This window comes from Lampetra fluviatilis, chromosome 73 (assembly GCF_964198595.1).
Source record: "Lampetra fluviatilis chromosome 73, kcLamFluv1.1, whole genome shotgun sequence".
Lineage (NCBI taxonomy): Eukaryota > Metazoa > Chordata > Hyperoartia > Petromyzontiformes > Petromyzontidae > Lampetra > Lampetra fluviatilis.
In genome coordinates, this window is record NC_136347.1 from 1,479,063 (window position 1) to 1,551,151 (window position 72,089).

General features: G+C 54.5%; 1 long non-coding RNA gene across 1 annotated transcript; it reads right to left on the reverse strand.

The window, feature by feature from the left end:
• Positions 1–12,458: 12,458 nt before the first annotated feature.
• Positions 12,459–34,434, reverse strand: LOC144953305 (uncharacterized). Its single transcript, XR_013640795.1, has 3 exons — positions 34,324–34,434; positions 30,245–30,415; positions 12,459–12,590 (listed from the first exon to the last, which is right to left on the reverse strand). It is a non-coding gene; the product is annotated as an uncharacterized LOC144953305 (long non-coding RNA).
• Between the last annotated feature and the right edge of the window lie 37,655 nt (positions 34,435–72,089).

Sequence of the window (72,089 nt, forward strand, 5' to 3'; positions counted from 1 at the left end):
AGTGTGATGATTGTGGTGATTGTGATGAGTGTGGTGATTGTGATGAGTGTGGTGGTGGTGATTGTGATGATTGTGGTGATTGTGGTGATTGTGATGATTGTGGTGATTGTGGTGATTGTGGTGATTGTGATGATTGTGATGATTGTGGTGATTGTGATGAGTGTGGTGATTGTGATGAGTGTGGTGATTGTGGTGATTGTGATGATTGTGGTGATTGTGATGATTGTGATGATTGTGGTGGTGGTGATTGTGGTGATTGTGATGAGTGTGGTGGTGGTGATGAGTGTGGTGGTGATGATTGTGGTGATTGTGATGATTGTGATGAGTGTGGTGATTGTGGTGATTGTGGTGATTGTGATGATTGTGATGGTTGTGGTGATTGTGATGAGTGTGATGATTGTGGTGATTGTGGTGATTGTGATGATTGTGATGATTGTGGTGATTGTGATGATTGTGGTGATTGTGATGGTGGTGGTGATTGTGATGATTGTGATGAGTGTGGTGATTGTGGTGATTGTGGTGATTGTGATGAGTGTGATGGTTGTGGTGATTGTGGTGATTGTGGTGATTGTGATGAGTGTGGTGGTGATTGTGGTGATTGTGATGATTGTGGTGATTGTGATGAGTGTGGTGATTGTGGTGATTGTGATGATTGTGATGAGTGTGGTGGTGGTGATTGTGGTGATTGTGGTGATTGTGATGATTGTGATGAGTGTGGTGGTGGTGATTGTGATGAGTGTGGTGATTGTGATGATTGTGATGAGTGTGGTGGTGGTGATTGTGATGATTGTGGTGATTGTGGTGATTGTGATGATTGTGATGAGTGTGGTGGTGGTGATTGTGATGATTGTGGTGATTGTGATGATTGTGATGATTCGTGGTGGTGGTGGTGATTGTGATGAGTGTGGTGGTGGTGGTGATTGTGATGATTGTGATGATTGTGATGAGTGTGGTGGTGGTGATTGTGATGATTGTGATGAGTGTGGTGGTGGTGGTGATTGTGATGATTGTGGTGATTGTGATGATTGTGATGATTGTGGTGGTGGTGATTGTGATGATTGTGGTGATTGTGATGATTGTGGTGATTGTGGTGGTGGTGATGATTGTGATGAGTGTGGTGGTGGTGATTGTGATGATTGTGGTGATTGTGGTGATTGTGATGATTGTGGTTGTGGTGGTGATTGTGATGATTGTGGTGGTGGTGGTGGTGATTGTGATGATTGTGATGATTGTGGTGGTGGTGGTGATTGTGATTATTGTGATGAGTGTGGTGGTGGTGGTGATTGTGATGATTGTGGTGATTGTGATGATTGTGGTGGTGGTGGTGGTGATTGTGATGATTGTGATGATTGTGATGATTGTGGTGATTGTGATGAGTGTGATGATTGTGATGAGTGTGATCATTGTGATGATTGTGGTGGTGGTGATGAGTGTGATGGTGGTGGTGATGATTGTGATGGTGGTGATGATTGTGGTGATTGTGATGATTGTGGTGGTGGTGATGAGTGTGATGGTGGTGGTGATGATTGTGATGGTGGTGGTGATTGTGGTGATTGTGATGAGTGTGATGAGTGTGATGAGTGTGATGATTGTGGTGATTGTGATGAGTGTGATGAGTGTGATGATTGTGGTGATTGTGATAATTGTGGTGATTGTGATGATTGTGGTGATTGTGATGATTGTGGTGATTGTGATGATTGTGGTGATTGTGATGAGTGTGATGATTGTGATGAGTGTGATGATTGTGATGATTGTGGTGGTGGTGATGAGTGTGATGGTGGTGGTGATGATTGTGATGGTGGTGATGATTGTGGTGATTGTGATTATTGTGGTGGTGGTGATGAGTGTGATGGTGGTGGTGATGATTGTGATGGTGGTGATGATTGTGGTGATTGTGATGATTGTGATGAGTGTGATGAGTGTGGTGGTGGTGATGAGTGTGATGATTATGGTGATTGTGATGAGTGTGATGATTGTGGTGATTGTGATGATTGTGGTGATTGTGATGATTGTGGTGATTGTGATGATTGTGGTGATTGTGATGATTGTGGTGATTGTGATGAGTGTGATGAGTGTGATGATTGTGATGATTGTAGTGGTGGTGATGAGTGTGATGGTGGTGGTGATGATTGTGATGGTGGTGATGATTGTGGTGATTGTGATGATTGTGGTGGTGGTGATGAGTGTGATGGTGGTGGTGATGATTGTGATGGTGGTGATGATTGTGGTGATTGTGATGATTGTGATGGTGGTGATGATTGTGGTGATTGTGATGATTGTGATGGTGGTGGTGATGATTGTGATGGTGGTGATGAGTGTGGTGATTGTGATGATTGTGATGGTGGTGGTAATGATTGTGATGGTGGTGATGATTGTGGTGATTGTGATGGTTGTGGTGATAATTGTGATGGTGGTGATTGTGATGATTGTGATGATTTTGATGAGTGTGGTGATTGTGATGAGTGTGGTGGTGATGATTGTGATGAGTGTGATGATTGTTATGGTGGTGATGAGTGTGGTGGTGGTGATGAGTGTGATGATTGTAATGTATTACTTACTGTTAGTAACTCAGCTTATTGTAGAGTATATTTAGTATACTGATGATACTATGTAGTTTATACTTTAGTTGTTTACGTGGTGGTTTATTTACTGCAGCTACATACTAATAACACTCCTTCCCTTTATTAATGCTACCCCTATCCCCTCCCTTTGATGCTGCTAATCCTGCATAATGCACGGGCATAATTGCTTTAAACCCCTCGCCAAACCTCCTACGCATTTCACAAGTAGTACTAATCGCATATCTGCATTTCCCATGAATATGTTAAATTCCTATTGATATGCAACTTATTTTGTCAAGGCGCTCTTCGCCCCTCCAACCCAGCTTAAATAGTCGCTCCAAGCCTGGGGTGTGTCATTCAGACTCTGTCTCCCCGACAGACCTGTTCTCCACCTGAGGACGGCTGCTTGCGTTGTGGCCGAAACGTCGTGAGAATTATTTTATTATGTTTTATTTTTATTATTTTATTATTTCCCTTCTACGTGACTTTACCGAAAGAACCAAGAAGATATACGGGGGGTCTTTGTCTTTGCGTGTGGGTTGGTAGCGTAGCGGAAACCCGAGTTCGATTCACGCTCACGGCCAAGACCACCGGTGACGATTATTCGATTCGGTCTTGGGCCTCCCCTAGGTCGACTCAGCCTCAAATGAGTACCTGGTGCGGTGCGTAAAAACATCACCACTGGGGAGACAAAGGCGGCCGGGCGTGGTGGCGCTGGCCACCCACCCCCTCGTGTGCCAAAGTGCCAGCAGCCTTCATAGAGGCGCTACTCGCTTGCTACTCGCCACTAACGGCACTTGCCCCACCAGCCCCGCCAGGGGCTACCCGGGCCACCTTTGTCCACGCTCACTCGTCGCTCACCTCCCATCACGGAGCCGGGCAGAGTTCCAAGATGGCCCCCACCGCCCCCCTCTGGACCCCCTCCCCCTCGTCCCCCCACGTCCACCAACGCGGTGGAAGCCATTGTCGGCGACATCATCATCCTCCTCCTCCTCTTTGTGTCGTCATCATCGTCGTCGTCTCTGAGCTCCCGCTTCAGGGTCCTCATCGCGATCTCCTGCCCCCCCCCCCCCGCTGCCCCCCCCGCTGCCCCCCCTCCCCCCCCTCCTCCTCCTCCCCCTCGAAGTCACCGTTGCTGCCCGGCTGCTGCTCTTCTTGCTGCCCCGGGCGAACCACAGGGCGTTGCCGCACTCCAGGTACCCGCCGCTCGCCTCCTCCGACTCCTCTTCCTCCTCCTCCGAAGCCTCGTCCGCCCCTAGGTCGGCTCCGACGGAAACGCCCGAGCGTCGATAATCGCCGCCGCCGAAATCGAACCACTCCGACCGATCCTTCAGCTCGCACTGCAGACTCCTGCAAAGCCGCTGATGATGATGCTGCTGATGATGCTGCTGCTGATGATGATGTTTATGAATGACGACATCGTCGTCGTCGTCACCGCCGCCAGCACCACCGCGGAGATTGTGGCAGCAGTACTGGCGGTCAGAGAGATTGTTGTGGTGGTTGTGGTGGTTGTGGCGGTTGTGGCGGTTGTGGCGGCGGTGGCGGTAGCAGGCGGCGACCAGCCCCGCGCACAGCGCCAGCAGCGCAAGCGCGGCGCCGCCGGCCACGGCCAGCGTGACTGTCCGTCGGTTCAGCTCCGCAACCTCCTCCTGCTGCTCCTCCAAGATCCCGAAGGTGCTGATGAGGTCGTCTTGTGGGCGGGCCTGGATCTGGGGGAGAGGGGGGCACTCAGTCACCCACTCAGCCACTCATTCAGACACTCAGAAACCCACTGAGCAGTCCATTCAGCCACCCACTCAGCCAACCCCTCAGCCACCCAATCAGCCACTCATTCAGCCAGCCAATCAGCCACTCACCCAGCCACTCACTCAGTGTCCCACTCAGCCACTCACTCAGCCACCCAATCAGCCACCCACTCAGCCACCAAATCAGCCACCCACTCTTTTGTTCAGCCACTCCCTCTTGTTTGGCAGTCTCCGGCCCCGAGTAGAGGACTGTCCACCCCTCATGGCGGCAGGAGCCAGAGCCTGTCCACCAGACCTCCTGAATGCCGCAGAGATCCAGGCGGTACCGGTCCAGCTCCCGACAGAGGAGTGGCAGCCTCTCCTCCGCAGTGAGCGTTCGAACATTGAACATGGTCACCCACAATTACTGTTTGTTGTTCCCAGAGGAGCCCCGAGGGTGAAGATTCAATCTCTAGGCTCCGCCAAATGGGGTTTGGCGAGGAGACGTCATAGACGCCTGTCCCCCCAGGGCCTCCGGCACGAGCTTAATACGTTTTTTTTTCGTAGTTTACTGGTAGTTAATTGAAGGTGGAGGGGTTACCAGCCCCTCGCACCCGTCCAGAGCCCCCATTTGGCCGCTGTGGTGGTTACAGATGTAGTGGTGGTATTGACGTGCGCCGACTGTGACAGTGATGGATCACGGGGCGGCGCGGGGTGCGGGGTTGGGCACGCGTTGTGGGCGTGGTGTGGACGCGCGCGCCGGGAGTGACAGATGACGGGGCGGCGCGGAGTGAGTGGTGAGGCACGATTAGATGTGGGAAAAGAGGATCGTAGCCAGCGCCCGGCGATTGGTCGAATAAGTGGGGGCTCGCAGCGACGTCCGCAGGTGGGGTATAAAGGGGGACGCGCGAGAGCACTCGGGGAGAGTTACCCAGTTGAAGACCCGAAGACGGAGCTGAAGACCTAGTGAAGCCGAGTAGCTCAGTGGCGTTAGTCGCCGAGTAGCTAAGTGGATGTTGGTCATCCGAGTAGCTCAGTGGCGTTAGTCGCCGAGTAGCTAAGTGGATGTTGGTCATCCGAGTAGCTCAGTGGGCGTTAGTCGCCAAGTAGCTAAGTGGGTGTTTGTCACCCGAGTACTAAGTGGATGTTGGTCATCCGAGTAGCTCAGTGGCGTTAGTCGCCAAGTAGCTAAGAGGATGTTGGTCATCCGAGTAGCTCAGTGGGCGTTAGTCGCCAAGTAGCTAAGTGGGTGGTTGTCACCCGAGTACTAAGTGGATGTTGGTCATCCGAGTAACTCAGTGGGCGTTAGTCGCCAAGTAGCTAAGTGGGTGTTTGTCACCCGAGTACTAAGTGGATGTTGGTCATCCGAGTAGCTCAGTGGGCGTTAGTCGCCAAGTAGCTAAGTGGGTGTTTGTCACCCGAGATACAAAGTAGGTGTTAGTCACCTGTAACCAAGTTTGATAAAATAAAGAGTGTGTTACCCGTGAAGTCGTCTCCCGCCGAGTTACTACATTACAACTGGCGTCAGAAGTAAACCTGTCTTCAAGAAGTATGGACACAAGGAAGACTACCCGTACCCACGAGCGAGGTCGGGATGACGACGGCGTACCGGGGACACCGACCTCGGGAGGAGAGGACGAGGAGTGGCCGCCGATGCAGCACCTCGGGGTGATGGCCGACGCTCTGCTTGCCTCCGACACCAGCCTCCAAGACGCACACTCCCGGTTGGCGGAGTTGCTGCTCGCCGCCGCTGCAATCTTGGCCGAGATCTCCGTTCCAGCGGGCGAGAAAATGGCTGCGGGGTTGGAGGAAGGAGCGAGGCTGGCGGGATCCCGCCAAGAGGCGCTTCGCGCCAAAAGTCGGGAAGTTCCCGCCGTTTTTGAGGGGCCGCCATTGATTGGCGGGAAACACGGACGCCACGTGGCCGGACACCTCCGCGCAGCGCAGCCCACGTCATCAGCGCGCGCCGGAGCCCTCCATTTTGCGCCTCACAACCGAGCCGACATTTTAGACAACTACAGCGGAGCGCGGGAAAATCTCTCCGACGTCGACGACGATCGGGTCCTCCAGCAAAGATTGCCCGCGCTGTCGGCGTTCAAGGCGGATGGGGGCGACTGGGGAGCCTTCCAACGAAGGTTCCTCGCTCATCAGGAGATGTCGGGGTGGTCCGACACCACTGCCCTGCGTGCGTTGCCAGCGATGCTTGACGACGACGCGCTTGCAGCCTTCACATCTGCTGCAAGGTCGTCCCGCTCTACGCTCCAGGCCGCACTACACCTGATGGCGAAGGTGTTCGGGCCGCCCTCCACGTGTCGCCACCAGTTCTACGATCGGCGGAAGGTGGCTGGAGAAACGACGCTAGCCTACCGCACGGCACTACTCGCCTTGGCGGACGCAGCTTTTCCCCGCATGGATAAGGAGGGGAAGGACGCCATGGTGACGGAGCAGCTGCTGGTGTTGGCCCACGAGTTGGGGGTCCCCATCAACGTGGTGGACGAGATGGATATCTGCTCCCTGGCGATCGCCACGAGCATTCACGCGTACGAGGTCCTCAAACGCAGGCCGGGGGTCGTCTGCAATTTGGCGGGGAACGCGGTACTGGCAGCCACGATCGCCGAACCTCAGCCAGCTGCGGTGCAGGAGCAGGCCTTCGCTGCATCGCGTCCGGGGGAGTGGAGAACGGGAGGTCGTTCGCCCACACGTTCGCCCCGCAAGCTGGAGCAACCGAAACCTACGACGTCCGTCGTCTGCTACAACTGCGGCCTTCGGGGTCACGTCGCAGCCGGGTGCCGGGCCCCGCGTCAGCGCGCCACAGGACCACGTCGGGACGACGACCAGGGCCACAAGTCATCCCAACAAAACCCGGCAAGTCGCGGCACCTCACACGTTCGGTCCACAAACACGGCACATTCGGGTCGCCGCTTCGCGGTGGGGGGTTCGCGGCTGGGTGCCGGGGGTTCAATTCGGCGAGGGGGGTCCGTACGCGGCCCGCAAGCAGTCGAGTGGTCCGAATTGGCCCACAGGATCGTGGCTGCGTCGGCCGGGTCGTCCGTGGTAACGGGGTTCATTGACGGGGTTGAGGTCCGGGTGCTTGTTGACACGGGTGCGTCGGCCACCATCATCTCGGACCTTATTTATAACATTCTTCCCGTTCAAAGTAGACCCCTTCTGCCAGTAGACGTGCCATTTAATGCGGCGAATGGGGGATCCCTGGGGATCATCGGCCAGATTCGGGCGACTATTTGCATTGGTGACATTAAATTAGCGGGCCCTATTTTTGTATCATCATCGCTGGCCGTTCCCTGTTTGCTAGGTACGGACTTTTTGTCCAGAATGCCCATCAACATTCTCATAGATCAGGCCTGCATTGAGCTTCCGTCAGGTCGGCGGCTTGCGTTCTTGACGAGCCCTACCAAAATACGCACGGTTTGTGCGACGGTGCAGGCGCTGGCAACTCAGACTGTAAGGGTGCCCCCGGGATCGAAAATGTTGGTACCCCGTCGGTTGAGGAAGCCACTCGAGGTGGGCGCGGTGGCACAGGGGGGGCCGTTGGGGCCGTCTAACAGGGCCAAAAGGGGCCTCGACTTAGCGGTTGCTAAAACCATGGTGAGAGGGGACAGTGAGCCGTTCGTAAGGGTCCTGAATACGGGGTCGCGGCCGGCCGAAATTGTGCAGGGAACGGTGCTGGCTCACGCCGCGCCGCTACCCGTTGAGGAACGGCTCGTGTCTCAAGCGGATTTCACTGTCGAGTCGCATCCTCCAAGTGATGAGGGGACAGAGTGGTTGGACTCGTTGTGTGCCGGTTCTGCTAACTTGTCCAAAGTGCAATTGGGAGTCGACGCTCCCACGGGGAGGGATTCGCTGTTGTCATTGCCCCTCATTGAGTGGGGCCGTCTCCAAATGTCCGACAGCTCCCTACTTACGCTACGTCGAAAAGTTGGCGCTCCCGAGGTAGGGGATGCGCGGGTCGGTTCCTGGGTGTGCAGACAGGGCCTTTTGATGAAGTGGGACAACATGTCCCGGGGTCACGTGCTCGTTGTGCCTGTTGCTATGCGGGGTAAGGTCGTTCTGGCAGCTCATGAACGGCTCATGCATCTGGGTTTTCAAAAAACGCTCGCCCTAATCCAGCGAGACTATTATTGGCCGGGGATGGGTAACGACGTGGCGAACATTCTTAAGGGATGCGTAGGGTGCGCCGAAAGAAAACCGCCACCATTGGCAGCTAATCCACTGCTGAAATCCATTCAAGTTTCGCGCACAAACGAATTGGTTGCGTTGGACATCTTGGGGCCCTTTCCTGCTACACCGAGGGGAAATAGGTTCCTGCTGGTTGGCGTAGAATACTTCACCCGATGGCCCATGGCATGGCCACTCGCCAACCAGTCGGCTGCAGCGGTGGCGGACGCCTTCGTCCAGGGTTATGTTTTGGACAAGGGCGCCCCCGAACGCTTGCTGACGGATCAAGGAAATAATTTTTCGAGCGGTTTGTTGCGCGAGGTGTGCGACCTGTTGGGTACAATGAAAGTGCGTACTTCCCCCTACCACCCGCAGACTGACGGGATGGTTGAGCGTCTGAACAGGACGATTACGTCTATGTTGTGCCAACAGGTCTGCGACGATCAGGTTGATTGGGACTTACAGGTGCCGGGGGTACTCGCGGCCTATCGAATGGCCCCTCATGCGGCGACGGGGTTTTCCCCATTTTTTCTTATGTATGGGCGGGAGGCCGATCCGGCCATGGACGTCCAACTGGGGATTTCCCAGCCACGTGCAAAATCTAAATTGGCAGACCACATCAAATTTAATATCGCAAAATTGACTGAAGCACGGGAGGCAGCGAGGTTGAATTCGCGGTCGCGGCAAATTGCGAACGAGAGATTGCATGAGCGGAGGGTGCATACGCATGATTGGAAACCAGGCGATAAGGCCTGGCTGCATTGTCCACATGCACCGTTGGCTACGTCCCCCAAGTTGTTGAGACCTTGGAGGGGACCGGTGGAAATTGTGCGGGTTGCACGACCCCAGAGTATACAGATAAAATGGGGGAAACGCCGTTGGTATGTGCACCCCTCCCGACTGAAGCCCTATGCGGCACCGTGTGACCCCGTTCTGTGCCGTAACGACCGGGCGTGTGATGTGACCGTCGACTCGGGGAGGGAGGTGTCGCAGGCTGCTCCTCACGTGTTTCCACCTGACCCACCCCCAGGTGCCTCGGGCTTGACGGCTGCTGACCGTCGGGAGCCTGAACCCCGCGGCACGCACGGGTCCTCGGTGCCTGGCCGATGTCTTTCTGAACCGCCGGCACCACCGGACGTTCAACCGCGTCTGGTGCCGTACGACGGACCGGCAAGGCGGACTCGGGCTAGGTCTCAACAATTTTCATGAAGACGTTTTTTGCTCTACACCGAGCTCGCCCGGTGTTCCCCTCTGCCGGGGTAATGTCCCGTTGTAGGGACGCTCGGAAGAAAAGGGGACACCGCACGAGTCGAAAGAAAAAAAAAAATGTTTTGTCTATTTATTTTCCTTTCTGCATACACATTGCTATTGTCACTCGCCGGTTTGTATATATTGTTCTATTGTCGCGGTGGCATTGGTTGATGGTTGCTGATGGTAGTGTTCGCGTCGTGTTGTGTTGTTAGGTTAGTTGTTGTTCTTGTTGTTGTGTTGTGTTACGGGGCACACAGGGGGGTTTGTATATTTTTATAGCAGCCGGGGCGGCTGCGAGCTATGTGGTAGGGGGTGATGTAGTGGTGGTATTGACGTGCGCCGACTGTGACAGTGATGGATCACGGGGCGGCGCGGGGTGCGGGGTTGGGCACGCGTTGTGGGCGTGGTGTGGACGCGCGCGCCGGGAGTGACAGATGACGGGGCGGCGCGGAGTGAGTGGTGAGGCACGATGAGATGTGGGAAAAGAGGATCGTAGCCAGCGCCCGGCGATTGGTCGAATAAGTGGGGGCTCGCAGCGACGTCCGCAGGTGGGGTATAAAGGGGGACGCGCGAGAGCACTCGGGGAGAGTTACCCAGTTGAAGACCCGAAGACGGAGCTGAAGACCTAGTGAAGCCGAGTAGCTCAGTGGCGTTAGTCGCCGAGTAGCTAAGTGGATGTTGGTCATCCGAGTAGCTCAGTGGCGTTAGTCGCCGAGTAGCTAAGTGGATGTTGGTCATCCGAGTAGCTCAGTGGGCGTTAGTCGCCAAGTAGCTAAGTGGGTGTTTGTCACCCGAGTACTAAGTGGATGTTGGTCATCCGAGTAGCTCAGTGGCGTTAGTCGCCAAGTAGCTAAGAGGATGTTGGTCATCCGAGTAGCTCAGTGGGCGTTAGTCGCCAAGTAGCTAAGTGGGTGTTTGTCACCCGAGTACTAAGTGGATGTTGGTCATCCGAGTAACTCAGTGGGCGTTAGTCGCCAAGTAGCTAAGTGGGTGTTTGTCACCCGAGTACTAAGTGGATGTTGGTCATCCGAGTAGCTCAGTGGGCGTTAGTCGCCAAGTAGCTAAGTGGGTGTTTGTCACCCGAGATACAAAGTAGGTGTTAGTCACCTGTAACCAAGTTTGATAAAATAAAGAGTGTGTTACCCGTGAAGTCGTCTCCCGCCGAGTTACTACATTACACAGACGCTATTAAGGGAAAAGGGCAATCTCAATTGGCCCTCCCCCCATGGCACCGCCCACCACAGCGTTGCCGTCCGGCAACACGAGGAGGTAGGGGGTTGTTTTTGCCGGACTACCACCACCAACACCACCACTAATACCACCACCATCATCACCACCACTAACACCACCACTACCCCCACTATTATCATCACTACCCCCAGCACCCCCACTAACACCACCACCACTCCGACTAACACCACCACCACCCCTACTAACATCACCACCATTAACATCACCACCACCACCCCGACCCCCCCACCACCATCACCACCACCACCCCTACTAACATCACCACCATTAACATCACCACTACCACCCCGACCCCCCCACCACCATCACCACCACCACCACCACCCCTACTAACATCACCACTATTAACATCACCACCACCCGGGCCGCCACCACCACCATCACCGCCACCACCACCCCGACCACCCCCCCCCCACCACCCCTACTAACACCACCACTAACACCACCACCATTAACATCACCACCATCACCACCACCATCACCACCACCATCACCATCACCACCACCATCACCACCACCATCACCACAACCATCACCACCATCACCACCACCACCATCACCACCACCACCATCACCACCACCACAACCACCACCACCATCACCACCGCCACCCCGACCACCACCATCCCGGGCCGCTACCACCGCCACCACCACCACCCCCGCACCATCACCACAACCACCACCACTACCCCCACTAACACTACCACCACACCTACTAACACCACCACTAACACCACCATTAACATCACCACCACCACTAACACCACCACTACCCCCACTATTATCATCATCACCCCCAGCACCCCCACTAACACCACCACCACTCCGACTAACACCACCACCCCTACTAACACCACCACTAACACCACCATTAACATCACCACCACCGCCCGGGCCGCCACCACCACCATCACCACCATCACCACCACCAGCCCGACCCCCCCCCCCCACCACCCCTACTAACACCACCACTAACACCACCACCATTAACATCACCACCGCCACCCCGCCCCCACCATCACCACCACCACCACCCCCACTAACACTACCACCACACCTACTAACACCCCCACTAACACCACCACCATTAACATCACCACCACCACCATTAACATCACCACCACCACCTGGGCCGCCACCACCACCATCACAACCACCACCATCACCACCACAACCACCACCATCACCACCACCATCACCACAACCACCACCACCCCGACCACCCACCCCCCCCCACCCCCCCCCACCACCACCCCACCTGCGCCAGCAGCCGCTGCACCTCTTGCTCCGTGCCGCGCGTGGCGTTGACCAGGACGTAGACAGCCAACGCGGTCGCCAGCGGGGTCGGCGCGAGGTCGCGGGCCACCACCACCACGCGGTGCAGGCCCCGGTGGGCCGGCGTGACCCGCCGGGCCAGCGCCAGCACCGCCGGCCGGGCCCTCACCACCGGCCTGGCCCTCGCCGCCGTTGCGTTCCCGGCCTCGCCGGTGGCCTCGTCGGGGTCATGGACGCCGGGACCGACGGTCGCGACCTCCTCGAGGGTGAAGAGGGAGGCCGGGTCGCTCCAGGCCTCCACGTGGAGACGCACCGTGCCGTTGAGGCCCTCGTCCAGATCATAGGCCTCGAGCTGTGGGTCGACGTGAATGGTGGTGGGGGGAGGGGGGAGGCGGAGGAGGGGGGAAGAGGGGAGGAGGGAGGAGAGGGAGTGGAGGGAGGGGAGGTAGTGGAGGGAGGGAGGGGAGGGAGTGGAGGGAGGGGAGGGAGTGGAGGGAGGGGAGGGAGGGGAGGGAGTGGAGGGAGGGGAGGGAGTAGAGGGAGGTGATGGAGCGGAGGGAGGGGAGGGAGTGGAGGGAGGGGAGGGAGTGGAGATAGGGGAGGGGGGAGAGGGGGAAGGGAGAAAGTGAGGATTTCAAGCCAGCGAGAGTGAGTGACTTCACGGACAGCGAGTAACAGAGCGAGTGATTGAGTGAGTGAGCGAGTGATTGATTGAATGAGCGAGAGAGCGAGTGAGAGAGCGAGTGATTGATTGATTGAGCAAGAGAGCGAGTGATTGATTGAGTGAGTGAGCAAGAGAGCGAGTGAGCAACAGAGCGAGTGATTTATTTAGTGAGTGAGAGAGCGAGTGATTGATTGAGTGAGCGAGAGAGCGAGTGAGCAACAGAGCGAGTGATTGATTGAGTGAGAGAGCGAGTGAGTAAGAGAGCGAGTGATTGATTGATTGAGTGAGTGAGAGAGAGAGATTGATTGAGCGAGCGAGCGAGTGAGCAACAGAGCGAGTGATTGATTGAGTGAGAGAGCGAGCGAGTGAGCAACAGAGCGAGTGATTGATTGATTGAGTGAGCGAGAGAGCGAGTGAGCAACAGAGCGAGTGATTGAGTGAGTGAGTGAGCGAGAAAGTGAGTGAGTAAGAGAGCGAGTGATTGGGCGAGTGAGTAAGAGAGCGAGTGAGTGAGCGAGCGAGAGAGCGAGTGAGTAAGAGAGCGAGTGATTGAGCGAGTGAGCGAGCGATAAAGCGAGTGATTGATTGAGTGAGCGAGAGAGAGAGTGATTGATTGAGTGAGCGAAAGAGCGAATGAGCAAGAGAGCGAGTGATTGATTGAGTGAGTGAGCAACAGAGCGAGTGTTTGATTGAGTGAGCGAGCAATAGAGCGAGTGATTGATTGAGTGAGTGATTAAGTGAGTGAGCAAGCGAGAGCGCAAGTGATTGAGTGAGCGAGCGAGAGAGCAACAAAGCGAGCTATTGATTGAGTGAGCGAGTGAGCGAGCAATAAAGCGAGTGATTGATTGAGTGAGCGAGTGAGCGAGTGATTGATTGAGTAAGCGAGTGAGCAATAGAGTGAGTGATTGATTGAGTGAGCGAGCGAGTGAGCGAGCGAGTGATTGATTGAGTAAGCGAGTGAGCAACAGAGCGAGTGATTGATTGAGTGAGTGAGAGAGCGAGTGATTGATTGATTGAGTGAGCGAGAGAGCGAGTAAGCAACAGAGCGAGTGATTGATTGAGTGAGAGAGCGAGTGAGTAAGAGAGCGAGTGATTGATTGAGTGAGCGAGCAATAGAGCGAGTGAGCAACAGCGAGTGATTGTGTGAGTGAGCGAGCGAGAGAGTGAGTGAGTAAGAGAGCGAGTGATTGGGCGAGTGAGTAAGAGAGCGAGTGAGTGAGCGAGCGAGAGAGCGAGTGAGTAAGAGAGCGAGTGATTGAGCGAGTGAGTAAGAGAGCGAGTAAGAGAGCGAGTGAGTGAGCGAGCGAGAGAGCGAGTGAGTAAGAGAGCGAGTGATTGATTGAGCGAGCGAGCGATAAAGTGAGTGATTGATTGAGTGAGCGAAAGAGTGAGTGATTGATTGAGCGAGCGAAAGAGCGGATGAGCAAGAGAGCGAGTGATTGATTGAGTGAGTGAGCAACAGAGCGAGCTATTGATTGGTTGAGCGAGTGAGTAAGAGAGCGAGTGATTGATTGAGTGAGCGAGCAATAGAGCGAGTGAGCAACAGAGCGAGTGATTGAGTGAGTGAGCGAGCGAGAGAGTGAGTGAGTGAGTAAGAGAGCGAGTGATTGGGCGAGTGAGTAAGAGAGCGAGTGAGTGAGCGAGCGAGAGAGCGAGTGAGTAAGAGAGCGAGTGATTGAGCGAGTGAGTAAGAGAGCGAGTAAGAGAGCGAGTGAGTAAGCGAGCGAGAGAGCGAGTGAGTAAGAGAGCGAGTGATTGATTGAGCGAGCGAGCGAGCGATAAAGCGAGTGATTGATTGAGTGAGCGAAAGATTGAGTGATTGATTGAGCGAGCGAAAGAGCGAATGAGCAAGAGAGCGAGTGATTGATTGAATGAGTGAGCAACAGAGCGAGCTATTGATTGAGTGATCGAGTGAGCGAGCGAGTGAGCGAGTGATTGATTGAGTGAGCGAGAGAGCAATAGAGCGAGTGATTGATTGAGTGAGCGAGAGAGCAATAGAGCGAGTGATTGATTGAGCAAGCAATAGAGCGAGTGATTGATTGAGTGAGCGAGAGAGAGAGCAATAGAGCGAGTGATTGATTGAGTGAGCGATAGAGCAATAGAGAGAGTGATTGATTGAGTGAGCGAGTGAGCGAGAGAGCGAGTGATTGATTGAGTGAGCGAGATAGCAAGAGAGCAAGTGAGTGATTGAGTGAGCAAGTGAGCAACAGAGCGAGTGATTGATTGAGTGAGCGAGAGAGCAATAGAGCGAGTGATTGATTGAGTGAGCGAGAGAGCAATAGAGTGAGTGATTGATTGAGTGAGCGAGCCCAGTAAGTGAGTGAGTAAGAGAGCGAGTGATTGATTGAGCGAGCGACAGAGTGAGTGATTGATTGAGTGAGCGAGTGAGCAATAGAGCGAGTGATTGATTGAGCGAGCGAGCAATAGAGCGAGTGATTGATTGAGTGAGCGAGAGAGCAATAGAGCGAGTGATTGATTGAGTGAGCGAGAGAGCAATAGAGCGAGTGATTGATTGAGTGAGCGAGAGAGCAATAGAGCGAGTGATTGATTGATTGAGTGAGTGAGTGAGCGAGAGAGCGAGTGATTGATTGAGTGAGCGAAAGATTGAGTGATTGATTGAGCGAGCGAAAGAGCGAATGAGCAAGAGAGCGAGTGATTGATTGAATGAGTGAGCAACAGAGCGAGCTATTGATTGAGTGAGCGAGCGAGCAATATAGCGAGTGATTGATTGAGTGAGCGAGTGAGCGAGCGAGTGGTTGATTGAGTAAGCGAGTGAGCAATAGAGCGAGTGATTGATTGAGTGAGCGAGCGAGAGAGCGAGTGATTGATTGAGTGAGCAAGAGAGCAATAGAGCGAGTGATTGATTGAGTGAGCGAGAGAGCAATAGAGCGAGTGATTGATTGAGCGAGCGAGCAATAGAGCGAGTGATTGATTGAGTGAGCGAGAGAGCAATAGAGCGAGTGATTGATTGAGTGAGCGATAGAGCAATAGAGAGAGTGATTGATTGAGTGAGCGAGTGAGCGAGAGAGCGAGTGATTGATTGAGTGAGCGAGATAGCAAGAGAGCGAGTGAGTGATTGAGTGAGCAAGTGAGCAACAGAGCGAGTGATTGATTGAGTGAGCGAGAGAGCAATAGAGCGAGTGATTGATTGAGTGAGCGAGAGAGCAATAGAGTGAGTGATTGATTGAGTGAGCGAGCCCAGTAAGTGAGTGAGTAAGAGAGCGAGTGATTGATTGAGCGAGCGACAGAGTGAGTGATTGATTGAGTGAGCGAGTGAGCAATAGAGCGAGTGATTGATTGAGCGAGCGAGCAATAGAGCGAGTGATTGATTGAGTGAGCGAAAGAGCAATAGAGCGAGTGATTGATTGAGTGAGCGAGAGAGCAATAGAGCGAGTGATTGATTGAGTGAGCGAGAGAGCAATAGAGCGAGTGATTGATTGAGTGAGTGAGTGAGCGAGAGAGCGAGTGATTGATTGAGTGAGCAAGATAGCAAGAGAACGAGTGAGTGATTGAGTGAGCAAGTGAGCAACAGAGCGAGTGATTGATTGAGTGAGCAAGAGAGCAATAGAGCGAGTGATTGATTGAGTGAGCGAGAGAGCAATAGAGTGAGTGATTGATTGAGTGAGCAAGCCCAGTGAGTGAGTGAGTAAGAGAGTGAGTGATTGATTGAGCGAGCGACAGAGTGAGTGATTGATTGAGTGAGCGAGAGAGAGAGCGATAGAGCAATAGAGCGAGAGATTGATTGATTGAGCGAGCCCAGCGAGTGAGTGAGCAAGAGAGCGAGTGATTGATTGAGCGAGCGAGAGAGCGAGTGATTGATTGAGTGAGCGAGAGAGCAATAGAGCGAGTGATTGATTGAGTGAGCGAGCGAGCAATAGAGCAAGAGAGCGAGTGATTGAGTGAGTGAGCGAGCAACAGAGCGAGTGATTGATTGAGCGAGCCCAGCGAGTGAGTGAGTAAGAGAGCGAGTGAGTAAGAGAGCGAGTGATTGATTGAGCGAGCGATAAAGCGAGTGATTGATTGAGTGAGCGAGAGAGCGAATGAGCAAGAGAGCGAGTGATTGAGTGAGTGAGCAACAGAGCGAGTGTTTGATTGAGTGAGCGAGCGAGCAATAGAGCGAGTGATTGATTGAGTGAGTGATTAAGTGAGTGAGCAAGCGAGAGCGCAAGTGATTGAGTGAGCGAGCGAGAGAGCAACAAAGCGAGCTATTGATTGAGTGAGCGAGCGAGTGAGCAATAAAGCGAGTGATTGATTGAGCGAGCCCAGCGAGTGAGTAAGAGAGCGAGTGATTGATTGAGTGAGCGAGCGAGCAACAGAGCGAGTGATTGATTGAGTGAGCGAGAGAGCAATAGAGAAAGTGATTGATTGAGTGAGCGAGCGAGCAACAGAGCGAGTGATTGATTGAGTGAGCGAGAGAGCAATAGAGCGAGTGATTGAGTGAGCGAGCGAGCAACAGAGCGAGTGATTGATTGAGTGAGCGAGAGAGCAATGGAGCGAGTGATTGATTGAGTGAGCGAGCGAGCAACAGAGCGAGTGATTGATTGAGTGAGCGAGAGAGCAATAGAGCGAGTGATTGATTGAGTGAGCGAGCGAGCAACAGAGCGAGTGATTGAGTGAGCGAGAGAGCAATAGAGCGAGTGATTGATTGAGTGAGCGAGAGAGCAATAGAGTGAGTGATTGATTGAGTGAGCAAGCCCAGTGAGTGAGTGAGTAAGAGAGCGAGTGATTGATTGAGCGAGCGACAGAGTGAGTGATTGATTGAGTGAGCGAGAGAGCAATAGAGTGAGTGATTGATTGAGTGAGCAAGCCCAGTGAGTGAGTGAGTAAGAGAGCGAGTGATTGATTGAGCGAGCGACAGAGTGAGTGATTGATTGAGTGAGCGAGAGAGAGAGCGATAGAGCAATAGAGCGAGTGATTGATTGATTGAGCGAGCCCAGCGAGTGAGTGAGCAAGAGAGCGAGTGATTGATTGAGTGAGAGAGCGAGTGATTGATTGAGTGAGCGAGAGAGCAATAGAGCGAGTGATTGATTGAGTGAGCGAGCGAGCAATAGAGCAAGAGAGCGAGTGATTGATTGAGTGAGTGAGCGAGCAACAGAGCGAGTGATTGATTGAGCGAGCCCAGCGAGTGAGTAAGTAAGAGAGCGAGTGAGTAAGAGAGCGAGTGATTGATTGAGCGAGCGAGCGATAAAGCGAGTGATTGATTGAGTGAGCGAGAGAGCGAATGAGCAAGAGAGCGAGTGATTGATTGAGTGAGTGAGCAATAGAGCGAGTGTTTGATTGAGTGAGCGAGCGAGCAATAGAGCGAGTGATTGATTGAGTGAGTGATTAAGTGAGTGAGCAAGCGAGAGCGCAAGTGATTGAGTGAGCGAGCGAGAGAGCAACAAAAAGAGCTATTGATTGAGTGAGCGAGTGAGCAATAAAGCGAGTGATTGATTGAGCGAGCCCAGCGAGTGAGTAAGAGAGCGAGTGATTGATTGAGTGAGCGAGCGAGCAACAGAGCGAGTGATTGATTGAGTGAGCGAGAGAGCAATAGAGCAAGTGATTGATTGAGTGAGCGAGCGAGCAACAGAGCGAGTGATTGATTGAGTGAGCGAGAGAGCAATAGAGCGAGTGATTGAGTGAGCGAGCGAGCAACAGAGCGAGTGATTGATTGAGTGAGCGAGAGAGCAATGGAGCGAGTGATTGATTGAGTGAGCGAGCGAGCAACAGAGCGAGTGATTGATTGAGTGAGCGAGAGAGCAATAGAGCGAGTGATTGATTGAGTGAGCGAGCGAGCAACAGAGCGAGTGATTGAGTGAGCGAGAGAGCAATAGAGCGAGTGATTGATTGAGTGAGCGAGAGAGCAATAGAGTGAGTGATTGATTGAGTGAGCAAGCCCAGTGAGTGAGTGAGTAAGAGAGCGAGTGATTGATTGAGCGAGCGACAGAGTGAGTGATTGATTGAGTGAGCGAGAGAGCAATAGAGTGAGTGATTGATTGAGTGAGCAAGCCCAGTGAGTGAGTGAGTAAGAGAGCGAGTGATTGATTGAGCGAGCGACAGAGTGAGTGATTGATTGAGTGAGCGAGAGAGAGAGCGATAGAGCAATAGAGCGAGTGATTGATTGATTGAGCGAGCCCAGCGAGTGAGTGAGCAAGAGAGCGAGTGATTGATTGAGCGAGAGAGCGAGTGATTGATTGAGTGAGCGAGAGAGCAATAGAGCGAGTGATTGATTGAGTGAGCGAGCGAGCAATAGAGCAAGAGAGCGAGTGATTGATTGAGTGAGTGAGCGAGCAACAGAGCGAGTGATTGATTGAGCGAGCCCAGCGAGTGAGTAAGTAAGAGAGCGAGTGAGTAAGAGAGCGAGTGATTGATTGAGCGAGCGAGCGATAAAGCGAGTGATTGATTGAGTGAGCGAGAGAGCGAATGAGCAAGAGAGCGAGTGATTGATTGAGTGAGTGAGCAACAGAGCGAGTGTTTGATTGAGTGAGCGAGCGAGCAATAGAGCGAGTGATTGATTGAGTGAGTGATTAAGTGAGTGAGCAAGCGAGAGCGCAAGTGAGTGAGCAAGCGAGAGCGCAAGTGATTGAGTGAGCGAGCGAGAGAGCAACAAAGCGAGCTATTGATTGAGTGAGCGAGTGAGCAATAAAGCGAGTGATTGATTGAGCGAGCCCAGCGAGTGAGTAAGAGAGCGAGTGATTGATTGAGTGAGCGAGCGAGCAACAGAGCGAGTGATTGATTGAGTGAGCGAGAGAGCAATAGAGCGAGTGATTGAGTGAGCGAGCGAGCAACAGAGCGAGTGATTGATTGAGTGAGCGAGAGAGCAATGGAGCGAGTGATTGATTGAGTGAGCGAGCGAGCAACAGAGCGAGTGATTGATTGAGTGAGCGAGAGAGCAATAGAGCGAGTGATTGATTGAGTGAGCGAGCGAGCAACAGAGCGAGTGATTGAGTGAGCGAGAGAGCAATAGAGCGAGTGATTGATTGAGTGAGCGAGAGAGCAATAGAGTGAGTGATTGATTGAGTGAGCAAGCCCAGTGAGTGAGTGAGTAAGAGAGCGAGTGATTGATTGAGCGAGCGACAGAGTGAGTGATTGATTGAGTGAGCGAGAGAGCAATAGAGTGAGTGATTGATTGAGTGAGCAAGCCCAGTGAGTGAGTGAGTAAGAGAGCGAGTGATTGATTGAGCGAGCGACAGAGTGAGTGATTGATTGAGTGAGCGAGAGAGAGAGCGATAGAGCAATAGAGCGAGTGATTGATTGATTGAGCGAGCCCAGCGAGTGAGTGAGCAAGAGAGCGAGTGATTGATTGAGTGAGAGAGCGAGTGATTGATTGAGTGAGCGAGAGAGCAATAGAGCGAGTGATTGATTGAGTGAGCGAGCGAGCAATAGAGCAAGAGAGCGAGTGATTGATTGAGTGAGTGAGCGAGCAACAGAGCGAGTGATTGATTGAGCGAGCCCAGCGAGTGAGTAAGTAAGAGAGCGAGTGAGTAAGAGAGCGAGTGATTGATTGAGCGAGCGAGCGATAAAGCGAGTGATTGATTGAGTGAGCGAGAGAGCGAATGAGCAAGAGAGCGAGTGATTGATTGAGTGAGTGAGCAATAGAGCGAGTGTTTGATTGAGTGAGCGAGCGAGCAATAGAGCGAGTGATTGATTGAGTGAGTGATTAAGTGAGTGAGCAAGCGAGAGCGCAAGTGATTGAGTGAGCGAGCGAGAGAGCAACAAAAAGAGCTATTGATTGAGTGAGCGAGTGAGCAATAAAGCGAGTGATTGATTGAGCGAGCCCAGCGAGTGAGTAAGAGAGCGAGTGATTGATTGAGTGAGCGAGCGAGCAACAGAGCGAGTGATTGATTGAGTGAGCGAGAGAGCAATAGAGCAAGTGATTGATTGAGTGAGCGAGCGAGCAACAGAGCGAGTGATTGATTGAGTGAGCGAGAGAGCAATAGAGCGAGTGATTGAGTGAGCGAGCGAGCAACAGAGCGAGTGATTGATTGAGTGGGCGAGAGAGCAATGGAGCGAGTGATTGATTGAGTGAGCGAGCGAGCAACAGAGCGAGTGATTGATTGAGTGAGCGAGAGAGCAATAGAGCGAGTGATTGATTGAGTGAGCGAGCGAGCAACAGAGCGAGTGATTGAGTGAGCGAGAGAGCAATAGAGCGAGTGATTGATTGAGTGAGCGAGAGAGCAATAGAGTGAGTGATTGATTGAGTGAGCAAGCCCAGTGAGTGAGTGAGTAAGAGAGCGAGTGATTGATTGAGCGAGCGACAGAGTGAGTGATTGATTGAGTGAGCGAGAGAGCAATAGAGTGAGTGATTGATTGAGTGAGCAAGCCCAGTGAGTGAGTGAGTAAGAGAGCGAGTGATTGATTGAGCGAGCGACAGAGTGAGTGATTGATTGAGTGAGCGAGAGAGAGAGCGATAGAGCAATAGAGCGAGTGATTGATTGATTGAGCGAGCCCAGCGAGTGAGTGAGCAAGAGAGCGAGTGATTGATTGAGCGAGAGAGCGAGTGATTGATTGAGTGAGCGAGAGAGCAATAGAGCGAGTGATTGATTGAGTGAGCGAGCGAGCAATAGAGCAAGAGAGCGAGTGATTGATTGAGTGAGTGAGCGAGCAACAGAGCGAGTGATTGATTGAGCGAGCCCAGCGAGTGAGTAAGTAAGAGAGCGAGTGAGTAAGAGAGCGAGTGATTGATTGAGCGAGCGAGCGATAAAGCGAGTGATTGATTGAGTGAGCGAGAGAGCGAATGAGCAAGAGAGCGAGTGATTGATTGAGTGAGTGAGCAACAGAGCGAGTGTTTGATTGAGTGAGCGAGCGAGCAATAGAGCGAGTGATTGATTGAGTGAGTGATTAAGTGAGTGAGCAAGCGAGAGCGCAAGTGAGTGAGCAAGCGAGAGCGCAAGTGATTGAGTGAGCGAGCGAGAGAGCAACAAAGCGAGCTATTGATTGAGTGAGCGAGTGAGCAATAAAGCGAGTGATTGATTGAGCGAGCCCAGCGAGTGAGTAAGAGAGCGAGTGATTGATTGAGTGAGCGAGCGAGCAACAGAGCGAGTGATTGATTGAGTGAGCGAGAGAGCAATAGAGCAAGTGATTGATTGAGTGAGCGAGCGAGCAACAGAGCGAGTGATTGATTGAGTGAGCGAGAGAGCAATAGAGCGAGTGATTGAGTGAGCGAGCAACAGAGCGAGTGATTGATTGAGTGAGCGAGAGAGCAATGGAGCGAGTGATTGATTGAGTGAGCGAGCGAGCAACAGAGCGAGTGATTGATTGAGTGAGCGAGAGAGCAATAGAGCGAGTGATTGATTGAGTGAGCGAGCGAGCAACAGAGCGAGTGATTGAGTGAGCGAGCAACAGAGCGAGTGATTGATTGAGTGAGCGAGAGAGCAAGAGAGCGAGTGATTGATTGAGTGAGCGAGCGAGCAACAGAGCGAGTGATTGATTGAGTGAGCGAGAGAGCGAGTGATTGATTGAGTCAGCGAGCGAGCAACAGAGCGAGTGATTGATTGAGTGAGCGAGAGAGCAATAGAGCGAGTGATTGATTGAGTGAGCGAGCTAGCAACAGAGCGAGTGATTGATTGAGTGAGCGAGAGAGCAATGGAGCGAGTGATTGATTGAGTGAGCGAGCGAGCAACAGAGCGAGTGATTGATTGAGTGAGCGAGAGAGCAATAGAGCGAGTGATTGATTGAGTGAGCGAGCGAGCAACAGAGCGAGTGATTGAGTGAGCGAGAGAGCAATAGAGCGAGTGATTGAGTGAGCGAGCGAGCAACAGAGCGAGTGATTGATTGAGTGAGCGAGAGAGCAATGGAGCGAGTGATTGATTGAGTGAGCGAGCGAGCAACAGAGCGAGTGATTGATTGAGTGAGCGAGAGAGCAATAGAGCGAGTGATTTATTGAGTGAGCGAGCGAGCAACAGAGCGAGTGATTGATTGAGTGAGCGAGAGAGCAATAGAGCGAGTGATTGATTGAGTGAGCGAGCGAGCAACAGAGCGAGTGATTGATTGAGTGAGCGAGAGAGCGAGTGATTGATTGAGTGAGCGAGCGAGCAACAGAGCGAGTGATTGATTGAGTGAGCGAGAGAGCAATAGAGCGAGTGATTGATTGAGTGAGCGAGCTAGCAACAGAGCGAGTGATTGATTGAGTGAGCGAGAGAGCAATAGAGTGATTGATTGAGTGAGCGAGAGAGCAACAGAGCGAGTGATTGATTGAGTGAGCGAGAGAGCAATAGAGCGAGTGATTGATTGAGTGAGCGAGCGAGCAACAGAGCGAGTGATTGAGTGAGCGAGAGAGCAATAGAGCGAGTGATTGAGTGAGCGAGCGAGCAACAGAGCGAGTGATTGATTGAGTGAGCAAGAGAGCAATGGAGCGAGTGATTGATTGAGTGAGCGAGCGAGCAACAGAGCGAGTGATTGATTGAGTGAGCGAGAGAGCAATAGAGCGAGTGATTTATTGAGTGAGCGAGCGAGCAACAGAGCGAGTGATTGATTGAGTGAGCGAGAGAGCAATAGAGCGAGCGATTGATTGAGTGAGCGAGCGAGCAACAGAGCGAGTGATTGATTGAGTGAGCGAGAGAGCGAGTGATTGATTGAGTGAGCGAGCGAGCAACAGAGCGAGTGATTGATTGAGTGAGCGAGAGAGCAATAGAGCGAGTGATTGATTGAGTGAGCGAGCTAGCAACAGAGCGAGTGATTGATTGAGTGAGCGAGAGAGCAATGGAGCGAGTGATTGATTGAGTGAGCGAGCGAGCAACAGAGCGAGTGATTGATTGAGTGAGCGAGAGAGCAATAGAGTGATTGATTGAGTGAGCGAGCGAGCAACAGAGCGAGTGATTGATTGAGTGAGCGAGAGAGCAATAGAGCGAGTGATTGATTGAGTGAGCGAGCGAGCAACAGAGCGAGTGATTGATTGAGTGAGCGAGAGAGCGAGTGATTGATTGAGTGAGCGAGCGAGCAACAGAGCGAGTGATTGATTGAGTGAGCGAGAGAGCAATAGAGCGAGTGATTGATTGAGTGAGCGAGCTAGCAACAGAGCGAGTGATTGATTGAGTGAGCGAGCGAGCAACAGAGCGAGTGATTGATTGAGTGAGCGAGAGAGCAATAGAGTGATTGATTGAGTGAGCGAGCGAGCAACAGAGCGAGTGATTGATTGAGTGAGCGAGAGAGCAATAGAGCGAGTGATTTATTGAGTGAGCGAGCGAGCAACAGAGCGAGTGATTGATTGAGTGAGCGAGAGAGCAATAGAGCGAGTGATTGATTGAGTGAGCGAGCGAGCAACAGAGCGAGTGATTGATTGAGTGAGCGAGAGAGCGAGTGATTGATTGAGTGAGCGAGCGAGCAACAGAGCGAGTGATTGATTGAGTGAGCGAGAGAGCAATAGAGCGAGTGATTGATTGAGTGAGCGAGCTAGCAACAGAGCGAGTGATTGATTGAGTGAGCGAGAGAGCAATAGAGTGATTGATTGAGTGAGCGAGAGAGCAACAGAGCGAGTGATTGATTGAGTGAGCGAGAGAGCAATAGAGCGAGTGATTGATTGAGTGAGCGAGCGAGCAACAGAGCGAGTGATTGAGTGAGCGAGAGAGCAATAGAGCGAGTGATTGAGTGAGCGAGCGAGCAACAGAGCGAGTGATTGATTGAGTGAGCGAGAGAGCAATGGAGCGAGTGATTGATTGAGTGAGCGAGCGAGCAACAGAGCGAGTGATTGATTGAGTGAGCGAGAGAGCAATAGAGCAAGTGATTTATTGAGTGAGCGAGCGAGCAACAGAGCGAGTGATTGATTGAGTGAGCGAGAGAGCAATAGAGCGAGTGATTGATTGAGTGAGCGAGCGAGCAACAGAGCGAGTGATTGATTGAGTGAGCGAGAGAGCGAGTGATTGATTGAGTGAGCGAGCGAGCAACAGAGCGAGTGATTGATTGAGTGAGCGAGAGAGCAATAGAGCGAGTGATTGATTGAGTGAGCGAGCTAGCAACAGAGCGAGTGATTGATTGAGTGAGCGAGAGAGCAATGGAGCGAGTGATTGATTGAGTGAGCGAGCGAGCAACAGAGCGAGTGATTGATTGAGTGAGCGAGAGAGCAATAGAGCGAGTGATTGATTGAGTGAGCGAGCGAGCAACAGAGCGAGTGATTGAGTGAGCGAGCGAGAGAGCAATAGAGCGAGTGATTGAGTGAGCGAGCGAGCAACAGAGCGAGTGATTGATTGAGTGAGCGAGAGAGCAATAGAGCGAGTGATTGATTGAGTGAGCGAGAGAGCAATAGAGCGAGTGATTGATTGAGTGAGCGAGAGAGCAATAGAGCGAGTGATTGAGTGAGCGAGCGAGCAACAGAGCGAGTGATTGATTGAGTGAGCGAGAGAGCAATGGAGCGAGTGATTGATTGAGTGAGCGAGCGAGCAACAGAGCGAGTGATTGATTGAGTGAGCGAGAGAGCAATAGAGCGAGTGATTTATTGAGTGAGCGAGCGAGCAACAGAGCGAGTGATTGATTGAGTGAGCGAGAGAGCAATAGAGCGAGTGATTGATTGAGTGAGCGAGCGAGCAACAGAGCGAGTGATTGATTGAGTGAGCGAGAGAGCGAGTGATTGATTGAGTGAGCGAGCGAGCAACAGAGCGAGTGATTGATTGAGTGAGCGAGAGAGCAATAGAGCGAGTGATTGATTGAGTGAGCGAGCTAGCAACAGAGCGAGTGATTGATTGAGTGAGCGAGAGAGCAATAGAGTGATTGATTGAGTGAGCGAGAGAGCAACAGAGCGAGTGATTGATTGAGTGAGCGAGAGAGCAATGGAGCGAGTGATCGATTAAGTGAGCGAGAGAGCAATAGAGCGAGTGATTGATTGAGTGAGCGAGCGAGCAACAGAGCGAGTGATTGATTGAGTGAGCGAGAGAGCAATAGAGCGAGTGATTGATTGAGTGAGCGAGAGAGCAATAGAGCGAGTGATTGATTGAGTGAGCGAGAGAGCAATAGAGCGAGTGATTGAGTGAGCGAGCGAGCAACAGAGCGAGTGATTGATTGAGTGAGCGAGAGAGCAATGGAGCGAGTGATTGATTGAGTGAGCGAGCGAGCAACAGAGCGAGTGATTGATTGAGTGAGCGAGAGAGCAATAGAGCGAGTGATTTATTGAGTGAGCGAGCGAGCAACAGAGCGAGTGATTGATTGAGTGAGCGAGAGAGCAATAGAGCGAGTGATTGATTGAGTGAGCGAGCGAGCAACAGAGCGAGTGATTGATTGAGTGAGCGAGAGAGCGAGTGATTGATTGAGTGAGCGAGCGAGCAACAGAGCGAGTGATTGATTGAGTGAGCGAGAGAGCAATAGAGCGAGTGATTGATTGAGTGAGCGAGCTAGCAACAGAGCGAGTGATTGATTGAGTGAGCGAGAGAGCAATAGAGTGATTGATTGAGTGAGCGAGAGAGCAACAGAGCGAGTGATTGATTGAGTGAGCGAGAGAGCAATGGAGCGAGTGATCGATTAAATGAGCGAGAGAGCAATAGAGCGAGTGATTGATTGAGTGAGCGAGAGAGCAATTAAGAGAGCGAATGATTGATTGAGCGAGCGAGTGATTAAGAGAGTGAGTGATTGAGTGAGCAAGAGAGCGAGTGATTAAGAGAGTGAGTGATTGAGTGAGCGAGAGAGGTGAGTGATTGATTAATTGAGCGAGGGAGCGAGTGAGCAATAGAGTGATTGAGTGAGCGAGCGAGAGCGCGAGTGATTGATTAATTGAGCGAGCGAGGGAGCGAGTGAGCAACAGAGCGAGTGACTGATTGAGTGAGCGAGTGAGCGAGCGAGTGATTGATTGAGTGAGCGAGCGAGCAACAGAGCGAGTGATTGATTGAGTGAGCGAGAGAGCAATAGAGCGAGTGATTGAGTGAGCGAGCGAGCAACAGAGCGAGTGATTGATTGAGTGAGCGAGAGAGCAATGGAGCGAGTGATTGATTGAGTGAGCGAGCGAGCAACAGAGCGAGTGATTGATTGAGTGAGCGAGAGAGCAATAGAGCGAGTGATTGATTGAGTGAGCGAGCGAGCAACAGAGCGAGTGATTGATTGAGTGAGCGAGAGAGCAATAGAGCGAGTGATTGATTGAGTGAGCGAAAGAGCAATAGAGTGAGTGATTGATTGAGTGAGCAAGCCCAGTGAGTGAGTGAGTAAGAGAGCGAGTGATTGATTGAGCGAGCGACAGAGTGAGTGATTGATTGAGTGAGCGAGAGAGCAATAGAGTGAGTGATTGATTGAGTGAGCAAGCCCAGTGAGTGAGTGAGTAAGAGAGCGAGTGATTGATTGAGCGAGCGACAGAGTGAGTGATTGATTGAGTGAGCGAGAGAGAGAGCGATAGAGCAATAGAGCGAGTGATTGATTGATTGAGCGAGCCCAGCGAGTGAGTGAGCAAGAGAGCGAGTGATTGATTGAGCGAGAGAGCGAGTGATTGATTGAGTGAGCGAGAGAGCAATAGAGCGAGTGATTGATTGAGTGAGCGAGCGAGCAATAGAGCAAGAGAGCGAGTGATTGATTGAGTGAGTGAGCGAGCAACAGAGCGAGTGATTGATTGAGCGAGCCCAGCGAGTGAGTAAGTAAGAGAGCGAGTGAGTAAGAGAGCGAGTGATTGATTGAGCGAGCGAGCGATAAAGCGAGTGATTGATTGAGTGAGCGGGAGAGCGAATGAGCAAGAGAGCGAGTGATTGATTGAGTGAGTGAGCAACAGAGCGAGTGTTTGATTGAGTGAGCGAGCGAGCAATAGAGCGAGTGATTGATTGAGTGAGTGATTAAGTGAGTGAGCAAGCGAGAGCGCAAGTGATTGAGTGAGCGAGCGAGAGAGCGACAAAGCGAGCTATTGATTGAGTGAGCAAGCGAGTGAGCAATAAAGCGAGTGATTGATTGAGCGAGCCCAGCGAGTGAGTAAGAGAGCGAGTGATTGATTGAGTGAGCGAGCGAGCAACAGAGCGAGTGATTGATTGAGTGAGCGAGAGAGCAATAGAGCAAGTGATTGATTGAGTGAGCGAGCGAGCAACAGAGCGAGTGATTGATTGAGTGAGCGAGAGAGCAATAGAGCGAGTGATTGAGTGAGCGAGCGAGCAACAGAGCGAGTGATTGATTGAGTGAGCGAGAGAGCAATGGAGCAAGTGATTGATTGAGTGAGCGAGCGAGCAACAGAGCGAGTGATTGATTGAGTGAGCGAGAGAGCAATAGAGCGAGTGATTGATTGAGTGAGCGAGCGAGCAACAGAGCGAGTGATTGAGTGAGCGAGAGAGCAATAGAGCGAGTGATTGAGTGAGCGAGCGAGCAACAGAGCGAGTGATTGATTGAGTGAGCGAGAGAGCAATGGAGCGAGTGATTGATTGAGTGAGCGAGCGAGCAACAGAGCGAGTGATTGATTGAGTGAGCGAGAGAGCAATAGAGCGAGTGATTTATTGAGTGAGCGAGCGAGCAACAGAGCGAGTGATTGATTGAGTGAGCGAGAGAGCAATAGAGCGAGTGATTGATTGAGTGAGCGAGCGAGCAACAGAGCGAGTGATTGATTGAGTGAGCGAGAGAGCGAGTGATTGATTGAGTGAGCGAGCGAGCAACAGAGCGAGTGATTGATTGAGTGAGCGAGAGAGCAATAGAGCGAGTGATTGATTGAGTGAGCGAGCAACAGAGCTAGTGATTGATTGAGTGAGCGAGAGAGCAATGGAGCGAGTGATTGATTGAGTGAGCGAGCGAGCAACAGAGCGAGTGATTGATTGAGTGAGCGAGAGAGCAACAGAGCTAGTGATTGATTGAGTGAGCGAGCGAGCAACAGAGCGAGTGATTGAGTGAGCGAGCGAGCAACAGAGCTAGTGATTGATTGAGTGAGCGAGAGAGCAATGGAGCGAGTGATTGATTGAGTGAGCGAGCGAGCAACAGAGCGAGTGATTGATTGAGTGAGCGAGAGAGCAATGGAGCGAGTGATTGATTGAGTGAGCGAGAGAGCAATAGAGCGAGTGATTGATTGAGTGAGCGAGAGAGCAATAGAGCGAGTGATTGATTGAGTGAGCGAGCGAGCAACAGAGCGAGTGATTGATTGAGTGAGCGAGAGAGCAATAGAGCGAGTGATTGATTGAGTGAGCGAGCGAGCAACAGAGCGAGTGATTGATTGAGTGAGCGAGAGAGCGAGTGATTGATTGAGTGAGCGAGCGAGCAACAGAGCGAGTGATTGATTGAGTGAGCGAGAGAGCAATAGAGCGAGTGATTGATTGAGTGAGCGAGCTAGCAACAGAGCGAGTGATTGATTGAGTGAGCGAGAGAGCAATGGAGCGAGTGATTGATTGAGTGAGCGAGCGAGCAACAGAGCGAGTGATTGATTGAGTGAGCGAGAGAGCAATAGAGCGAGTGATTGATTGAGTGAGCGAGCGAGCAACAGAGCGAGTGATTGAGTGAGCGAGAGAGCAATAGAGCGAGTGATTGAGTGAGCGAGCGAGCAACAGAGCGAGTGATTGAGTGAGCGAGCGAGCAATAGAGCGAGTGATTGATTGAGTGAGCGAGCGAGCAACAGAGCGAGTGATTGATTGAGTGAGCGAGAGAGCAATAGAGCGAGTGATTTATTGAGTGAGCGAGCGAGCAACAGAGCGAGTGATTGATTGAGTGAGCGAGCGAGCAACAGAGCGAGTGATTGATTGAGTGAGCGAGAGAGCAATAGAGCGAGTGATTGATTGAGTGAGCGAGAGAGCAATAGAGCGAGTGATTGATTGAGTGAGCGAGAGAGCAACAGAGCGAGTGATTTATTGAGTGAGCGAGCGAGCAACAGAGCGAGTGATTGATTGAGTGAGCGAGAGAGCAATAGAGCGAGTGATTGATTGAGTGAGCGAGAGAGCGAGTGATTGATTGAGTGAGCGAGCGAGCAACAGAGCGAGTGATTGATTGAGTGAGCGAGCTAGCAACAGAGCGAGTGATTGATTGAGTGAGCGAGAGAGCAATAGAGTGATTGATTGAGTGAGCGAGAGAGCAACAGAGCGAATGATTGATTGAGTGAGCGAGAGAGCAATGGAGCGAGTGATCGATTGAGTGAGCGAGAGAGCAATTGAGCGAGTGATTGATTGAGTGAGCGAGAGAGCAATTAAGAGAGCGAATGATTGATTGAGCGAGCGAGTGATTAAGAGAGTGAGTGATTGAGTGAGCAAGAGAGCGAGTGATTAAGAGAGTGAGTGATTGAGTGAGCGAGAGAGGTGAGTGATTGATTAATTGAGCGAGGGAGCGAGTGAGCAATAGAGTGATTGAGTGAGCGAGCGAGAGCGCGAGTGATTGATTAATTGAGCGAGCGAGGGAGCGAGTGAGCAACAGAGCGAGTGACTGATTGAGTGAGCGAGTGAGCGAGCGAGTGATTGATTGAGTGAGCGGTGGTGGTTAGGGTTTGCGGTGGTGGAGGCACCACCCACGTGAGCCACGTGGGTTCCGGCGGGGCTGAAGAGCGGCAGGAACGCCGGGGAGCGGTGCCCCTGCACGAGTAGGAGTGTCAGTCCGGGCGCGTTGTCGTTGGAGTCGGCCACCCGCACCTTGGACTTCGTGCGCGAGCATCGGGGCGGGGAGCCCTGGTCCCTCGCCTCCACCTGGCGGAGACACACGGTGGCCCCCATCGTGGCTGCTCGTGAAGACGCCGGCCACGCACGCAGGGCGCTGGAGTGGTGGTGGTGGTGGGGAGTGGTGGTGGTGGGGAGTGGGTGGGTGGTCTGCACTACCACCACCAACTCCATCACCAACTCCATCACCACCATCACCACCACTACCACCACCAACCCCATCACCACCATCACCACCACTACCACCGCCATCACCACCAACACTCCTATCAGCACCACTACCCGCACCACCACCACGACCACCACCACCAACTCCACCCCCACCACGACCACCACAAACTCCATCACCACCCCCACCACCACCCCCACCACGCCTATCAGCACCACCACCGCCACCACCACCAACTCCACCACCAACCTCACCACCAACTCCATCATCACCACCACCACCCCCACCACCCCCACCACCACCCCCACTATCACCATCCACTCCATCACCACCGCCACCACCAACCTCACCACCAACTCCATCATCCAGAGGCGTAGCTTGGGGGGGGCAGGGGGGTACATATGTCCCCGGGCGCCAAGGTAAAGGGGCGCCAAAAGCAGGCTTACAACGTTACATTATAACTTATTGCGGCGGGCGCGGCAGCCTGAAACTACTGCACAAATCTACACCTCAACCTAAAAGTTCATATATCCCGCCACACAGCCTACATGTCATGTAATTACATTTTGGTATGCGCGCCTATTAAAAACGTACATAGAAGAACGTCCCAAACAACAGACAGGCGCAGTCTTTCAACCTTAGTCACTGGTCTGTTTTTTGGTGGCGGAAACTACGACATGATGATGAACTTGTTGACAGTAACGGGGAAGATGAGATAAAGTAATCTTCTCATAGAGAAGCTGAAAATACTCATTATGATGCTGTTCCTGCTGTACTAAGGTTTCACGATGTTGGCTACTTAGAATTTGATTAAACGACAAAGCTATCGAAAATATCACAGCCTCTTCGCAATGAAATGATTACTCTCGGATCCTTGCCTTTGCAGCACAGAGACAATCTATCATCAGTATCCAGAGAACGTTCAATTACGTCAGCATGGTTTAAACGCCGACTAGCGAACGGAGAGGAAGTGAATCGTTCGTGGCTATTATATTCACCAATCAATAAAGCTGCTTACTGTTTCTGTTGTCTATTATTTACATCATCGAGTTCAAACTCACGAGCTTCGTTTGAGTTAACAAACGGTTTCAACAAGTGGAGAAAGCCAGAAAAACTAAATTCTCATGAAAACAATCCTAGCCACCGCACAGCTTTTACTACATGGAAGGAAGCCGAACGAAGGATAATTGATGGTACTGGAATTGACGCAGTGGTTCAAGCTCAAATTCATTTGGAAAAACAACATTGGCGAGATATATTTCAAAGAATACTCACCTGTATTAAGGTTCTGGTTTCACAAAATTTGGCACTACGTGGCCATGAGAAAAAATTGAATGCGGATGAGAATAAAAATGTTGGAAACTTTCTCGCGCTGATCAAACTCGTTGCTCAGTATGACCCATTGTTAGCAAAACACGTACAGCACGCAGGAGATAATCCGGGATCAGTTTGTTATTTGTCACCGGAAATCCAGAATGAATTTATCCACATACTTGCGTCGACTGTAAATAACCAATTGTTGAGTGATATCAGGAAAAACAAGTACTACGGTATCTTACTTGACTCAACTCCTGATCTAGCACATCGGGAACAGCTTTCTCAGGTCATAAGATTTGTGGATGTGGATTTTCAAACTAAAAAAGTAACTATCAAAGAATTATTTTTAGGTTATATCGAGATACATGCAAAAGATGCAGCAAGCCTAGAAAGAGTCATCGTCAAGAGACTGAAATCTGAAAACATACCTCTAGCCGACTGTCGGGCACAATGTTATGACAATGCTGTTGTGATGACTGGGCATATATCCGGCCTTCAACAACGAATATGTGACAACAATCACAGAGCATTGTTTGTCAACTGTGACAACCACAGCTTAAACTTAGCAGGAGTACACTCAGCTAAACAGGATCCACTTGTCACTTTTTTGGAACAGTTGAAAGTATATATTTGTTTTTCTATCGTTCAACAATTCGTTGGGAAGAGTTAAAAAAGCTGTGCCCATCACAATAAAGCGGGAGTCTGAAACACGCTGGAGTGCACGATCTGAAGCTGTTAAAGCTATCTATGAAGGACTGGATGAACTAGTAGAGCTGCTAGACAAATTATCGGAGGACGTAACTATGATGCCTGAAACCAGAAGTGATGCAGAACAGTTACAGGCATGCGTATTAAATTTTAACTTCATAGTTTTATTACATTTCTGGAATGTCATTCTTGGAAAAATTGATCGTGTTCAGAAGCGCTTACAGGATCCTACGATGAATTTCAAGGAAGCAGCAACTGATCTTGAATCTTTGGAGCATGAATTTGTCAAGCTTCGTGATGATTTGAGCCAAGTTGCTGTAGAAAACGCCAAACCAAGATGCACAGCCTGGGGGATCGATGTGGACAGAAGAATTAGGCGACGTCGGAAGATGCCAGGAGAACTGGCAAGAGATGCAGGACTTTCAGCAGAAGAAGAAATTGTGCGCGTTATGAAGAGTGTATTTTATCGACTTCAACAGGAGATGTCAACACGGTTTTTACGACTAAAAAACCTGAACACAAAATTTTGATTTCTGCTGGACGTCAAAACTCTTCTATCCGACACAGATGTCGATGCAATTCGTCGAAATTGCACAGATTTTGGAAATTTCTATGACACCGACAACAATGGCCACGAACTTTTCACAGAAATTGGAGATTGCAAAATGCTGCTCAATAACCGAAAAAGTTGTACCAGAAACTCCTTTGGATCTTCTTGGTTTTATTGTGTTTTATGGAGACGACATATTTCCGAATTTGCGAATTTCACTGCAAATTTTATGAACAATAGCAGTTTCAATTGCAAGCTGTGAGCGGTCGTTCAGCAAATTGAAACTTATTTTGTCTTATTTGCGTGCTTCAATGGGACAAGATCGTCTCAGCGATCTTGCTCTTCTTAGCGTTGAAAGAGAAACATTGGAAAAAACAGATGTTGATTACGTGATTGACCAGTTTGCGACAGTGAAATCAAGAAAAATTAATCTTTTGTAGACTATGTCAACCAGTCTACGACAGTGACTGAGTGAGCCATGTAATATAATTTCTATAAATTTGCTTCTTTAAATACAATGTTTCATTAAAATTTAAATTGTTATTCCTTATTCGATGTAATAGGAAAATGTGATTAAACGGGGGGGGGGCGCCAATTTTATAGTTCGTCCCCGGGCGCAAAATATCCTAGCTACGCCTCTTCCATCATCACCACCACCACCCCCACCACCAACTCCATCACCACCCCCACCACCAACCTCACCACCAACTCCACCACCACCTCCACCACCACCCCCACCATCTCCACCACCACCACCACCACGACCCCCACCACCCCCACCACCAACCTCACCACCAACTCCACCAACTCCACCAACTCCACCACCACCCCCATCACCACCACCACCAACTCCACCACCACCCCCACCACCAACTCCACCACCACCACCCCCACCACCACCACTACCACCATCAACTCCATCACTACCACCACCCCCACTACCACCATCCACTCCATCACCACCCCCACCACCACCACCAACCTCACCACCACCCACTCCATCACCACCCCCACCACCCCCACTACCATCACCACCCCCACCACCACCACCACCCCCACTACCACCATCCATTCCATTACCACCACCACCACCCCCACCACCACCGCCACCACCGCCACCACCCCCACCACCACCCCCACTACCACCATCCACTCCATCACCACCACCACCACCACCGCCACCACCGCCATCACCTGGAAGCTGTAGGTGTCCCTCTCCTCTCGGTCCAGCACCTTCGTCGTCCTCACCTCGCCACTTCCAGGGTCGATGACGAAGGGGATTTCATCATCACCACCATCATCACCACCACCATCATCACCCCCATCACCATCACCCCCATCACACCCATCACCGTCACCACCGCCACCACCACCACCGCTTCGCGACGCCCGAGCCTCCGCCGTCTGTGTCGTCCTCCCTCCACCACCCCGCCCCTCCCCCGGCATGATGAGGTGACGGCGGCGGCGGCGGTGGTGGTGGTGGAGGAGGTGGAATGAGACGAGGCCATTGGGGCCTTCGTCCGGATCGGTGGCCGTCAGCGTCGCCACCAGGGAACCCGCCGGGAGATTTTCACCCACGGAGAGCAGCAGCGGTGTGGGGGGGTCCTGGGGGGGGGGGGGGGGAGTGGGTGGAGTGGGGGGGGGGGATACGTGACGTCAGCAGCCACACTGTGTGACGTCAGCAGGCACACTGTGTGACGTCAGCAGGCACACTGCGTGACGTCAGCAGCCACACTGCGCGATGCTTCCGCACGCGGGTCACATGACAGATGTGACGTCACATCTCACTTTCCGTGCAAAATATATCCATTAATGCGCCCCCCCCCCCCCGCCTAAAAAAATACAAAAGTCTATTTTTATAATTTGTGCGTGGTGTACAGTCTGGAAAGTACCCACATGGCAAATTTCAAGTTTGTTGCATGTCGGGATAATGATGATGATGTTGATGATGATGCTGATGATGATGTTGTTGATGATGCTGATGTTGATGCTGATGATGGTGATGCTGCTGCTGATGATGCTGCTGATGATGGTGATGATGCTGCTGATGATGATGATGCTGATGATGGTGATGATGCTGATGATGCCAGAGCAAATGTGGATTTCCACCTCTCCCCTCTCCCCCCCCACCTCTCCCCCCACCTCCCTCCCTCCCCACCTCACCACGATGGTGGGCGCGTTGTCGTTGACGTCACGCACGTGGACGGTGATGAGCGCCGTGGCCGACCGGGGTGAGGCCCCTCCCCCAGCCCCTCCCCCCAGGTCCCGGGCCACCACGGCCACCGTGAGGATGGCGCCGTCCACCTCGCGGTCCAGGGCCCTCAGCGCCCTCAGGATGCCGCTCTCGGCGTGCACGGTGAAGGGCGCGCCCAGCGGCGGCGGCGCCACCGCCGTCCCTCCAGTCACACCGACTCCACCACCACCGCTGGCTCCACCACCACCGGCTCCACCACCACCACCACCTCCACCACCACCACCAGCTCCACCACCGCCACCACCGGCTCCACTTACGGCCCCCAGAGAGTAGCGGACGAGGCCGCGGGGTCCACTGTCTGCGTCCACAGCCAGCACTGGTGGGGGGGGGAGGGGGGTTAGGGGGGGTGGGGGCCACCGGTACCCACCCCCCCAAACCCACAAGCCCCGCCCCTCCCCCCAGCCCCGCCCCTCCCCCATCCCCACCCTGCCCGCCCACCTCGCCCCCCACCCCCCAAATTACAATTCAACAACAACAACAATCCAGACAAACAGCCAGGAATCCAGGCAGGCAGACAAGAGCCCAGGCAGACAAGATCCCAGGCAGGCAGGCATGCAGGAATCCAGCAAGGCGAACTAAGGTTCTATCCAGGCAGCTAGGAACCCAGCCAGGCAGCCAGGAACCCAGCCAGGCATCCAGGAACCCAGCCAGGCAGCCATGAACCAAACCAGACAACCAGGAATCCAGGCAGGCAGACAAGAGTCCAGGCAGGCAGGCATGCAGGAAGGATTCCAGCAAGGCAAACTAAGGTTCCACCCAGGCAGCTAGGAACCCAGCCAGGAATCCAACCAGTTAGGCAGGAATCAAGCCAGTGCAGCTCGGAATCCAGCCAGGCAGACAGGAACCCAGACAAGCAACTAGGAACACAGCCAGCCAGCCAGGAACCCAGCCAGGCAGCCAGAAACCCACCCAGACAGCCAGGAACCCAGCCAGGCAGCGAGGTATCCAGCCAGGAATTCAACCAGGTAGCCAGAAATCCACCCAGGCAGGCAGGAACCCAGGCAGGCAGCCATGACCCCAGCCAGGCAGTCAGGAACCCAGCCAGGCAGGCAGGAACCCAGCCAGGCAGCCAGGAACCCAGCCAGGCATCCAGGAACCCAGCCAGGCAGCCAGGAACCCAGCCAGGCAGCCAGGAATCCAGGCAGGCAGACAAGAGTCCAGGCAGGCAGGCATGCAGGAAGGATTCCAGCAAGGCAAATTAAGGTTCCACCCAGGCAGCTAGGAACCCAGCCAGGAAATCCAACCAGGTAGGCAGGAATACAATCCAGTGCAGCTCGGAATCCACCCAGGCAGGCAGGAATCCAGACAGATAGCCAGGAATCTATCCAGGCAGGCAGGAATCCAGCCAGTGCAGCTTGGAATCCAGCCAGGCAGGCAGGAATCCAGCCAGATAGCCAGGAATCTATCCAGGCAGGCAGGAATCCAGCCAGTGCAGCTTGGAATCCAGCCAGGCAGACATGTATCCAGCCAGGCAGACATTAATCCAGCCAGGCAGCCAGAATCCAACCAGTTAGGCAGGAATCAAGCCAGTGCAGCTCGGAATCCAGCCAGGCAGACAGGAACCCAGACAAGCAACTAGGAACACAGCCAGCCAGCCAGGAACCCAGCCAGGCAGCCAGAACCCCACCCAGACAGCCAGGAACCCAGCCAGGCAGCGAGGTATCCAGCCAGGAATTCAGCCAGGTAGCCAGAAATCCACCCAGGCAGGCAGGAACCCAGGCAGCAGCCAGGAACCCAGCCATGAACCCAGCCAGGCAGCCAGGAACCCAGCCAGGCATCCAGGAACCCAGCCAGGTAGCCAGGAACCCAGCCAGGCAGCCAGGAATCCAGGCAGGCAGACAAGAGTCCAGGCAGGCAGGCATGCAGGAAGGATTCCAGCAAGGCAAACTAAGGTTCCACCCAGGCAGCTAGGAACCCAGCCAGGAAATCCAACCAGGTAGGCAGGAATACAATCCAGTGCAGCTCGGAATCCACCCAGGCAGGCAGGAATCCAGACAGATAGCCAGGAATCTATCCAGGCAGGCAGGAATCCAGCCAGTGCAGCTTGGAATCCAACCAGGCAGGCAGGAATCCAGCCAGATAGCCGGGAATCTATCCAGGCAGGCAGGAATCCAGCCAGTGCAGCTTGGAATCCAGCCAGGCAGACATGTATCCAGCCAGGCAGACATTAATCCAGCCAGGCAGCCAGGAATCCAACCAGGCAGACATGAATCCAGCCAGGCAGCTAGGAATCCAGCCAGGCAACTAAGGTTCAATCCAGGCAGCTATGAATCCAGCCAGGCAGCCAGAATCCAACCAGTTAGGCAGGAATCAAGCCAGTGCAGCTCGGAATCCAGCCAGGCAGACAGGAACCCAGACAGGCAACTAGGAACACAGCCAGCCAGCTAGGAACCCAGCCAGGCAGCCAGAAACCCACCCAGACACCCAGGAACCCAGCCAGGCAGCGAGGTATCCAGCCAGGAATTCAGCCAGGTAGCCAGAAATCCACCCAGGCAGGCAGGAACCCAGGCAGGCAGCCATGACCCCAGCCAGGCAGTCAGGAACCCAGCCAGGCATCCAGGAACCCAGCCAGGCAGCCATGAACCAAACCAGACAACCAGGAATCCAGGCAGGCAGACAAGAGTCCAGGCAGGCAGGCATGCAGGAAGGATTCCAGCAAGGCAAACTAAGGTTCCACCCAGGCAGCTAGGAACCCAGCCAGGAATCCAACCAGTTAGGCAGGAATCAAGCCAGTGCAGCTCGGAATCCAGCCAGGCAGACAGGAACCCAGACAAGCAACTAGGAACACAGCCAGCCAGCCAGCCAGGAACCCAGCCAGGCAGCCAGAAACCCACCCAGACAGCCAGGAACCCAGCCAGGCAGCGAGGTATCCAGCCAGGAATTCAACCAGGTAGCCAGAAATCCACCCAGGCAGGCAGGAACCCAGGCAGGCAGCCATGACCCCAGCCAGGCAGTCAGGAACCCAGCCAGGCAGGCAGGAACCCAGCCAGGCAGCCAGGAACCCAGCCAGGCATCCAGGAACCCAGCCAGGCAGCCAGGAACCCAGCCAGGCAGCCAGGAATCCAGGCAGGCAGACAAGAGTCCAGGCAGGCAGGCATGCAGGAAGGATTCCAGCAAGGCAAATTAAGGTTCCACCCAGGCAGCTAGGAACCCAGCCAGGAAATCCAACCAGGTAGGCAGGAATACAATCCAGTGCAGCTCGGAATCCACCCAGGCAGGCAGGAATCCAGACAGATAGCCAGGAATCTATCCAGGCAGGCAGGAATCCAGCCAGTGCAGCTTGGAATCCAGCCAGGCAGGCAGGAATCCAGCCAGATAGCCAGGAATCTATCCAGGCAGGCAGGAATCCAGCCAGTGCAGCTTGGAATCCAGCCAGGCAGACATGTATCCAGCCAGGCAGACATTAATCCAGCCAGGCAGCCAGAATCCAACCAGTTAGGCAGGAATCAAGCCAGTGCAGCTCGGAATCCAGCCAGGCAGACAGGAACCCAGACAAGCAACTAGGAACACAGCCAGCCAGCCAGGAACCCAGCCAGGCAGCCAGAACCCCACCCAGACAGCCAGGAACCCAGCCAGGCAGCGAGGTATCCAGCCAGGAATTCAGCCAGGTAGCCAGAAATCCACCCAGGCAGGCAGGAACCCAGGCAGCAGCCAGGAACCCAGCCATGAACCCAGCCAGGCAGCCAGGAACCCAGCCAGGCATCCAGGAACCCAGCCAGGTAGCCAGGAACCCAACCAGGCAGCCAGGAATCCAGGCAGGCAGACAAGAGTCCAGGCAGGCAGGCATGCAGGAAGGATTCCAGCAAGGCAAACTAAGGTTCCACCCAGGCAGCTAGGAACCCAGCCAGGAAATCCAACCAGGTAGGCAGGAATACAATCCAGTGCAGCTCGGAATCCACCCAGGCAGGCAGGAATCCAGACAGATAGCCAGGAATCTATCCAGGCAGGCAGGAATCCAGCCAGTGCAGCTTGGAATCCAACCAGGCAGGCAGGAATCCAGCCAGATAGCCGGGAATCTATCCAGGCAGGCAGGAATCCAGCCAGTGCAGCTTGGAATCCAGCCAGGCAGACATGTATCCAGCCAGGCAGACATTAATCCAGCCAGGCAGCCAGGAATCCAACCAGGCAGACATGAATCCAGCCAGGCAGCTAGGAATCCAGCCAGGCAACTAAGGTTCAATCCAGGCAGCTATGAATCCAGCCAGGCAGCCAGAATCCAACCAGTTAGGCAGGAATCAAGCCAGTGCAGCTCGGAATCCAGCCAGGCAGACAGGAACCCAGACAGGCAACTAGGAACACAGCCAGCCAGCTAGGAACCCAGCCAGGCAGCCAGAAACCCACCCAGACAGCCAGGAACCCAGCCAGGCAGCGAGGTATCCAGCCAGGAATTCAGCCAGGTAGCCAGAAATCCACCCAGGCAGGCAGGAACCCAGCCAGGCAGCCAGGAACCCAGCCAGGCATCCAGGAACCCAGCCAGGTAGCCAGGAACCCAGCCAGGCAGCCAGGAATCCAGGCAGGCAGACAAGAGTCCAGGCAGGCAGGCATGCAGGAAGGATTCCAGCAAGGCAAATTAAGGTTCCACCCAGGCAGCTAGGAACCCAGCCAGGAAATCCAACCAGGTAGGCAGGAATACAATCCAGTGCAGCTCGGAATCCACCCAGGCAGGCAGGAATCCAGACAGATAGCCAGGAATCTATCCAGGCAGGCAGGAATCCAGCCAGTGCAGCTTGGAATCCAGCCAGGCAGGCAGGAATCCAGCCAGATAGCCAGGAATCTATCCAGGCAGGCAGGAATCCAGCCAGTGCAGCTTGGAATCCAGCCAGGCAGACATGTATCCAGCCAGGCAGACATTAATCCAGCCAGGCAGCCAGAATCCAACCAGTTAGGCAGGAATCAAGCCAGTGCAGCTCGGAATCCAGCCAGGCAGACAGGAACCCAGACAAGCAACTAGGAACACAGCCAGCCAGCCAGGAACCCAGCCAGGCAGCCAGAACCCCACCCAGACAGCCAGGAACCCAGCCAGGCAGCGAGGTATCCAGCCAGGAATTCAGCCAGGTAGCCAGAAATCCACCCAGGCAGGCAGGAACCCAGGCAGCAGCCAGGAACCCAGCCATGAACCCAGCCAGGCAGCCAGGAACCCAGCCAGGCATCCAGGAACCCAGCCAGGTAGCCAGGAACCCAGCCAGGCAGCCAGGAATCCAGGCAGGCAGACAAGAGTCCAGGCAGGCAGGCATGCAGGAAGGATTCCAGCAAGGCAAACTAAGGTTCCACCCAGGCAGCTAGGAACCCAGCCAGGAAATCCAACCAGGTAGGCAGGAATACAATCCAGTGCAGCTCGGAATCCACCCAGGCAGGCAGGAATCCAGACAGATAGCCAGGAATCTATCCAGGCAGGCAGGAATCCAGCCAGTGCAGCTTGGAATCCAACCAGGCAGGCAGGAATCCAGCCAGATAGCCGGGAATCTATCCAGGCAGGCAGGAATCCAGCCAGTGCAGCTTGGAATCCAGCCAGGCAGACATGTATCCAGCCAGGCAGACATTAATCCAGCCAGGCAGCCAGGAATCCAACCAGGCAGACATGAATCCAGCCAGGCAGCTAAGAATCCAGCCAGGCAACTAAGGTTCAATCCAGGCAGCTATGAATCCAGCCAGGCAGCCAGAATCCAACCAGTTAGGCAGGAATCAAGCCAGTGCAGCTCGGAATCCAGCCAGGCAGACAGGAACCCAGACAGGCAACTAGGAACACAGCCAGCCAGCTAGGAACCCAGCCAGGCAGCCAGAAACCCACCCAGACAGCCAGGAACCCAGCCAGGCAGCGAGGTATCCAGCCAGGAATTCAGCCAGGTAGCCAGAAATCCACCCAGGCAGGCAGGAACCCAGGCAGGCAGCCATGACCCCAGCCAGGCAGTCAGGAACCCAGCCAGGCAGGCAGGAACCCAGCCAGGCAGCCAGGAACCCAGCCATGAACCCAGCCAGGCAGCCAGGAACCCAGCCAGGAACCCAGCCAGGTAGCCAGAAATCCACCCAGGCAGTCAGAAACCCAGTCAGGAACCCAGCCAGGCAGCCATGAACCCAGCCAGGCAGCCATGAACCCAGCCAGGCATTCAGGAACCCAGGGGGGTGTGGGTCTTGCTCTCACCCCGGAGCAGGAAGGCGCCGGGCTCGTTGTTCTCGTCGATGTCGACGTGTCGAGGCAGCGGCTCCTGGAAGGCCGGCGAGTTGTCGTTCTCGTCCAGCACCTCCAGCCGCAGCGACGTCGTGCTGGAGAGGGGGGGGGGAGCCCCCGTCGATCGCCACAATCCACACCTGGTGGGGGGCGAGGTGAGGGGGGGGGGGAGGGGGGGAAGGGGGGGGAGGGGGGGAGGGGGGGGGGAGGTGAGGTGAGGAAGAGGGGGGGAAGGGGGGGGGGGTTGCGACCGTATAAGGAGATGTCGGGGGGGGGGGGGGGAATGAGCGGTGACAATAAATTTAAACCCCCTGACCCTCAGCAACCCTGACCCCCACCGACTCCTGACCCTCACCGCCCCTGACCCTCACCGCCCCTCACCCTCACCGCCCCTCACCCACCCTCACCCCCACCGACCCTGACCCCCCCCCCCCCAGTACCTCGTAGGAGCGGGTGACCTCGTAGTCCAGCGCCTCGGACGTCTCCAGCAGCAGCTGACCGCCCCCCCCCGCCCCCCCCCACCCCCCCCACCCCCCCCACCGTACGCCGGCCTCAGCCGCAGCGGCGACCGGGCGGAGGCCCCTCCCCCCGAGGGCCACGTGACCCCCGCGGGCGGGGGGGAGGGGCGAGCCGTCACGTAGCAGGTCACGAGGGCGTTGACCCCCAGGTCGGCGTCGTGCGTCTCCAGCAGCGCCAGCCGCGTGCCCGCCGGGGCCGACTCGGACACCTCCAGGGTGCCCCCGCTCCCCCCCTCCTCCTGTGGGCCCCGTGACGTCACAATGGGGCTCACCTTTGTGACGTCACGGGGTGGGGGGGGGGCGGAGACGGGGTTAAGGGTCGTGTTGCACTTCGAGCGGCGGCGCGGCGGTTGGCAAGCCGCCCCTCCCCGCGCCCCCCGCCCCCCCCCTTCGCCGCGACGCCTGTGCCAGGCTAGGTGTCCCAACCCCTCCGCCCCCCCCCACGTGACCCCCACGTGACCCACCCGCACGGTGGGCGCGTTGTCGTTGTCGTCGGCGACGGTGACGGTGACGACGGCGGTGGCCGAGCGGGGGGCGGCGCCGCCGTCCACGGCCATCACTGGCAGGCGGAACGTCGCCACCGACTCACGGTCCAGCGGGCGGCTCACTCGCAGCTGGGTCACGCGGGGTCACAGGGGTCACGGGGGATCACGGGGGTTACGGGGGAGGGGTCACGGGGGAAGGGGTCATGTGAGAGGGGGTCATGTGGGAGGGGTCATGGGGAGGGGTCACGGGGGAGGGGTCACGGGGGTCACGGGAGAGGGGGTCACACGGGGGAGGGGTCACGGGGGAGGTGCCACGGGGGTCACGGGGGAGGGGTCACGGGGGAGGGGTCACGGGGGGTGTTGGGGGACGTTTGTAGCGGCATCACCACTCCATACTCCTCACCACCACCACCACCTCACTACCACCACCACGTCCTCACCACCACCTCACCTTCACTCTCACCTCACCACCACCACCTCACCACCACCTCCTGACCACCACCACCATCGCCACCACCACCTCCTGACCACCACCTCCTGAACACCACCGCCACCACCACCTCACCACCACCACCATCACCACCACGTCCTCACCTTCACTCTCACCTCACCACCACCACCATCACCTCCTAACCACCACCTCCTGAACACCACCGCCATCACCACCTCACCACCACGTCCTCACCTTCACTCTCACCTCACCACCACCGCCATCACCACCTCACCACCACGTCCTCACCTTCACTCTAACCTCACCACCACCGCCATCACCACCTCACCACCACGTCCTCACCTTCACTCTCACCTCACCACCAACACCATCACCTCCTAACCACCACCTCCTGAACACCACCGCCATCACCACCTCACCACCACATCCTCACCTTCACTCTCACCTCACCACCACCGCCATCACCACCTCACCACCACGTCCTCACCTTCACTCTCACCTCACCACCGCCACCACCACCTCACCACCACCACCTCCTGACCACGTCACCTCACCACCACCACCTCATCACCACCACCACGTCCTCACCTCCCCCGTGACGGCGTCGAGGCTGAATGAGTCCGTGTCGCGTGCCCGTGCCCGCGGCCCCCAGGCGTAGCTCACGCGGCCGTTGGGGCCGTCGTCGGCATCGCTGGCCGCCAGGCGCATCACCAGTGAGCCCACGGCCGCCGGGCCCTCGCGGACCTCGCGCGACCAGGCCGCGGTGGGCCGGGGAGGCCTCGCGGAGTGGGCCTGGGTGGAGGCCCCTCCTCCTCCTCCTCCGTCAACTCCTCCGTCGAGTTCGACGAGGAAGGTCGGAGCGTTGTCGTTGGCGTCCGTCACGATGACGTTGAGGAGGACGGAGCCTGTGAGCGGGCCCGACGTCGAAGATGATGTCGATGATGTCGATGTTGTTGTTGTTGATGTTGATGATGACGAGGAGGAGGAAGATCCCGAATCGAAGGCGCGCAGCCGCAGGCGGTACGAGGAGCGCACCTCGCGGTCGAGCGGCGAGAGCAGGACAAGGTAGGGACAGCTGTCCTGGAGGTCCACCTCCAGCGAGAATGGGATGTCCACCTCTTCCACGGACGATGGCGATGGTGATGATGGTGGTGGTGATGATGGTGATGGTGATGGTTTCGTGCCTGGGACAAAGAAAATGTTGATGGGTTAGCGATATGGAGATTGTGGTGGTGGTGCTGACCATCACAACTACCACCGCAGTCACCACAACCACGACCACAATCAACACCACAACCACCACAGACTCGAGCACCATCATCATCACCAACACAGTCACCACCACCACCACCCTCCTTTTAAGGCCACGTGAAGTGTCGAACGCCCGCTGGCAGGTCACGGGGCAGACCCAGGTGCCACGGGTCGACTGGCTGAGATCACCAAGATGACTGGCTGATGCACCACCTGTGCCCCCTACTGTGCCAAGTTGCTGTGCTTTAGCCACCCGGCGCTCCGCTCGTTGTTGTGAGCGTCGCTCCTCTGCCCTCGGTTGTTGCTGGAGGGCGACTGCCTCCAACTGCCCAGCAGCGTCCTTCACGAGCCTCCTCCACAGAGGCCGAACTTGACACCGCTGGTACCAGTCATCGGCAAGTCCACTCAGCTCCACGTTCTCCTGTACCACATCACTCCATCTCTTCTCTAGCCCATGACAACCCGTTTATCCCCCTCTATCCAGCCAAAGAAAAAAAAGCTGTTTGGGCATGCAGTGGCTGGGCATGCGCGCTACATGACCCAGCAAATGCAGCCTTGCCTGCCCGATGAGCTCACCAATTTAATTTTGTCCAGATCGTTCCAGGATTTGTGAGGTCCTCACACAATCCAGCCTGGTTAAACCCGGGATGGATCGTAGGCATGCCAGCCTGAACGTTTGTTCTATGAGAATATGTTCTATTAGGGGGGACCACATTTCGCAAGCATAGAGAAGGGAGGGAATGACTGTGGCCGAGAAAACCTGAAGCTTCATGTGGAGCAACAGACCAGGTAGCTTCCGCACAGCGTTACGCAACCGATGAAAGGAGAACACCGCTCAACTGATTCAGAGTGAGACCTCTGCTGTTAAACCAGAGCTGGTCATAAGCTCACTGCCCAGGTATGGAAACCTCTCCACTCTCTCCACAACTACCTCACCAATGGGGAGTTTAGGGGGTGGAGTGTCGGATGGTACAAAATACCCAGGCAGGCGATTCGTTTTGGAGGGGCTGATGGTAAGACCCCACTTATTAGTAGCACGCTCCAGGTTCAGCAGCAGCGCCTCCAACTCCTCTTCAGATTAAGCAGCAATCACCAGATCATAACATGGTTGACCAATAGTAGCCATCCGTCGACCACACCTGGGCATCGATCAGCCTCCCATTGTATCTGTACCAGATGGAAATTCCTCTGGTATAGCCATCAAAGGCTTCACGGACCACGTGGTCGAAAAAGGTGTTAAATAATGTGGGAGCTAGAGGACATCGCTGTCACACCGCAAGGTGAACAGGAAATGTCTCCGACTCCCGGCCACGTGGATTGAAATGATTGTGAGCAGAGAATCATCTATTCCGAATGCACGAAGAACAACCCAGAGCCCAGGCCTACTGATGGTATCATAGGCCTTGATCAGGTCAACAAAGCAAAGATGTAGGTCTTGTTGGAATTCCCTACACCTCTGCTGTAGCAGACGGACAGAAAATATGGCATCTCTGCAGGACCGCCCATTCCTGAAACCGCATTGGGGCTCTGCAAGCCTCTCCTCAGCGTACCAAGCAAGGCGATGTTGAATAATCCTTGCCAGGACCTTTCCCTGCACACCGATGAGTGAGATGCCTCTGTAGTTGTTACAGTCTGTGCGGTCCCCATTCTTAAAGAGGGGGACCACCCAGGGCATCCTTACAATCCTGGGGAACCTGTCCAGTGGTCCAGACTTTTATGATGTCACGTAGGGCAGTCTGCACAGAAACACCACCCTCCCTCAGCAGTTCACTTGGGAGATCATCTCGGTCCGGAGATTTCCTGGTTTCAGACTCTGGATCGCCTTCTGTACTTCTTCAAGAGATGGCACCTCAGCCAGCCACTAACAGGGGGTGACTTCTTCCAATATTTGAGGCACCGCAGCCTCAGCAGGGTTATCCCCACTTTGTGCCATGATGTTTTCCTGGCTGAGGGATTTCCCCTCCCCCAGGACCTCACAGAAATGCTCAGCAAATCTGCAAAACTGTTCCTGGGGGTCGGAGATTGGATCATCGTTTTTTCCCCTAATGATGATAATAGATGTGGCGCTGCAGGTTACTTTTTGATGGGGTTTAAGAGGGATTTGTGATCGCGGGCCACTGAGGCAGACTCCATCTCCTCAGCAACCTGCGAACACCACCCATCCTTGCAGCATCGCACGGCTCGTCGAACATCTGAGCGAAGGCTGTGGCAAGCCTTCTCATTTACCGACGTCGGATGCTGTAGAAGGTGAGAGCCGGCCTGTCACAGAGTTGCTCAATAAATCTGTTCCTGGTGGTCGAAAATATCATGACAAGCCCATGAGCTGCACAGAAGTCTAGCAGCCTCCTACTGTTGTTATTGAGCTGATCTGGCCCATGCCTTCCAGTCACTACAGCCCAGTTGCCAGCATCATGACCCACTCGGGCATTAAAGTTGCCCAACAGGATACTCTATCCCGAGAGGCCACTTTAGCTGGCACCTGTGACAGGAGGTCATAGAAGGCATTTTACTCATCGGCCTTGCCTGCATCCCTCCACGGATGTTCATCTTCCATGGGGACGTAGGTAACCACGACCACCACTCCTCGCCTCCCGTTGATGGGGAGATGAGCCCAAAGTAACCTGGGGCTTCCAGCTTCCTACACATCACCGTCACGCTCCCATGCCTCCTTCATTATTTTGTTCAGAAGAAGCGCCACTCCCTGTTGTGTGTAGGACTGTCCACCTCTCATGGTGACTGGAGCAAGAGTTGGGCCACCAGACCTATTGAATCCAGGCGGTACCGGTCCATCTCCCGACAGAGGAGTGGCAGCCTCTCCTCCGCAGTGAGCGTTCGAACATTCCACGTGGCCATCCGTAGTGGTTTTTTGTTGTTTCTGGAGGTGCCCGAGGGTAAAGATTCAGTCTCCTGGCTCCACCAAATGGGGTTTGGCCAGGAGACGTCATGGACGCCTGTCACCCGGGGCCTTCACCACCACCAGTCACCACCACCACCACAATCACCACACCAATAGTCACCACCATTATCTCTACCACCACATTCACTACCACCACCACCAAATTCACCACAGTCACCACCAGCACTACCACCACAAATACAATCAGCCCTACTGTCACCACGACCACCACCACAATCACGACCACCATCATCTCCACCACCACAGTCACTACCACCACCATAACTAGATTTCCCACAACCACCACAATCACCACCACCATCACAGTCACTACTACTACCACAATCACCACTGCCTCCACCACCACCTCCACAGTCACCACCACCACAGTCACCACAACCATCAAAATCACCACCACAGTCACCACCACCACAGCCACCACCACCACAGTCATAGTCACCACCACAGTCACCACCACCACCACAGTCACCACCACAGTTACCACCACCAGAGTTACCACCACCACCACCACAGTCACCACACCCACCACAGTAACCACCACCACAGTCACCGCCACCACCACCACCACCACCACCACAGTCACCACCACCACAGTCACCACCACCACAGACAGTCACCACCACCACCACAGTCACCACCACAGTAACCACCACCACCACAGTCACCACCACCACAGTCACTACCACCACAGTCACCACCACCACAGTCACCACAGTCACCACCACCACAGTCACAGTCACCACCACCACTGTCACCACTACCACCACAAGTCACCACCACCACCACAGTCACCACCACCACAGTCACCACCACCACAGTCACCACCACAGTCACCACCACAATCACCACCACCACAGTCACCACTACCACCACAAGTCACCACCACCACCACAGTCACCACCACCACAGTCACCACCACCACTACAGTCACCACCACAGTCACCACCACCACCACCACAGACACCACCACTACCACCACCACAGTCACCACCACCACAGTCACCACCACCGCCACCACCACCACCACAGTCACCACCACAGTCACCACCACAGTCACCACCACCACAGTCACCACCACCACAGTCACCACCACCACCACAGTCACCACCACCACAGTCACCACCACCACAGTCACCACCACCACAGTAACCACCACCACAGTCACCACCACTACAGTCACCACCACCACCACAGTCACCACAGTCACCACCACCACCGTCACCACCACCACCACCACAGTCACCACCATCACAGTCACCACCACCACAGTCACCACCACAGTCACCACCACCACAGTCACCACCACCACCACCACAGTCACCACCACCACAGTCACCACCACCACCACCACTACAGTCACCACCACAGTCACCACCACCACCACAGACACCACCACTACCACCACCACCACAGTCACCACCACCGCCACCACCACCACAGTCACCACCACCACCGTCACCACCACCGTCACCACCACAGTCACCACCACAGTCACCACCACCACAGTCACCACCACCACAGTCACCACCACCACCACCACAGTCACCACCGTCACCACCACAGTCACCACCGTCACCACCACAGTCACCACCACCACAGTCACCACCACCACAGTCACCACCACAGTCACCACCACTACCACAGTCACCACCACCACAGTCACCACCACCACAGTCACCACCACCAGTGACCACCACCACCGTCACCACCACCACCACCACCGTCACCACCACCACAGTCACCACCACCACAGTGACCACCACCACCACAACCACCACAGTCACCACCACCACCACCGTCACCACCACCACCACCGTCACCACCACAGTCACCACTACCACAGTCACCACCACCACCATCACCACCACCACCACCACCACCACAGTCACCACTACCACAGTCACCACCACCACCATCACCACCACCACCACCACCACAGTCACCACCATCACAGTCACCACCACCACAGTCACCACCACCACAGTTACCACCACCGTCACCACCACTACCGTCACCACCACTACCGTCACCACCACCGTCACCACCACCACCGTCACCACCGTCACCACCACAGTCACCACCACCACAGTCACCACCATCACAGTCACCACCACCACAGTTACCACCACCGTCACCACCACTACCGTCACCACCACAGTCACCACTACCACAGTCACCACCACAGTCACCACCACCACAGTCACCACCACCACAGTCACCACCACTACCACAGTCACCACCACCACCGTCACCACCACCACCACCGTCACCACCACAGTCACCACTACCAAAGTCACCACCGTCACCACCGTCACCTCTCCGCCGCCCGGCGTCATCCGCGTCGTCCCCCAGCGCGACGAGGCGGTAGGCGGCTACCCCGTGCGGCGCCGCGTCCTCGTCGTAGGCCGCGGGCAGGGCCACGCGGGCTCCGGGCCGCGCGTCCTCGGCCACGGCCACGTGGAGTGGCGACGCGGGGAAGTGCGGCGCGTGGTCGTTGACGTCGTGCAGCACGAGGCGCACGCGGATCAGGCGGAATCGGCTTTCGGGCAGCACCACCACCTGGAGCTCCACCTCGCACGCACGACGGCCGAGGGCCACCGGCCGACGCTTCGAGTCCTCGTCACGGTCGAGCGGCAGCGATGGCGATGGGTCTGTCGGTGACCGGGACGACGACGACGAAGACGACCACGTGGTGGTGGTGATGGTGGTGGTGGTGATGACGCTGCCGGCCGAGTCCCAGGGGCAGAGGGCCTCGCGGTCGAGCGGGGCTCCCGCCGTGACCACCTCTCCCGTGGTCACGTTCACCTCCAGCCCGGAGTGCGACCACGACACCATCTTGAAGGTCAGCGGCGGTGACGACGACGACGAGGTGGTGGTGTTGGCGGTGGTGGGGGGGAGGCCTAGGGCCACGGGGATGGAGCCGACGACGCGTCCGGCTGGAAGCTCCTCCAGGATGTGGAAGGTGACCTCGTCGGCGGACACGGCCAGAGGGGCCGTGGCGATGAGGTGGAGGAGGTGGAGGAGGTGGAGGAGGTGGTGGCGGGGGAGGGCTGGGGGATGGCGATGTGGACGAGGCGCAGGAGGAGCGGGCCAGTGACGAGGAGGTGGAGGAGGAGGTTGTTGAGATGGTGAGTGCTGCACAGAGGAGGTGGTGGTGGAGGGGGAGAAGGTGGTGGTGGAGGAGGAGGAGGTGGAGGAGGAAGATGAGGGGGTGAAGGAGGAGGAGGTGGAGGAGGTGGAGGAGGAGGTGGAGGAGGTGGAGGAGGAGGTGGAGGAGGAAGATGAGGGGGTGGAGGAGGAGGTGGAAGAGGTGGAGGAGGAGGTGGAGGAGGAGGTGGAAGAGGTGGAGGAGGAGGTGGAGGTGGAGGAGGATGAGGTGAAGGAGGAAGATGAGGGGGTGGAGGAGGAGGTGGAAGAGGAGGAGGAGGAGGTGGAGGTGGAGGAGGAAGATAAGGGGGTGAAGGAGGAGGTGGAGGAGGAGGTGGAGGTGGAGGAGGAGGGGGAGGAGGTGGAGGAGGAGGGGGAGGAGGTGGAGGAGGAGGGGGAGGAGTTGGAAGAGGTGGAGGAGGAAGTGGAGGAGGAAGATGAGGGGGTGAAGGAGGAGGTGGAGGAGGAGGGGGAGGGGGAGGTGGCGATGGAGGAGGTGGAAGAGCAGGAAGATGAGAAACTGGAAGCCCGTTGAGGAGGAGGAGGAGGAGGAGGGGGGCCGTGATGATGAGAGGAACGAGGAGAAATGGGGACCGGGTAAGTCTTCATCCACCGTGGAGCCATTCTAGTTTGTTGTTGTCGTCTTCTGCAGAGAGAGAAAGATAATAAGAGAGAGAGAGAGGGAGGAAGAGAGAGAGGGAGGGAGGTTAACATAAAGCAAAGCATTAATAAACACACCAAAAAACGAAATGATGAACGAAGCAAAGTTGCCGACTACACCGAGCATCTTCTTGTTTCCTCTGATCGTACAAAAAAACAGAGAGGGGTAGAGATAGAGAATGAGAGGAACAGAGAGAATGAGAGAGAGAATGCTAAAGAATGAGAGAGAATGAGAGAGAGAGAGAGAGAATGCGAAAGAATGAGAGAGAATGAGAGAGAGAATGAGAGAGAATGAGAGAGAATGAGAGAGAGAATGAGAGGGAGGAAGAGAGAGAGAAGAAAGTCGTTCACAAAAAACGTCTCGCGGAAGTGGACACCACAGAACTACCTCTGAGCTCCACTTCTATAAGTGACGCTTGAATGGAACCCGCAGAAGTGGACACCACAGAACTACCTCTGAGCCCCACTTCTAGAAGTGACGCTTGAATGGGATCCGCAGAAGTGGACACCACAGAACTACCTCTGAGCCCCACTTCTAGAAGTGACGCTTGAATGGAACCCGCAGAAGTGGACGCCACAGAACTACCTCTGAGCTCCACTTCTATAAGTGACGCTTGAATCGAACCCTCAGAAGTGGACACCACAGAACTACCTCTGAGCTCCACTTCTATAAGTGACGCTTGAATCGAACCCGCAGAAGTGGACTCCACAGAACTACCTCTGAGCCCCACTTTTAAAAGTGACGCTGGAATGGAACCCGCAGAAGTGGACACCACAGAACTACCTCTGAGCCCCACTTTTATAAGTGACGCTTGAATGGAACCCGCGGAAGTGGACACCACAGAACTACCTCTGAGCCCCACTTTTATAAGTGACGCTGGAATGGAACCCGCAGAAGTGGACACCACAGAACTACCTCTGAGCCCCACTTCTATAAGTGACGCTGGAATGGGACCCGCAGAAGTGGACTCCACAGAACTACCTCTGAGCCCCACTTTTATAAGTGACGCTGGAATGGAACCCGCAGAAGTGGACACCACAGAACTACCTCTGAGCCCCACTTTTATAAGTGACGCTTGAATGGAACCCGCGGAAGTGGACACCACAGAACTACCTCTGAGCTCCACTTTTATAAGTGACGCTGGAATGGAACCCGCAGAAGTGGACACCACAGAACTACCTCTGAGCCCCACTTCTATAAGTGACGCTGGAATGGGACCCGCAGAAGTGGACACCACAGAACTGCCTCTGAGCTCCACTTCTAGAAGTGACGCTTGAATGGAACCCGCAGAAGTGGACACCACAGAACTACCTCTGAGCCCCACTTCTATAAGTGACGCTGGAATGGGACCCGCAGAAGTGGACACCACAGAACTACCTCTGAGCTCCACTTCTAGAAGTGACGCTTGAATGGAACCCGCAGAAGTGGACGCCACAGAACTACCTCTGAGCTCCACTTCTATAAGCGACGCTTGAATGGAACCCGCAGAAGCGGATGTCACAGAACTACCTCTGAGCCCCACTTCTATAAATGACGCTTGAATGGAACCCGCAGAAGTGGACGCCACAGAACTACCTCTGAGCTCCACTTCTATAAGTGACGCTGGAATGGAACCCGCAGAAGTGGATGTCACAGAACTACCTCTGAGCTCCACTTCTATAAATGACGCTTGAATGGAACCCGCAGAAGCGGACACCACAGAACTACCTCTGAGACCCACTTCTATAAGTGACGCTTGAATGGAACCCGCAGAAGTGGACACCACAGAACTACCTCTGAGCCCCACTTCTATAAGTGACGCTTGAATGGAACCCGCAGAAGTGGATGTCACAGAACTACCTCTGAGCCGCACTTCTATAAGTGACGCTTGAATAGAACCCGCAGAAGTGGACACCACAGAACTACCTCTGAGCTCCACTTCTAGAAGTGACGCTTGAATAGAACCCGCAGAAGTGGACGCCACAGAACTACCTCTGAGCCCCACTTCTATAAGTGACGCTTGAATAGAACCCGCAGAAGTGGACACTACAGAACTACATCTGAGCCCCACTTCTATAAGTGATGCTTGAATGGGACCCACAGAAGTGGACACCACAGAACTACCTCTGAGCTCTATTTCTGTAAGTGACGCTTGAATGGGACCCGCAGAAGTGGACACCACAGAACTACCTCTGAGACCCACTTCTATAAGTGACGCTTGAATGGGACCCGCAGAAGCGGATGTCACAGAACTACCTCTGAGCCCCACTTCTATAAGTGACGCTGGAATGGGACCCGCGGAAGTGGACACCACAGAACTACCTCTGAGCTCCACTTCTAGAAGTGACGCTTGAATGGAACCCGCAGAAGCGGATCTGACAGAACTACCTCTGAGCCCCACTTCTAGGAGTGACGCTTGAATGGAACCCGCAGAAGTGGACTCCACAGAGCTGCCCCTGAGTTTCCCATCTTCCCTCTGGTCCACTCACGGCAGAGGGCGCCACTAGCCCCTTGCAGAGTCTGTGGGTCTCTGTGTGGTGAGTCTGTGGGTATATGTGAGTCTATGATTCTCAGTGTGGTGAGTCTATGGGTCTGTGTGTGAGTCTGTGGATGTCTGTGTGGTGAGTCTGTGGGTCTCTGCGTGGTGAGTCTGTGGGTCTCTGTGTGGTGAGTCTGTGGGTCTCTACATGGTGAGCCTGTGGTCTCTGTGTGGTGAGTCTGTGGGTCTCTGTGTGGTGAGTCTGAGGGTCTCTGTGTGGTGAGTCTGTGGCTCTCTGTGTGGTGAGTCTGTGGGTCTCTGTGTGATGAGTCTGTGGGTCTCTGTGTGGTAAGTCTGTGGGTCTCTGTGTGGTGAGTCTTTGGGTCTCTGTGTGGTGAGTCTATGGGTCTCTGTGTGGGAGTCTGTAGGTCTCTGTGTGATGAGTCTATGGGTCTCAGTGTTTTGAGTCTGTGGGTCTCTGTGTGGTGAGTCTGTGGGTCTCTGTGTGGTGAGTCTGTGGGTCTCTGTGTGGTGAGTCTGTGGGTCTGTGTGTGGTGAGTCTGTGTGTGGTGAGTCTGTGGGTCTCTGTGTGGTGAGTCTGTGGGTCTCTGTGGTGAGTCTGTGGGTCTCTGTGTGGTGAGTTTGTGGGTCTCTGTGTGGTGAGTCTGTGGGTCTCTGTGTGGTGAGTCTGTGGGTCGCTGTGTGGTGAGTCTGTGGGTCTCTGTGTGGTGAGTCTGTGGGTCTCTGTGAGGTGAGTATGTGGGTCTCTGTGTGGTGAGTCTATGGGTCTCTGTGTGGTGGGTTTGTGTGTCTCTATGTGGTGAGTCTGTGGGTCTCTGTGTGGTGAGTCTGTGGGTCTCTATGTGGTGAGTCTATGGGTCTGTGTGTGAGTCTATGGGTATGTGTGAGCCTATGGGTCTGTGTGTGATGAGTCTATGTGTGGGTCTATGGATCTCTGTGTGTGAGTCTATGGGTCTCTGTGTGAGTCTATGGATATCTGTGTGAGTCTATGGATTTCTCTGTGTGTCTATGAGTCTCTGTGTGTTGAGTCTATGGGTCTCTGTGTGAGTCTATGGGTCTCTGTGTGAGTCTATGGGTCTCTGTGTGAGTCTATGGGTCTGTGTGTGAGTCTATGAGTCTCTGTGTGTTGAGTCTATGGATCTCTGCGTGAGTCTATGGGTCTTTGTGTGAGTCTATGAGTATCTGTGTGAGTCTATGGGTCTATGTGTGAGTCTATGGGTCTCTGTGCGAGTCTTTGAGTCTCTGTGCGAGTATATGGGTCTACGTGTGGTGGGCGAATGGGCACATTTTAAAAGTGTAGCACAAATTCGAAGGCTCATTTGTTCCCTGGTCGTGCCAGCTTGTTTATAATTTACTCCCTCCCCCCACACCCACCAGACTTCATCACAACCGGAAAATCTGGAATAGGAACTCCGCATCTCTTTAAATACCCGGGCGAGTCTGTGGGTCTCTGTGTGTATGGGTTGCTGAGTGATGAGTCTATGGGTTGCTGAGTGATGAGTCTATGGGTCTCTGTGTGGCGAGTCTATGTATTGTGAGTCTGTGGGTATATGCGAGTCTATGAGTCTCTGTGTGTGAGCCTATCGATCTCTGTGTGGTCAGTCTGTGGGTCTCTGTGTGGTGAGTCTATGGGTCTCTGAGTGTATGGGTTGCTGAGTGATGAGTCTATGGGTCTCTGTGTGGCGAGTCTATGGGTTGCTGAGTGATGAGTCTATGGGTTGCTGAGTGATGAGTCTATGGGTCTCTGTGTGGCGAGTATATGTGAAGTATTGGAAAATGACGGCAGGAAACTCCTTGACGGGAACACACTTCTTTTATTAAATCTTGACTTGTAACAATACAACGCGTGGCCTCTCTTCTTCACAATGCGGTCACCATACAACGGTACAACTCGTGACCTCTTCTTCTTCACCCTACGCTTCTCTTGACTCTCTGGATTCTGTGCTGCTGGCTCTCTGTGCCTCGTGTAGACTCCGCGCCTCGGCTACACTCCTCTCTCGCCTCGTGTAGACTCTGCGCCTCTGCTACACTCTCCACTCGCCTCGTGTAGACTTTGCATCTCTCTCTCTGGCTACACCGTATGCATACTCGGCTCGTGTAGACCTTCCTCTCTCTCTGGCTACACCGTATGCATACTCGGCTCGTGTAGACCGTTCTCTCTCTCTGGCTACACACTATACATTACTCAGCTCGTGTAGACCGTTCTCTCTCTCTGGCTACACACTATACATTACTCAGCTCGTGTAGACCGTTCTCTCTCTCTGGCTACACACTATACATTACTCAGCTCGTGTAGACCGTTCTCTCTCTCTGGCTACACACTATACATTACTCAGCTCGTGTAGACCGTTCTCTCTCGCTGGCTACACACTTATACCTTACTCTCCTCTATTCTCCATTACTCTCCTCTACTCTCCATTACTCTCCTCTCCGGGCTCTATCTCTGCACCTTCGTCTTCATTCTTAGATGGTTCCACTTCTGCCTCCTGCTCCTCTGTGCATCACCTTATATACCTCTTCTTCCCGGGAGACGGAGCGGATGCGGACCTCAACGTCGGCACCGCTCCTCAGTTACCCAATCCCCACGCGCTATCCCTACGATCCGGTTCCGCTCAGCGCGTGTTTCCACTCCCTGACCAATCACACCGCGCTGCTACCCGATCACTCCCTCTGGGCGCGTCACCGGCACACAGCCAATCAGCCGCACTACCCCCACCCGCGCACTGACGCCTGCTCCTCCCCGTCAGCGCGCGTCACCACACACACACCCGTACATACGCGCTGGCACACGACATATACACCCAGCGCGTATCACCACTACATCACCCCCTCCCACATAGCTCGCAGCCGGCCCGGCTGCTAACAACAACCAACCGCGACGATAAAACGACAACCAACAAAAAAAAACCCCGTAACCCCCCGAGTGTGCCCCGTAACATAACACAACAACAACAACAAGAATAACTATGTACAGATTGACGATGAACACGAAAAGTCAACAATAACACGATACGAGCAAATTCGAAAACGAACGCGCCCCACGTCCCTGCGGCTACACGCAGTGACGAGGCGCTCCAACTGCCCCGACTCCTCACGAGGCAGGTCATGCAAAGTAGCACGACCTGGCGCGAGTCCGTCTGGCTGGTCCATCGTATGGGGCGGGACACTGACGACCGTCCGGCGGTTCCGGCTGCTCCAGACGGCGCGGAACGGGCCTGAAAGGGCCGGCCCCGCCGCGGAGATCCGGCCGCCGGTGATCGGCAGCTGTCAGTTCCGAGACACCTGGGAGCAGATCAGGCGAAAATACGTGTGGATCAGGCAGAGACATTTCCCCCTCTGGGTCGCCGGTCACGTCACACGCCCGGCCATCACGACACAAGGGGAGGCCATATGGAGGCGAGAACGGTTTCAGTCGGGAGGGGTGAACGTACCAACGGCGCTTTCCCCACTTTATCTGAACGCACTGGGGCCGTGCAACGCGCACGACCTCCACGGGTCCCCTCCACGGTCTCAACAATTTAGGCGACGTAGCCAAGGGTGCCTGAGGGCAATGCAGCCAGGCCCTGTCACCTGGTTTCCATTCGTGCATGGACACCTTCCGTGCCCGCAACCGTTCATTAGCAATTTGGCGAGCCCGCGAATTAAGCCGTGCGGCCTCCCTCGCCTCTGTCAGCTTGTGTATATTAAACTTAATATGTTCTGCCAAATTAGAATTAGTTCGTGGAGCGGACAGGCCAAGTTGCGTTTCCATTGGCGGGTCAGCTTCCCGACCGTACATCAAATAGAATGGGGAAAACCCCGTAGCTGCATGGAGGGCCATTCTATACGCGGCAAGGACTCCCGGGACCTGCAGGTCCCAATCTACATGTGCCTCGCACACCTGCTGGCACAGCATGGAAGTCAAAGTTTTGTGGAGTCTCTCCACCATCCCGTCAGTCTGCGGGTGGTACGGGGAGGTACGCACCTTCTTGGTACCCAACAGATCGCACACCTCTTGCAACAATTTACTCGAAAACTTTTTTACCTTGGTCGGTCAGCAGGCGTTCGGGAGCCCCCTTGTCCAGGACATAGCCCTGGACGAAGGCATCCGTCACAGCCGCTGCCGACTGGTTAGCGAGAGGCCACGCCATAGGCCATCGGGTAAAGTATTCGACCCCCACTAACAAATATTTATTCCCTCTCGGCGTGACTGGGAAGGGCCCCAAAATATCGAGTGCAACGAGCTCGTTGGTACGCGAGACCTGAATAGATTGCAGCGGTGGATTAGCTGCCACGGCCGGTGGTTTACGCCTGGCGCACTCAACGCACCCCTTCAGAATATGTACCACATCACTTCCCATTCCCGGCCAGTAATAGTCACGCTGAAGCAGGGCAAGCGTCTTGTTAACTCCCAAGTGCAAGAGGCGTTCGTGTGCCGCCAAGACAACCCTCCCCCTCACAGCGGAAGGCACCACGAGTGCGTTCCGCCGGGACAAACTGTCCCATCTCAATAACACGCCCTGCTCAAGTACATAGGAGCCGGTACGCTCCTGGTCCCCCTCGGGACCCCCAACCTTGCGGCGCAATGCTAGCAGCGAGCTGTCCGCCATCTGGAGGCGGCCCCATTCGCTGAGCGACAGCGAGAGCAGCGAGTCCCGACCCTGAGAGGCAGTGGAATCATCCCCGATCGGTGCGCCCGCTGTCGCAGCCAGTGCCCCCATCTCCCCCGCAAGCGTCGGTTTACAGCGCGCCGATCCCGACAAACACGCGCATTCATCACAAGGCAACAACCGCGACAAGCAATCGGCATTAGTGTGTCGCAACCCCTTACGGTACGTAGTCGTAAACTGATAGTCCTGGAGGACTTCCAACCAACGCGACAACTGGCCCGAGGGCTGGGCGACCCTCAATGAATACTGTAGCGCCGCGTGGTCCGTTCGGACTGTAAAGTGACGACCATAGAGATATGGCCTAAACTGCTGCACAAAAAAAACAATGGCAAGCAGCTCGCGACGGGTGACACAGTAGCGCTGCTCCGCCGGAGACAACACCCTACTACCGTAGGCGACAACTCTTTCGACACCCCCAACGACTTGGGATAGCACCCCCCCAATGCCCGTGTTGCTAGCATCCGTGTCCAGCAAAAAGGGACTGGCAAAATCGGGATAACACAAGGGTGGGGCACCCACCAAGGCGTCCCGGAGGGAGCGAAACGCGGCCTCCTCCTCCGGTCCCCATTTGAACTTCACTCCCTTCGCCGTTAGAGCGTGCAAGGGTTTTGCAATAGTGGCGAAGTGCTCAACGAACCGCCGATAATAAGAAGCAAACCCGATGAAACTACGCACGTCGGAAACGGACGTAGGTGTCGGCCACGAACCGACACACTCCGTCTTCGCGGGATCGGTGGAGATCCCCGAAGAATCGACAATGTGACCCAAGTATCTAACGGACCTACGAAGGAGGTGACATTTGGCCGGTTTAAATTTCAACTTAGCCGATCGCATTCGCAAGAACACCCCTCTCAATCGCCGGAGGTGTTCTTCAAACGTTTTACTGAAAACAATGACATCGTCCATATAAATCAAGCATGTATCCCACTGCAAGCCCGACAAAACCAGCTCCATAAGTCGCTGAAACGTCGCTGGAGAGGAGTGAAGTCCCATGGGTAACCGGTTAAACTGGAACAGCCCCCCTGGAGTCCGAAATGCTGTCTTAGGTTTCGACTCTTCGTCGAGCGGCAACTGCCAAAACCCCGATAACAAATCAAGAGTCGAAAAATATCGCGCACCAGACAATGCATCGAGGGACTCATCCATCCTGGGGAGCGGATACGCGTCAGCCACAGAGATCTTATTCAGGCGACGGAAATCAACGCAGAATCGCAGGGAATCGTCCTGCTTCTTAACCAGCACAATAGGCGCTCCCCACGGGCTAGAGGAGGGCGAAATAATATCGGCTTCTAGCATATCGTTAACAGCCGACTGAACATGTTCCTTCTCCACGGGACTCAGTCGGAAGGGATTTAGCCTGACCGGCGCCGCATCGCCCGTTTCAATGTGATGGTGCAACAAATCCGTGCACCCAATGTCATACTTATGTTTACTGAATACATCAGAGAATTCAATGAGCAACTCGCGCAGCGCACCCAACTGCGCCGCCGACAAATCGTCCGAGGCGGCACATAGCGAATGGACCCACTCAAGGTCTTCCCTTGGTTCAACGTTCCGCGCGGGGCTCGAGCCCACCTGCGCAACCAACCCATCATCCCCAGGGACCTGCGCCGCGTGAGCCAGCACGGTGCCCTGCGGAATGACAGCTGGTCGCGACCCCGCGTTCAAAACCATCACAAACGGATCCCTGTCAGCCCGCACCAAAGTGTGAGCCACCGATAAATCAAGACCCCCGACAGCCTTGTTAGAAGGACCCAAAAGCATACTCTGTCCCGAAGCCTCCCTCACCCATGGTTTCCGCAACCGGAGGGGAATCAACATCTGTGAACCCGGGGGCACTTGCACTGTCTGCGTCGCCACCGCTTGTATCGTAGCGCACGCCGTCCGAATGTCAGTAGGGCCCGTCAAAAATGAAATCCGGCGACCCAATGGCAGTTCAATGCATCGTTGATCGATAAGAATTTTAATAGGCATTTTAGCCAAAAAATCAGTGCCCAAAAGACACGGAACTGCCAAAGAAGACGAAACGAAAACGGGTCCCGACAATTTGATATCTCCAATGCAAATGGACGCCCTAACCTGACCGATAATGCCCAACGATCCCCCATTAGCGGCGTAAAATGGCACATCCACTGGAAGCAGCGGACGACATTGGACTGGAAGAATATTATAAATGAGGTCCGATATAATAGTTGCCGATGCCCCCGTGTCCACTAACACCCTAATCTCAACCCCATCAATAGATCCCGTAACAACGGACGAACCCGCCGAAGCAGCCACAATTCTATGCCCCAATTCCGCCCATTCAATGTCTCCCTGGTCCCGGCCGAACCCCCCTCGCCGCACCGAATCCCCGAACCTTAACCGGCCCTCCTCCGCCGCAACGCGGCGTCCCATGTGTGCCGAATAAACAGGCCGAGCGTGTGAGGTGCCGCGACTTGCCGGGGATTGTAGAGATGACTTGGGCTCTCGGTCGTCGTCCCGCCGAGCTCCCATGGCGCGCTGCCGCGGAGCGCGGCACCCGGACGCCACGTGGCCCCGGAGGCCGCAGTTATAGCACGTGACGAGGGTCGGAGTAGATCTTGGTTGCTCCGACTTTCGGCCCGATCGCAGAGGCGACCGGGCCCCCGGCCTCCAGTCCCCTGGTCGTCCCGTGGCGAACGCCTCCTCTCGTGGGCTGACGACTTGGGGTTCGGCGACCACCACACCCGGGGCTGCGACGACAGCAGCGTTGCAACCAACGCCTTGCTTCCGTTATAGGGCCTCGTGTGCTTGAATACTCGTGGCGACTCTCAAAGAAGAAATATCAATCTCGTCAGCTGTGTTGATAGGGACCCCCAGGTCCTGCGCCAACTTGAGCAGCTGCTCCAAAACCATCGCGTCTTGGCCCTCCTCGTCCATCCGAGGGAACGCAGCATCAGCAAGAGCCAGCAACGCCGTGCGATAGGCCAGCGCGGTCTCCGTGGCCGCTTTCCGTCTTGCGTAGAACTGATGGCGGCACGTAGAGGGAGGTCCGTAGACCCTGGCCAACAACCCCAGCGCATCCTTCAGCGTGGAGCGGTCCGACTTCCGTGCAGCCCTGAAGGCCGCGAGCGCATCGTCGTCCAGCATGGCGGGCAATGCCCGCAGCGCCGTAGCATCGGACCACGCTGACATCTCTTGATGCGCCAAAAACCTTCGCTGAAATTGGCCCCAGTCTCCGCCTTCCGCCTTGAAGGCTGACAACGTGGGCAGGCGCTGCTGAAAAATGAAGTCATCCGCCTCGTGGTTCCTCTCCGCCTGTCCGTCGGTGTCTAAGATGGCGGCTCCAGCAGCAGACGTAAGATGGCGGACCCCCTCGCGCGCTGATGACGTCGATGCGCGCGCTTGGGAACCCACCACCACGTGGCACTCGCCGTTCCCGCCAAAAGTAGGCCCAGGCGCAATGGCGGGAATCCCCCATTCGTTTTGGCGGGAATCTGCGGGGCGACCTTGTAAAATGTCCCCCACCGTCCCCGCTCCTCCCGACGAGCTGATCTCCGCCAAGATGGACGCGGCGGCGAGCAGCAGCTCCGCCAGTCGGGAGTGCGCCTCACGAAGCCCGGCGTCGGTCCCCGGTCGCTCGGCCGGCGCCGTCGACGGACCCTGCAGCGTGGGCAAGTCCTCTTCCTCACCCCCCGCCACCAGCGGCCCCGAGTCGTCCAGGTCTTCCTCGCGGTCAATCCCGTGGGTCCTACGGGTCTTCCTTGTCTCCATACTTGGAAGCCCGTTTCACTTCTGACGCCAGATGAAGTATTGGAAAATGACGGCAGGAAACTCCTTGACGGGAACACACTTCTTTTATTAAATCTTGACTTGTAACAATACAACGCGTGGCCTCTCTTCTTCACAATGCGGTCACCATACAACGGTACAACTCGTGACCTCTTCTTCTTCACCCTACGCTTCTCTTGACTCTCTGGATTCTGTGCTGCTGGCTCTCTGTGCCTCGTGTAGACTCCGCGCCTCGGCTACACTCCTCTCTCGCCTCGTGTAGACTCTGCGCCTCTGCTACACTCTCCACTCGCCTCGTGTAGACTTTGCATCTCTCTCTCTGGCTACACCGTATGCATACTCGGCTCGTGTAGACCTTCCTCTCTCTCTGGCTACACCGTATGCATACTCGGCTCGTGTAGACCGTTCTCTCTCTCTGGCTACACACTATACATTACTCAGCTCGTGTAGACCGTTCTCTCTCTCTGGCTACACACTATACATTACTCAGCTCGTGTAGACCGTTCTCTCTCTCTGGCTACACACTATACATTACTCAGCTCGTGTAGACCGTTCTCTCTCTCTGGCTACACACTATACATTACTCAGCTCGTGTAGACCGTTCTCTCTCGCTGGCTACACACTTATACCTTACTCTCCTCTATTCTCCATTACTCTCCTCTACTCTCCATTACTCTCCTCTCCGGGCTCTATCTCTGCACCTTCGTCTTCATTCTTAGATGGTTCCACTTCTGCCTCCTGCTCCTCTGTGCATCACCTTATATACCTCTTCTTCCCGGGAGACGGAGCGGATGCGGACCTCAACGTCGGCACCGCTCCTCAGTTACCCAATCCCCACGCGCTATCCCTACGATCCGGTTCCGCTCAGCGCGTGTTTCCACTCCCCGACCAATCACACCGCGCTGCTACCCGATCACTCCCTCTGGGCGCGTCACCGGCACACAGCCAATCAGCCGCACTACCCCCACCCGCGCACTGACGCCTGCTCCTCCCCGTCAGCGCGCGTCACCACACACACACCCGTACATACGCGCTGGCACACGACATATACACCCAGCGCGTATCACCACTACATATGTATTGTGAGTCTGTGGGTATATGCGAGTCTATGAGTCTGTGTGTGTGAGCCTATGGGTATATGTGAGTCTATGGGTCTGTGTGTTAGTCTATGGGTCTGTGTGCGTGAGTCGATGTGTCTCTATATGTGTGAGTCTATGGGTCTGTGTCTGTGAGTCTATGAGTCGTTGTGTGGTGAGTGTATGGGTCTGTGTGTGGTGAGTCTGTGGGTCTCTGTGTGGTGAGTCTGTGGGTCTCTGTGTGGTGAGTCTATGGGTCGTTGTGTGGTGAGTGTATGGGTCTGTGTGTGGTGAGTCTGTGGGTCTCTGTGTGTGTGAGCCTATGGCTCTCTGTGTGGTGAGTCTGTGGGTCTCTGTGTGGTTGTGTGGTGGGTCTGTGGGTCTCTGTGTGGCGAGTCTGTGGGTATATATGAGTCTATGAGTCTCTGTGTGTCAGCCTATGGGTATATGTGAGTCTATGGGTCTGTGTGTGAGTCTATGAGTCTCTGTCCCATATACGACTCACCATTGTGGTCTCTACATTGGGTCAAACTTAACATCTCTTAATGTTCGACGGCTTGTGCACCAGATCTTATTTATTCACGATGTACTCACAAAAAATCCGCAGACTACCTGCTGGATCTCCTCTCTGTTTTGAATAACAAATGTGACCTAAGGTCTACACTCATTTACCAGCTTCACATTCCTTATTGCCGTACAAATACTGGAGGAAGGGCCTGTTCTATTGATGCCCCCAGGGTCTGAAATGTCATCGCCAATAAACTGCAACTTGAATCACTACCTGTGAGATCTTCACTCAAAACTGCTCTAGAGGAGTTGTACACCCCTAGCTGCCACTGCTATTCAGTCGCCTGAAATAAAATGTATCGCTCCGGATGACCGCTGCAAAGTATGACCTTGTGTTTTGATTTAGTGCGCTGATCTTTAAAGGTGCATTGAAAAATGTTACTGGTAGGAACCTCCTGGTTACACCAGCTCACAGGGGATTATTGTGTCCGTCCGTCGTGCAGGGAGGGGCTGGGTGAGGAGTGAGGGGCAGGGTGGGGAGGGGAGGGTGGGGAGGGGCTGGGTGGGTATGGGCTGGTGGGGAGGGTGGGGAGGGGCTGGGTGGGGAGGGTGGGGATGGACTGGGTGGGGAGGGTGGGAATGGACTGGGTGGGGAGGGTGGGGATGGGCTGGGTGGGGAGGGGCTGGGTGGGGAGGGTGAGGAGGGGCTGGGTGGGGAGGGTGGGGAGGGGCTGGGTGGGGAGGGTGAGAAGGGGCTGGGTGGGGAGGGTGGGGAGGGGCTGGGTGGGGAGGGTGGGGCTGGGTGGGGGGTGGGAGGGGTGGGGCTGGGTGGGGAGGGGCTGGTCACCCCGTGGTGCCCTTATAAAACTCAACGTTTAACCTACTCACGCCGGCTTGTGCCCGCCCTCACAGTCGGGCTTATTTGCGGAATACACCACGCCGCCGTTGACCCTGGCCATTGACCGAGCAACCCAACGTACCTACCAGCTCCCTCCGCAGGAATGTGTTGATACTCCGACTGATGCTCCTGCTGTTGTGGAGTGACTCAATGCAGCCAGCTATGGCTGCAGTGTTTTGGTAGTACATGTTGTTTATGTCGTTTATTGTGAAATTTCGGTCACAGTTCCTATGATCACTGGCACATTGCATTCATGGCTTTATTTTGGTGATTTCCAAAGTTATTGTTTTGGCCATGCTTGTTTGTTGTAGTACGGTGTTAGACGGATGGCCTGAATCTAAGTTGTCTTGTGGTTGTTGTTGTTTGACTTGCATCCCACTGGGATTTTTGCACACAGCGTTGGTGTACGGTGCTTTTTCTGGAAGATTTTTGCAGTTTTGGATTTTTCTGTTTGCACTTAGTCACATATTCACTTTAAGATGTTTTCTTGTTCATGTTTTTGTTTTTTGTTTGTTGCGGTTGCACCCGATTCAAGAGCCGAATGGCTCACAGGGCTATACCAAATAAATGAAACTGAAAACTAAGATGTGTTGAGTCTATGGGGCTGTGTGTGGTGAGTATATGAGTCTGTGTGTGAGTCTATGGGTCTGTGTGGTGAGTCTATGAGTCTGTGTGGTGAGTCTATGGGTCTGTGTGTGTGAGTCTATGGGTCTGTGTGTGAGTATATGAGTCTGTGTGTGAGTCTATTTGTCTGTGGTGAGTCTATTGGTCTGTGTGTTGAGTCTATGGATCTGTGTGTGTTGAGTCTATGGGTCTCTGTGCGGTGAGTCTATGGGTCTGTGTGTGTTGAGTCTATGAGTCTGTGTGTGAGTCTATGGGTCTGTGTGTGTTGAGTCTATGAGTCTGTGTGGTGAGTCTATGGGTCTGTGTGTGAGTCTATTTGTAAGTGGTGAGTCTATGGGTCTGTGTTGTGAGTCTGTGTGTGTTGAGTCTATGGGTCTGTGTGTTGAGTCTATGGGTCTGTGTGTGTTGAGTCTATGGGTATTTGTGTTGAGTCTATGGGTCTTTGTGTCGTGAGTCTATCTCCGTGTGGTGAGTCTATGAGTCTGTGTGGTGAGTCTATGGGTCTGTGTGGTGAGTCTATGGGTCTGTGTGTGGTGAGTCTATGAGTCTGTGTGGTGAGTCTATAAGTCTGTGTGGTGAGTCTTTGAGTCTGTGTCGTGAGTCTATGGGTCTGTGTGTGGTGAGTCTATGGGTCTGTGTGTGTTGAGTCTATGAGTCTGTGTGGTGAGTCTATTAGTCTGTGTGTGACTCTATGGGTCTGTGTGTGTTGAGTCTATGAGTCTGTGTGGTGAGTCTATGGGTCTGTGTGTGAGTCTATTTGTAAGTGGCGAGTCTATGGGTCTGTGTTGTGAGTCTGTGTGTGTTGAGTCTATGGGTCTGTGTGTGTTGAGTCTATGGGTCTGTGTGTGTTGAGTCTATGGGTATTTGTGTTGAGTCTATGGGTCTTTGTGTCGTGAGTCTATCTCCGTGTGGTGAGTCTATGAGTCTGTGTGGTGAGTCTATGGGTCTGTGTGGTGAGTCTTTGAGTCTGTGTCGTGAGTCTATGGGTCTGTGTGTGGTGAGTCTATGGGTCTGTGTGTGGTGAGTCTATGGGTCTGTGTGTGGTGAGTCTATGGTTCTGTGTGTTGAGTCTATGGGTCTCTGTGTGTTGAGTCTATGGGTCTGTGTGGTGAGTCTATGGGTCTCTATACAAGTCTGGTCCTGTGTGTCAATACGAGTCTCTCTGTATCTCTCTCCATCTACTCCCCCCTCCCTCCCTCTCTCATTCCTTACTCCTCCACCCCTCGTCTCTGCATACCACGTGTGAGTCGTTACGACCAGATCATCCGGTTTGATGGGAACTTCTGTTTAACTCTCTCACAATCTCTCTCATTCTCTCTCACCCCCTGTATCTCTCCATCTCCCTCACCATCTCCCTCATCATCTCCCTCACCATCTCCCTCACCATCTCCCTCACCATCTCCCCCACCATCTCCCTCACCATCTCCCTCACCATCTCCCTCACCATCTCCCTCACCATCTCCCCCACCATCTCCCCCACCATCTCCCTCACCATCTCCCTCACCATCTCCCTCACCATCTCGATCTCTATCCATCTCTCTCATTCTCTTACCCCCTGTATCTCTCCATCTCCCTCACCATCTCCATCTCTCACCATCTCTCTCATTCTCTCTCACCCCCTGTATCTATCCATCTCCCTCATCATCTCGAGCTCTCACCATCTCTCTCCATCTCTCTCACCCCCTGTATCTCTCCATCTCCCTCACCATCTCGATCTCTCTCTCCATCTACCACTGAAGCTCCGGGCCTACAGGAACGTGCCCCTGAAGAGCGCACGTGGCTGTGTCAAGGTGCTGAATTCCCGGGACCTTCCGGACACAAAATGGAGAGACCATTTCTCTCACCCTCATTGCGGCCACTCCTCAGTGAAAACAAACGCTGCGGTGACCTCCAGGGGAAGTTGGTACACTGCACGTTGCCATCGGTTTGTGTGGCTCAGCCGAATCTCTTGCCGGGGGTAACAGACTTGTGCATTTCCTGCGGTGCCAGGGAGGATCTTCCCCACCAGAACTTATGCTTCTAGCGGCTCAAACCAATGTTCCGCCTTTTGGGGGACATCTTCAGCAAACTGGGGGTGCCCTTCTACAACAGCAGCCGCTTCGTATATGGGGTGGTGCCTTACCTGGCTAACAAGCGCCATGACCTCGCCAACTTCGCCTGTGCTCAGGTGAAGATGGCGGTGTTACAGGACGAGTTGAAAGATGCTGCAAGGTGACACTGACGGCTGCTCTGTGATGATTCCAGTGTTCAGAGGCCTGCTCAAGGCGCGGCTCCGGCTGGAGCACGCCATGTACCACACACATGCCGGTGATGTGCAGCGCGTCTTCTTCGAACGCTGGGGAGCCGGACAAGCCCCTCTCTGTAGCAGCGTGGACGGCACCTCGTGGTGTTCACCTTCTGAAGCGCTCGCTCGTCACCGTGGCGTGCGCCACAGAGGTCGCAATCGGGTACCCGATACCCGTACCCTACCCGATACCCGGCTACCCGTACCCGGCCGTGTACGGGTACCGGTACCCGTTTGCGACTCTGGTGCGGCCGGGTACCGGTACGGGTAGGCCGTGAGTCACTGGTGAGTAACCGTTTGTCACTCATTTCCCAACGTCTTGTCTCTTCTCACAATTCAAGTTCCTAGAATCAACCCACCCGCGCCTGCAACATGGCTTCATCCCAGAGGTCGCAATCAGGTACCCGATACCTGATTGCGACCCCGACCGGGTACGGGTAGGGTACGGATACGGCCGGGTACGGGTACCCGTTTGCAACCCTGGTGCGGCCGGATACGGGTACGGGTAAGGAATCAAAACCCGGTTGCGACCTCTGGTGCGCCATGACCACAACCACCACCACGTGGCTTTTCTTTCGTGTTGTGCGCGGTGCATTTAGCGCCACAGCGCGTGGATTTGTAGCGTTTGTTTGTTTGCTGGTGACTTTGTGTGTTGCTGGTGACTTTGTGTGTTGTTGGTGACTTTGTGTGTTGCTGGTGACTTTGTGTGTTGCTGGTGACTTTGTGTGTTGCTGGTGACTTTGTGTGTTGCTGGTGACTTTGTGTGTTGCGTATCGAAATCGCCTCCAGTGCTGTTGCTGCTGGCGGTAATAAAAGTTATTTACAAGTCAAAAAGTATTTCAATCTCTCTCTCCAACTATCTCTCTCTCCAACTCTCTCTCTCTCTCTCAGCATTCTCCCCGCTGGCGTTTCGACCACAATCGCCGATCCGAAATCTGCGCTCCATCTCCACATTGGGAGGTGCCGGCGTTTAAAGTTTACGCTGAAACATCAGCAGTAGTATCATCATCATCTGCAGTAGTAGCATCATTGTCATCATCAGCAGCATGGCCAGTAGTAGTATCATCATCAGTGGTAGTAGTATTATCAGCAGCAGTAGCAGCATCAGCAGCAGTAGCAGCATCATCAGCAGTAGCAACATCAGCAGTAGCAACATCAGCAGTAGCAACATCAGCAGTAGCAACATCAGCAGTAGCAACATCAGCAGCATGATCACCACACCATCAACATCATCAGCAGCATCATCACCACACCATCAACATCATCAGCAGCACGCACGGCCCTTGTGCCAGGCTAGGTGCACCAGCGTCACCGACAGCGTCACCGCCATCGGCGAATGACATCGGCATCACGGCCACCATCACCATCAGCCACGGCGGCTTCCGGATGAACGGGTTTTAGAAGCCGCTCCTGAAACCGGTTCTGAGGGTGCGTCCGAGTGTGAGAATATTCACCCCAAACCCCTCGCCCAATACTTCCACCTCCACTTCTTCCTCCACCTCCTCCTCCTCCTCCTCCACCACCTCCTCCTCCTCCTCCTCCACCACCTCCTCCTCAACTACCACCTCTTCCACCTCCTCCACCTCCTCCACCTCCTCCCCCCCCACCACCCCCCCATCACCACCCCCCCACCACCACCTCCCCACCACCGCCCCCCCCCCCCCACCACCGCCCCCCCCCCCCCACCACCGCCCCCCCCCCCCCCCCACCACCGCCCCCCCCCCCACCACCACCCCCCCCCCACCACCACCCCCCCCCCACCACCACCACCCCCCCCCCACCACCACCACCCCCCCCCCCCCACCACCACCACCCCCCCCCCCCACCACCACCCCCCCCCCCCCCCACCACCACCCCCCCCCCCCCACCACCACCACCCCCCCCCCACCACCACCACCCCCCCCCCCACCACCACCACCCCCCCCCCACCACCACCCCCCCCCACCACCACCCCCCCCCCACCACCCCCCCCCCCACCACCCCCCCCCCCACCACCACCTCCCCCCCCCACCACCACCTCCCCCTCCCCCACCACCTCCACCTCCTCCACTACCACTACCACCTCCTCCTCCCCCACCACCTCCTCCACCCTCGACATCGACCCACACAGCAGCAACTGCAATGGCTAAATAAAGAGGCAGGTGTCCCTTTAAGAGGAAGGAAGTGGCTATAAGAGGCAGGTGTCCCTTTAAGAGGCACGTGTCCCTTTAAGAGGCACGTGTCCCTTTAAGACGCACGTGCCCGTGTATTTAGGTGACGCCACCGCAACGCGACCCGAGCCGAGGCAGTCAACGCGAGTTGCATTTAACGAGCCGCCTTAATGAAGCCATCGCCAGGGACCATTACACAGAGGCACAGGTCCCCCAGGTAGCCTTCAGCAGGCCGCGGGGGCAAGGGGAGCCGTCAGTAAATGACGTCACGCGATTTTGGACGATGTTTGACCACCCCCCCCCTTCGTCACAAAAAGTCAGACGCCCCCCCCAAATATGACGTCACAAAAATCTGAGACAATTCGCATGCCAATGGTACAGGAGGATGCTGCAGCGTTATTTGGCGAGGAGGGAGACAGGGGGGAGTAGATGGAGCGAGATGCATAGAGACTCGTATTAGCACACAGGACCAGATTTGTAGAGACCCACAGACTCAACAGACAGACTCATAGACTCACCATACACAGACCCATAGACTCACCACACACAGAGACCCATAGACCCACCACACACAGACCCATAGACTCACACACAGACTCATAGACTCACCACACAGACCCATAGACTCACCACACAGACCCATACACTCACCACACACAGAGACTCAGACTCACCACACAGACCCATATACTCACCACACACAGACTCATAGACTTACCACACAGACCCATAGACTCACCACACAGAGACCCATAGACTCACCATACACAGACCCATAGACTCACCACACACAGAGACCCATAGACTCACTACAGACAGACCCATAGACTCACCATACACAGACCCATAGACTCACACACAGACCCATAGACTCACCACACACAGAGACCCATAGACCCACCACACACAGACCCATAGACTCACACACAGACTCATAGACTCACCACACAGACCCATAGACTCACCACACAGACCCATAGACTCACCACACACAGACTCACCACACAGAGACCCATAGACTCACCACACAGAGACCCATAGACTCACCACACAGACTCATAGACTCACACACAGACCCATAGACTCACCACACACAGAGACCCATAGACCCACCACACACAGACCCATAGACTCACACACAGACTCATAGACTCACCACACAGACCCATAGACTCACCACACAGACCCATAGACTCACCACACACAGACTCACCACACAGAGACCCATAGACTCACCACACAGAGACCCATAGACTCACCACACAGACTCATAGACTCACACACAGAGAATCATAGACTCACCACACAGACTTATAGACTCACACACACAGACTCATAGACTCACACACAGAGAATCATAGACTCACCACACAGACTCATAGACTCACCACACAGACTCAGACTCACACACAGACCCATAGACTCACCACACAGACCCATAGACTCACACACAGACCCATAGATTCACCACACAGAGACTCATAGACTCACCACAGACAGACCCATAGATTCACCACACACAGACTCATAGACTCACCACACACAGACTCATAGACTCACCACACACAGACCCATAGACTCACCACAGAGACTCACAGACTCACCACACACAGACCCATAAACTCACCACACAGACTCATAGACTCACACACATACCCATAGACTCACCACACAGACTCACAGACTCACCACACACAGACCCACAGACTCACCACACACAGACCCATAGACTCACCACACAGACCCATAGACTCACCACACAGACCCATAGACTCACACACAGACCCATAGACTCACACACAGACCCATAGACTCACCACACAGAGACCCATAGACTCACCACACACAGACTCATAGACTCACCACACAGAGACCCATAGACTCACACACAGACCCATAGACTCACCACACACAGAGACCCATACAATCACACACACAGAGCCATAGACTCACCACACACAGACCCATAGACTCACACACACAGAGACCCATAGACTCTCACACACACAGACCCATAGACTCACCACAGACAGAGCCATATACTCACACACAGACTCATAGACTCACACACATACCCATAGACTCACCACATACAGACCCATAGACTCACCACACAGACTCATAGACTCACACACATACCCATAGACTCACCACAGACAGACCCATAGACTCACCACAGACAGACCCATAGACTCACCACGCAGACTCATAGACTTACCACACACAGACCCATAAACTCACACACAGACCCATAGACTCACCACTGACAGAGCCATATACTCACACACAGAGCCATATCCTTCCATGATTGCTCAATCTGTATCCACTTTCTTCTCGGTGGAAGTTATGTCTGTGTTTGTATATCTGGATGGCTTCACGAACAAACCTTTGATATCTTCTTGGTTCTTTCGGTAAAGTCATGTAAAATGGAAATAATAAAATAATAAAAATAAAACATAATAAAATAATTCTCACGACGTTTCGGCCATAACGCAAGTAGCCGTCCTCAGGTGGAGAACAGGTCTGTCGAGGAAACAGACCTGTTCTTATTATTTTATTATTTCCATTTTACGTGACTTTACCGAAATAACCCAGAAGATGAATCCCTGCAGTCACGAAAGCTTTAAATCGAAACCTTTGATAGTAGCCCGACGGTTTGCAGAACACCTTGGTCTCGGATAAAAGCAATA